Source organism: Mercenaria mercenaria, unplaced genomic scaffold, assembly GCF_021730395.1.
Source record: "Mercenaria mercenaria strain notata unplaced genomic scaffold, MADL_Memer_1 contig_3939, whole genome shotgun sequence".
In the NCBI taxonomy this organism is placed as follows: Eukaryota; Metazoa; Mollusca; class Bivalvia; order Venerida; family Veneridae; genus Mercenaria; species Mercenaria mercenaria.
The window spans coordinates 1,385-70,851 of NW_026462127.1; the positions used below are offsets into that span (position 1 = coordinate 1,385).

At 34.5% G+C, this 69,467-nt stretch overlaps 1 protein-coding gene across 1 annotated transcript; it reads left to right on the forward strand.

The window, feature by feature from the left end:
* Nucleotides 1–5,376: 5,376 nt before the first annotated feature.
* On the forward strand, nt 5,377–60,495 carry LOC128553557 (ankyrin repeat domain-containing protein 26-like; the record flags this gene model as incomplete). Its single annotated transcript, XM_053534738.1, has 3 exons — nt 5,377–5,741; nt 45,161–45,250; nt 60,436–60,495. Coding segments are annotated over exons 1-3 (515 nt in total), but the record flags the coding sequence as incomplete, so codon positions are not given.
* Between the last annotated feature and the right edge of the window lie 8,972 nt (nt 60,496–69,467).

Sequence of the window (69,467 nt, forward strand, 5' to 3'; positions counted from 1 at the left end):
GACATTGTTCCATGAGTTATAAATAATTATATATTAAACAATAAATAAAATGTACGATTTTACAGTAAAAATACTTGTTCATCATGCGTATGTAATGTGTATTTTCTGTAATGTATATGCGGAGTGAAGTTATAAGTTTCGTTTAATGCATGGACCGAAAATATAAAAATAAAAAATGCCACATTTTAGTGGTAAAGGATAAAACATCACACAAAACAATTCCTTTTCTTTCAATTCCCTTTTGAAAGCTTTTCCCCTTTTTGCTGTGAAGCGTAATGTTGTAAAATTATGTTCTTGTCTTATTTTTTTTTTAATTTATCGCCCTGAAAATTTCGATTTTGACAATTACTGCATATTGACTGTAAGTGTTTTACGCGTGATGTTTTATGGACCTTTGCGAATACACCGGATGGAGACAAGATAAACACCACAGGCTATGCTAATTACCCGCAAAGATCTGTAATAAAAATCATCAACTGAGACATAAAGTAGAGATGTTCTGCCATATATATCTTCTTATAGCTTAAACGATAAAACAGATATTTATTTATTAAATTATCTATCGGCAAATTGATCACAGATGTACTGTTTTTACTTATTATACTTTTTTTGCATAATTTTAGATGGATGTAGAAAATTATAAAAGAAATTTAGGTGACGGTTAAACAGTTTGTTTCAGAATAGTTTCGAACAGCTGGACAATACAACCTAAACTGAATTAAGCACATATATAAATGTTGGCAATTTCTAGTGTCATGTGTGTTTTTTAAATGCCTAGATCCACTACTATATAAGTTCAACATTTCATTTGAGTCATCTTTGTGCACATTTATATTATATATACATTTGTTAAAAAATACAACACATTTTATAATTGTCTAAAACACATACTATCTTACATTTTACAATTAACGTAAAATATGTATTTGCTATTATTGTATTACAATAAAACTTCACTGTTTCACAATATTCGCAGTAATAAAATGTCTGTTCTGTTCTGTTCAGTAAGACCATAAAACATTTGTGAAGAGGTGTCCACCACGATAATCTAATCTAGAACCCTCGTCTTATCTGCTGCTTATCAGCGATTATGTAATAGTCGCTAATTGTTGGGCAATTTTGCACAACAGGGGTCCCATTGGACCATGAATATTTGTTGAGTAGGAATTAATTTTCCTTTATGGAATGTAGAATAATACAATGTAATATAGTTATAAAAATGTCTTTGTTTTCATAAAAGATATCTGCCAATATCATGATAATGAAGGTGAAAGCGATTATTGTATTTGATAAATATATACTTGTTATTTTTGTTCAATTTGAATAAGTTTCGTAAAGTGTACTCTTTTTCATCTTCTACTGAAATGCACGCACGGGTAAATAAATCAAATTATCACCACGGTTAATATGACCATCATTCATTTATTTGTTATGTATACCTTTACGTTCACGCAGTGACCAGTGAACGTAAAAAAGCCATGGTTGTATGTAATATTTTAGGCCCATATATAACAAAATTTTCGCGAAATGTTTAAATTATTGAACAGTTTATTGTAATATCGTCAAAAATTATACCGGCACACAGTTTGTAAAGCAATTACATAGAATTAATTCTAATTTCCTTTTAAATTTAATGCGGACGTTTTAAGACCAATTTTCCAATTAAAGATGTGACTTTAGATTTGAAGATTGAATACTGCTTAAGCCGGTGCTAGGGGGCGTGGGCAGTGTTGCATTTTCCATTACTGCTCATGAACAGACTCAATCAAACCGAGTCTGCAATTTTCACTGTTTGCATTGTTTTCGGTGCTTCCGAGGGATCTACTTTCCAGATTTTATTAAAATTTGCTAATTCAAAAAAGTTTTAACCTTTAATCATAATATATAAATTAATGTCATTTTATAGTGTCATTTTATGCTAAATAAAGTATATGTTAAGTATATATGTTATAATATATAAATAAATAAATAAAACGCTCAAACAGATATGCAACACATTGATAAGCATTGCCTTGTGCCGTCGTACCGTCAAGTAAATATTTGTGAAAAGCATGCTAAAGATTGCGATTACTTCATTTTCAAATTAAAATGGAAGCAATTTGTCATTATTCAATTTTAAAATAAAAAATACCCAGGCAATGTTCAGACAATGGAGAATACTTCACGAGGTATAAAATAATGTCATTTTGATAGAAATACTTTTTATAGCCTTTTAAAACCTGACATAACCGATCTTTTCAAAATTTCTATATAGAAATACATAGAAACCATAGTCATCAACTTCAAACAAAAATGGAAGCAATAAGTTTTTATATCACATCGATGAAAAATATATTGAAATAAAGGGCACAAAAATGAAGATTACTTCGCGAGGTTATAAAATTTTGTTAAATAACGATAAAAATACGTTTTTAATGTTTGAAATATATTTTCCTATACAAATCTATAGTAAAACGTTATCGGGTCCGTGATCCGTGTATATTCAAGGGAGACTACTTTTGCCGAAACTACTGGTCAATGTATTGGAATGTTGGCCATGGAATGTTTATTTCCATTTTCTTAAATCCACATGATGCTCTATGCATTTGATCTTGGTCATGCAGTTTAATTAGGAAATAGAATATGGAAATTCAGGTAAATAGTACTCTTTATAATATTATTTTCAGATGATATAGAATATCAAACTCGGGGCTTAATTAGAAAATACAAAATGCTTTCACTTGCCACAATTGTAAACAAACACATCTTTTTGAAATAAATTTCACAATATTGAATTATAAATAACACAGACTTCCTTATGTAATAGATTCAAGCTATAACAATACATGTACATATCAAAATGATCAGATACAAATACACCACAATAAATCACTATTGTGATGACCTATTGTCCCATGACTCTACATGGGCCAGGAATTTTACTGCTATAGTGATAAGTGATAAGGTTAATTGCTTCACAAGTAAGCAGGGGCCCTAGTAGTTTCTACTAGGAAAAGTGGGGGAAAAAACATACTATATTATTGATTTAAACTGGTTTGCTTTCTGCGGCTGAAAAGGAGACTTCGGAAACGACTTTGTCCTTTTTCCAGATGTTCTCTTATATTTTTTCCCTTTCATGCGAGTTGTACATAATAAGTCAATGAAAACCAAGAAAGAGAAATTCAAAGCAAACTATTTACAGCTCACGCTTATTTATTTAAAAAAAAGAAATTTATTTTAGAATAATGAATTGAATCAGTGATAGACAGATATATTTTTCAGTTGTTTCATAAAACACCCAAATCATTGTTTTGGTTGCCAACTGTTGTCAGTTTCTTTCTGTCCCTTGGGAGCAGTTTCACTTCTTCCCACATTATACATGATTTCTGTTTTGTAGGAAGGTGCTAGTTCTGTTCTTAAAACTCCTTTTGCCGGGTATTCTTATCCATTGTAGATTACAATCAGTATTTCCTTATTTTAGCAATTAAGACAAGAATTATTATATAGAAGCATTTTCATCTGTGCAACATATTTTTTAATAAATCATTCAAATTTAAACACAGAATACATAATAAATAACAAGTTAAACAACAGCATTAATCCACTATATATCAATTATTCATTAGGTATTCTTTCTAGTTCAATAATTTTTACCAAAGTGCTCCCTGTAATCTACAGATCAAGGGGTTGTTTATAAATATGTGTGAATGGCAATAAATATCCCAGAACTACCAGGTCATGTAACATGATCATTTTCAGCTGTAATAGCTTGACCTTAGATAAAGGTCGATCTCCAGGATTCAGGAGATGCTCAAACCAGATTTGCACAGACCGTATGTTTTGAGAATAAAAGGGACATAATGATACAAAATTTGTATTGCCTCAGGAGTTATCTCCTGTGAACAAAACATAGGGTCTGAACACAGACTAAAATGTATGTAGAACAAGTGATTTGAAGAACAGTTTGAAATATCTTGGCAGAAACATCTTGGTAGAGGGTCACCTGTCAAACATTTCTGGATATTTTTTTTAAACAATTCATGCCAAGCATCTGCGAAAGAGGACTTTGGCAAACACTGAAGACCAACATCAGAGGCAGCAGAACGTGACGAATGATCGGGGTCTTTACTGTTTGCATAAATGATTCACTTGTTCTAATTGATTATGTAAATCAACACCAACATACAAGTTTACAGATGCAACATTTTATTTTATGACCAGTGTCTTTGCAGTTACCGTGAAACTATTGTATCTGTATCACATTATGTGAAAATGTTAATGTACGCTATTATTTATTTTAGTTCTTTAATCTTCACATAAAACCTAAACAACAATCACAAGTTTTCTCCTTGTTTAGCGTTTAAATTACAGACCATAATGTCACAAATACACACACAAAGTGTGACTGTACCGGGCAATGTTACCGGAAAACTATTGTGTGTGGTAGGAGGCAGATACAATGTTTTCCGGGTCAAAAAGGTTGATGGTTGCAGATACAATATTTTCACATTATTAAAAAAAAAGAACAAGAAATTGTTGGAAAGTTTTTATAATAGTTTTGTAGCAGATGCTTGACAATAAATCAAGACTGAAGAAAATGCAATAAAACCATTTTTGGTCAGAATGTGAGATACAGTAGTTTCCCTGTCAGCCCTCGGTAAATCTTGGCAACTTGTATAGTGTAGACAGTATATTGTGTCCCCCATTAGTGTCTGTTTTGAGTGCTTCCATGTGATTTTCGGCTACAAAATCGTCCTATATTTCTTGCAAGGTTGTGCTGTCAAAGGCACTATGAGGGGTTTTTGAGGAGCACCTGCCCAAAATGGTATTTTGTTTACATATTTTCATTAAACGTGTATTGAGATATAAATCAACCACCATTTTATGCTGGGCTTATTGAAAAGTAAACATCTTAGTGCGGACAGCAATACAAAAATGTTTAAATTTTTTATTGAATTATATGCTCAAAAGCCATTTTGCATAATGCAACTTTTTGTTCTTCAATTGGATATATATCACTATAACTAGATGTTGTTTTTCAATTAATATTTTTACAAATGATTCTTTATTTAAATTTCCAAATATTATAAACACTATGTATCAGTTGGGCCATTTTCTTTATTTACCTGTCATGCTTTCCCTCCATTTAAAATTAATGTGTCTTCCGATTTCAAGAAAAAATGCAAAGCACTAATTGCTTGTACAAGAGTTAAATATTTAGTGATTTATGGGCCCCATAAGATTTTCTTGCAGTATGTAGACGAGGCTTAAGCCACATTTGTTTTATTAGACCGTGTTTTTGTTTGTTTTTTGAAAACAAAGTCATTGACAAACTGTCGATCAAAAACTCGCTTCGTAATTTTTGTTTTTGTTTGTAATCTTGCATCTGCAAAAGAAATGTCATTTGGAAAAGAGTTGGTTGAAAGAGTCATAACTCTTCAGTTTTATCGTATATGTATTTATATCAAACACTCTGACACAGTCTTCGAAAGTTCGCGATTTTCTTTACAGGCCCTATTTACAGTAAATAAATATATTCATCATGGGGAAGACCCTAACCTATTACAAGATGAGGAATCTGGCAACGGATGGCTTCATTATGCAGCTAAATACAACTTTAAACATGTTGCTACAAAATTGTTTGACCATAACATTGACAGTCTTGCTAGGAACAAAGACGAGAAAACTGCTTTAGAAGTTGCAATAGACAAGAAATTTGACAAAATGAGTGCTTTAATTGCTAGAAGAATGACACAATCCGAGTAAGTGAAAATAGTTTAAAGTGTAAGAATTATAAATGCAAAACATTTTCCTACTTTGCTTAAAACTTAAAATCGCTTATTGCAATGTTGATTTATATTTCTTGCTTGTTTTCACTTTTCATATAAAGTTATAAACGAATTCTGCTATTAGCATCATTTTTAAACACTAGATGTTTGTATAAAGATACGACATAGAAGAACTGTACAACTCCATACATAATATTTGCATTTAGTAAATACTTAAACCGAAGCAACACGAATACGATCAAAGAACCGTTATGATAACCCACATTAATTAATCTGTGACTGGTTGAAACACTGTATGATGAAATTCTTTAAGGATCAACGTAGATTGTTCTCTTAATGCCATGCTGCGTACATCGTTCAAGCCAACACTTACTTTTTGACCAAAATAATCAAACTGAATAAGCATGTTGACACACAGACCAATAAGTAGTGAGAATGTTAGCGCGATAGGGCCATTTTTGACCTTGGCTGACCTTTTCCCTTGACTTTTACTGATCTCTGCTGACCAAGTACCCTTGGTACTGTGAAAACCATTGGTTTAGCCAACTAAAAAAACTGCAAGTTTTGTCCAATTAAAACAGACCCTTTGTTTTAGCCAGCCCCTGCTTAAATGAAAAACCAGGTTTTGAACTCGGTGAAAAACAAAATACTTTGAATACATATAACATAAATGGGTTAAAAGCAAATATGTTGTGTAAAAGAAAGCAAATTTACTGATAGTATAAATCCTATAACGATCCTTCCAGTCGAAAGACAGATGAGAAGAGTTGGTTGCGAAAGGTCTACTTTGTTTGTAATAAAGCAGGTCACTTAGCGCGAGATTGTAGACATAGTCCAGTAAAAATATTAAATTTAAGGGAGAAAGTTTACACAGAAATGATTTTTGGCATGTGTGATCTATAATATATCAGGAATGACATATCAAAAATCTACCAAAATCAAATGATGCAAATACTCTATTATTGGGTAAAATGTTGAAAAAATTAAACGAAAGTGTGAAGTTTTGGAATTCCATTATAGCTTCATATATACTTATCTAAACATGTCAAAGTTTTAAAGAATATAAGCAGAGTCTATTACCAGTCACCGAAAATTATATTTGAAACAATATATATCCAATATGGCTGCAAAATCCAATATGGCCGCCATAACTTAAGGGAATTTCTGGAATTGATTCATAGTATATTTTATACTGCATCTGAGTGTGTCAAACATTCATATGATAACAGAAAAATATAACAACGTTCATTAGACATAATTCCTACAGCTTTTTGATCCAATATTACATCATATATCCAATATGACTGCCTTATTTCCAATATGGCCGCCTAAAACAACATGATGACCAACAATTTTAGCATTATCTTTATGAAATGGGTAACAAGTACCCTTATAGAAAAAAAGGTAGCGGCTAGCAAGCCAAGCTGCTACCTAGTCACTTCTATTTTTGATATCAAGAACTAGTAGCAGGAAAGAAGCAGGTGGCAGCGAGTATCTGCTACGTACCTGCTATCTACTCATTACTAGTAGAGGTCCCCCACTTATCAGGAACCTGCTAGCACAGATATAAGGTAGCGACAAAGCGATTTTGGTGGCACATTAAGTCTTAATATGACAGCAGCTACCTGCTACCATAGCAATAAAGTAGCACTTAATATGATGTCATTGTGTAGGCCCCCTAACATATATCATGATATCACAATGTCTGTAGGTGGAAATGAAATGTTTAGTCTTTGGGACATGTGCTGTAGTTGCCCGATTCAAATGTATAAAATGTTATATATTCTGATTTACTCAAGAGGGTGATTTTTTTATATTTTCACGCAAGTAAGAGTCTCTCTGAGTCTCTCTCTCTCTCTCTCTCTCTCTCTCTCTCTCTCTCTCTCTCTTAGTTTTTTATAAGAATGTCAGAAAGTCAAAAAACACTGCCAAAGTTGAATTCAAGATGGCGCTGCTATGTTGTTTCATCCAGATATTCCGGGAGCTGGTGTATTTTCAAATCCCTAAAATATAAATTTAGTTATTTTTTGCTTCAGAATTCAATTTTACAAAACAAGAGATGAGGGCATATGTTGTTCTAGTTAAGTTGAGTGATTTACATGATAAATAGAAAAAACAAAAACTGTCTTTTGATACAAATGTTATCAGGTCTCGGCAGGGCATATCAGCCTCGACCTGGTAACATTAATATCAAATGACAGCTGCCTGTTATTTTCTATCATCGATACTTGCCATTTGATATATCAATACAAACTTTTCTATCAATGACAGCTCTATGAAATAAAATCTTGATCTAGTCATAATTATGTCTCAAAATATACCAATTAATGGTTTATATTTTGTTAATTTTTTTTCTGTTCATTTTGGGTCTCTATTTTGAGCCAGTCTTTTTAACTTCTACATTTATTTAGCTCACCAATCAAGACCTCGGTGTGATCAGGTGAGCTTTTGAGACCACATTCGTCCGTAATCTGTCAGCCTGTCATCTGATCATAGGCATAGACGGTTTCCTTGGAGACACTTTAGAGGCCATTCTTTTGCACTCTTCGTGAGTCTTAGTCATGATATCTAGGTCAACCTTTTCAGTTTTGAACACTTTCGGGGTAGTACATTAATTAATTTTGTGGTCCAATCTTCATGATACTTTACTATGTTTACCCTGGGTGGATTAGATGACATCCACGAAATATTCTACAATAATTTCAAAGGTAGCAGCTTGGTAGTATGAAAAGGTAGCAGCTGGGGAGCGGATGCCAGTATAGCAAGAAAACTAATATGCATACATAACACTACCAATAGAAGCTAGGTAGCAGGAAAAGGTAGCAGCTAGCCGCTACTATAGAAGCAGGTAACAAGTAGCAGCAATTAAGGTAGCGGGAAAAAGTAGCAGCTAGCCACTACATGTAGCAGGAAAACCAATTTGCATACGAAACACCACCAATAGCAGCTAGCGGCTACTGGTAGCAGTGTGGTAGCAGCTACTTAACTGCTAGATCTACCTAGCTGCTATTGGTAGCGAGAGGCCAATTATTTTTGTAAGGGTAGTAACTAAAATTCATAAAAAATATATTTTAAGAAGTTATCACACTGTATAGTTTTACTTAAATGCTATATGGTACTGTAATATCTAGTATCTCTACCAATACAAAATCAATGCAAATAATCAAACAGGTCCTGATTTCTGAGCTTTTATTTTTTGTAGATGTAGAGAACCTTAGATTGTCAAGTCCTCTGCATGTGAATTACATTCCAAACCTAATTTTCTGCAACTACATGCTAATGTTTTACACCTCGTTACCTGGGCCCAGTTGTTTGAAACTTTAACGGGCAATTAAGCTAATGGTTATTTAACATTTAGTGTTATATTTCAACATTTTAGAAGACTTAGTAAATCAAAGTTATAGATTAAGGAATATGAACAATAAAATGTCCTTACCATAAAATCAAAACATCATACTATTTTGGATAAAAAATTAACCGGCGGTTAGTTCAACAGCCCGTTAAATTTTCGAACAACTGGACCCTGATTGGCAAGTACAGCAAACAACTTTCATGATAACTGTTACGCCTGCTGGACGTGCAGAGTTGTCATAAATCGTTTGTACCGGAGTTTAGTGCTGACAAGATCTTTAACAATCTAAAGTTCTGTAGTGGGAATTCAGTTTGATCACTGTAAGAGGTCACAGAGAAACAACCAATCAGAGAGGAGGATCCCAATCACCTGGCCAAGAGGACCAATCATCGACGAGCAGCATCGCTTAACTTCCAGACTCCATTGAATATACACGTATTCTGTATCACCAGCTGAAACTATTCTGTATCACAAACTGAAATCCAAGGCCATCTTGGGTAGAAAGTGACTGCATTGTATTTATATCTGTCTGTTTAACCTCTTCCGCTCCTAAAAGGAGTATCGGACCCGGTATAGCGATGGCCATTTTCGCTATATTGGTGTCAGAAGTGGAATGAATGCAGCATCCATGTTGCCTATAGCACACATGGAACTAGGAGAAAAGTTAGCTATATAGTATCTGCATTATTGTACAGAACACATTGAGTGCTAGAAACGGGGTGACTACAGTATCTATTCTTTCTAGGGCATCCAAAGAAAGGATAAGTAAGGTATCTGATTTATGGCATAAGTCATATGAATGCTAGACTTGAGGGTTACTACGGTATCTAAATTGCACGTGGCTAGGTCAGAATGGTAGATGCAGTATTTGTATTACTGGCCAGATTGCTTTGGATGTTGGAATATACGGTTGCCGTATTTTCTAAAGTGTGAGGGGCGCTTTAAGAAAGGTTAAGTCAATATCTGCACTAACACATATAGTGCTTAGATTATAAGTGGATACAGTCTCTTATTGGTCTCCTGTACTAATTAACTTGTTGGGATTAAATATGGTGTTATTCCTACCAGAACTACTAGCAAGTGTCAGCAATATTACTCCCACCATCACCTAATACAGTCATCAAGCTGGTTACGGGTCAATGTACTGCTCCTCTGCGGATATTCATCACTTATTTCCTCAAGACTAAAGTCTGGACACAGTAGAGAACTAACAGCCCCAGAGCTATTTGCCTGCTGTCCCCAAGGTTTCGGACATTCGACTAGCACGAGAGCACTACTCTCATTCATCCCCCACCCACCCCACATTTCACTAGATCTACAAAAATAATAGCTCAGATATCAGGACTTGTTTGATTATTTCTGAAGAAATAAAGGGCAACATATTTGTAGAATATCTCTGGTGAGTAGGTCGGTAGACTAATTCAAAAATATCTGTTTTGCTGAGAGACAGAGTTAGACATGGAAATCAAATAAAAGTATGCATTCACATTCGCATGCGTACTTGCCTAAGTGTGTATATCAGGGCTGTAGAAACAGTCGGGGTGGGGTCCCCCGCCCCGAATAATTTGACTGATTATGAAAATTATCTTAAGTAGCAAATAGTTTGAGAGCGAGTCAATTTAAGCTGATTTTCATGTGTTCGCCCATCCCCCCAATCTGAAAATGCTTTCTACGGTCCTGCATTTGACTTTGAAAGACATTTCATATTATTATACATTAAGTTAAAGAAATTAATAGGGGACCAACCCTTTTCTTCCAAATCTGATCCACAAATTAAAAAACAAAAATATTTGCAATACAGTTAAAGAACTTTAAAATGTACTGTAAATTTGTATCAAAGGTATTTCTGTGTAGTTTTTATGCATGCAATGTTAAGACGTCATTTAAAACAATGACACGTTTCAACATTTTTAAGCTTCAAAATTCTAATTTACTCATAGATATAGGCGTATTATCAATATTCCAGAAAATCGCGGTTTTAGATAGTTTCCAGCTTTTTTGCCCCAAAAATCATATTTTGCATGCTTAGATTTTGGTAGATTTTTCACTTTAAACTCGGCACATGTTGTAGAATATAAAAACACAAAAAAACATTTCTGTGCAATTTTTTTCCGTTATTTGCATTTTTGACACTAGATTTACTGGACTAACAAGGCAGCGAGGTTCCAGTACCGAAGGGTTACTTATTTGCCATAAAGCCGGACATATAGCCAGAGATTGTAAACAGATGAGATCAGTCCCGGCAAAGAGTGAACATAAGTTAGCAGCAGTGTGCGTTCAAACGGAAGAAGAAAACAGCTCACGGAAAACCAACACAGAGGACGGTAAATTGAAGTTGGCAAGTGGGGAATCAGTAACAATTCTTGCAGAAGTTCGTACCATTGACATGTTAGAAGGGGAGAGGAACTTGGAAGTACAGAGAGGATTTACAAAAAGAAGTGAAAGTGTCGCGGGACACAGGATGCGAATTAGCCGCTGTTAGAAGAAAAATAGCAAATGAAGAACAGTTTCTAGGCATTGAAATAGTCATGATCACCATTGACGGGGATGCCAAAGTTGTGCCTGTGGCGAAGATCTGGGTTGACATACCATATTACACTGGAGAACTTGAAGCAATGTAACCAGAATCATTGATTTGTGATTTAGTCATTGGAAATGTTCCTCGTGTACTCGACAAACCTGATCCTGAATGGATAAAGAAGAACGTAGATAAATCAGTAGTTGCAGTAATGACGAGAGCACAGTGTAGAAAAGCAGAGTTACCATTGAAAGCACTGAATGTTCTAAAACCTTCTTGTGATACCGAAGTTAATGTGGAGACATTAAAGACATCACAGAAAGAAGATACAACATTGCAGAAATTAATAGATTTAGCAACGAAAGAAGATATGTTAAAAACAAAGGGAGGTGCTAAATACAAATATGCCATTAGAAGCGGAGTGTTGCATAGGATATACAGTCGAAACTCGATATCTCGAATTTCAAGGGACCTTGCATTTTATTTCGAGATAAGCGAAATTCGTTAATTCATTAGTTTAAATTAAAAACGATTTTCATAATGTCTCCAAAACAAATGACAGCTGATTAAAGAAATCTACTGTTTACATCAAACAATTATCATTATGGCACGTGCAAACAAGTATGACATCATCTCACTTTGATAATCGCCGCACGTTTGATATGTCGGCATCATGGCTTTCTGGTTAGGCAATAAACATGGACATATTTTTCTCACTTTGACTTACCAAGTTCACAATGCACTTGAATTTTATTGACGGGACTGAAAATCTCTTTCGACATATCCGGAGTCTCGGTAAGTCAAATTTTGACGTAACCGAAGTTGAATTACATATATAAAGAAGGAAATTTGACAGGACTTGAAAGTTCCTTCGACTTAAGCGGAATTTCGAGATAAGCGAGTTTGAGATACCGAGTTTCGACTGTACATTCAGACGAATTCTATGATTATGAAGCAAAACAGATTATCGTTCCATCAAACATGCGGAGCATGGAACTTGCACACGAAATTATTGTTGGAGGACATTTATCAACAAAGAAAACAGAAGACAGGATAAAGTCCAGTTTCTATTGGCCGGGGATTACAAGTGAAGTTGCACGATTTTGCCGATCTTGTGACGCATGCCAGAAGATTATTCCGAAAGGCCGAGTGTAAAAGGTTCCGTTAGGGGACATGCCACTAATTGATCAGCCTTTCCACAGAGTTGCCATAGACGTAATAGGACAGACTGCACCAGTATTTGACAGCGGAAACAGATACATATTAACAGTTGTGGATTATGCTACACGATATCCAGAAGTAATGGCGTTACCAAGAATTGATACAGAGATACAGAAAGGGTAGCAGAGGCACTTCTTGACATATCTTCCAAAGTAGATTTCCCAGGTGAAGTTTTAAGCGACAGAGGCAGCCAGTTTACATCTCACCCGATGAAAGAAGTAGAACATATCAGTGAAGCAACTCTTCACTTCGCCATACAACCCAGTGCAACGGATTATGTAAGCGCATGAATTGGGCCCTGAAAAGCATGTTAAAAAGGATAAGTACCTTTCAGCAGTATTGTTCGCATATAGAGAAGTACCACAGTCCAGTACAGGATTCTCTCCGTTTGAACTTTTGTATGAAAGAACAGTACGTGGACCAATGCAAGTATTAAAAGAAATATGGACAGTGAAAGAAAATCCTGAGACGCAGAATACATATCAATATGTACTCAGCTTAAAGCAACGGTTGGAAGAAACGTGCAAGATAACAAGGGAAAGTCTGAACAGAGCTCAGAAGACATACAAATATTATTACGACAAGAAAGATTGTAAGCGAGTGTTACTAGTTGGTGACAAGGTTTTGCTTCTACTTCCGACAGATAAGAACAAGATGATGTTACAATGGAAAGGACCTTATGAACTATCGAGTTAATCAACAGAATTGATTGCAGAATAAAAGTCCGCGACAGAACGTTCCATATAAATTTGCTTAAGAAGTATAAAGAACGCCCAGAAACGATTGCAGCAAGTGTGGCAATAATAGAAGATGATGATGAAAATCAAGATGGAGCAATTGATGATGAGAGTCTCCTTGAGTTTCGTGGATACAAAAGCTGTGCAACTTTTCGTGATGTCAAGATTTGTGAAAAACCTACCCGGGAATAGGGAAAGCAACGAGAATCGAACTCACGACCCCGCGATCCCAATACCTACTGAGCAAATTTGATATCGAACCTATGGCAAGTGTGGACGGCATCTTGGCTAAACTTAAAGATGATCAGTACTTTACAAAGATCGACTTGTGTAAAGGATACTGGCCAATACCAGTTGCTGAGAAATGTTGGCGTATCACAGTATTTTCTACTGACAGAGAAAGTTACCAGTTTAAGAAAATGCCATTTCGAATGGTCAACTCTAGATCTGGCGCTACCTTCAACCGTATAATGAGAAAACTATAGGATATACCATTACTTGGGAAGATCATCTTGTAATGTTGCGCGACCTCTTTCAAAGACTTAAGGAAGCATGTCTCACAGTAAAACCGTCAAAATGTTTGATTGGTTTTAGCAATATCGGATTTGTAAGACATATGGTTGGGAATGGAATAGTTCAAATGGAAGAGGAAAAACTGAGTCGCATTAAAAAGACAAGTCAGAGCCTTTTTAGGATTAACGGTAAATTACAGAAGGTTCATACCATCATTTGCCGAAAATGCAGCACCACTTACAGATCTGATGAAGAAGGGATAGCCGAATTATGTTAAATTGGAAGCCAGTCAAGATAGGGCCTATAACACCCTGAAGGATCAACTCACAAGAGCGCCGATTGTTCGACTACCATATTATTATAAACAGTTTATTTTACAGTGTGATGCTTCAAGTACTGGCATCGGAGCAGCATTACTACAGAAGTATGAAGAAGGGATGTTTCCAGTTGCATTTGCCAGCAAAAAGTTGTTTGACCGTGAGAGAAATTACTCTGGTGACGAAAGAGAATGCCTCACCATAATATTCGGAATAAAGAAAATCCAGAAGTGTCTTTATGGGAAGGAATTCATCATACAGACGGACCACAACTCACTATCCTATATCCGAAGATCAACACCAGATAATGGAAGATTATTCGTCAGATGAGCTTTGTTTTAAAGTCATATAAATTCCGGATTGAGGCAATTAAAAGATCAGATAACATTTTTGCAGATTATTTGAGCAGACAGGATCAAGACTGTGAGGACAGCCGAAGCAAAACTTCCAAATCAACAAAAGTCATGTCGGCTGAATAAATTAGACGATTTTTGACGATATTTAGAAATATGAAATATTTCTTTCGAAAGGGGCTGTTGTCAAAAATAACAAAATTATTTGTAGAAACAAACACAATTTGCCGCCATTTTCCGTTTGCTATTTTTTTTTTCATTCGCATGACGTCACAAAGGCGTCTTCGTTTTGCGCGTTTTGTATTTATATTTGAAATGGATTAGAAATAAAAAAGAAAAGAAAAAACTAAGGCCCAGAAAGAATCCTTCAGTATTGTCACCTACGAAACTTTAAGAGTTTCGGCAAGTCCATCAGGCGCAACAAGTCCAAGTTGCGCAGTACTTTAGGAGAAGCAGCAAATCTTGCCATTCCAACAGTCCAGGTTGCGCAGCAAGTCCACTTAGAAGAGCATGTCCAGTAAGAAGAGTAGGTCCAGTAGGCGCAGCAAGTCCAGGTAGCGCAGCGAGTGCAATAAGCGCAGTAAGTCCAGGTTGCGCGGCAAGTCCAATGAAAAGAGCAAGTGCAGTAAGAGAAGCAAGTCTAGGTTGCGGATCAATTCTAGGAAGAGAAGCAAGTCCAGTAAGCGCAGCAAGTCCAGTAAGAGAAGCAAGTCCAGGTTGTGTAGCAATTTCAAGCTGAGGAGCAAGTCCAGTAAGTGCAGCGAGTTCAAGTTGTCCAAGTTGAGTAGCAAGTTCAAGTTGCACAGCAAGTCCAGTAAGTCAAAGTAGCTCCAATAAAAGGAGCAAGTCCAGTAACCGCAGCAGGTCCAAGTAGCGCAGCAACTCAAGGTTGCCCAGCAAATCCAAGTTGTGCAGCAAGTCCAGTAAGAGCAGCAAGTCCAGTAAGCGCAGCAGGTCCAAGTTGTGCAGCAAGTCCAAGTAGCGCAGCAAGTCCAAGTTGCATAGCATATCTAGGGAGTGTAGCATATCCAGGTTGGGCAGTGATTTTAGTTAGCGCAGCAAGTATTATAATTGCATCAAGTCGCCGTACCACATTAAATCCAGGAACCACAATTATAATACATGTAGTAGTACATTGCTTTGAAGATACCTGTTATATTGTCACCTTTGTTAGTAAACCCAATTTCAAGCTGAGGAGCAAGTCCAGTAAGCGCAGCGAGTTCAAGTTGTCCAAGTTGCATAGCAAGGTCAAGTTGCGCAGCAAGTCCAGTAAGTCAAAGTAGCGCAATAGCTCCAAGTTGTGCAGTAAGTCCAATAAGAGGAGCAAATCCAGTAACCGCAGCAGGTCCAAGAAGCGCAGCAACTCAAGGTTGCCCAGCAAATCCAAGTTGTGCAGCAAGTCCAGTAAGAGTAGCAAGTCCAGTAAGCGCAGCAAGTCCAAGTTGTGCAGCAAGTCCAGGTAGCGCAGCAAGTCCAAATTGCATAGCATATCTAGGGAGTGTAGCATATCCAGGTTGGGCAGTGATTTTAGTGAGCGCAGCAAGTATTATAATTGCATCAAGTCGCCGTACCACAGTAAATCCAGGAACCACAATTATTATAGTAGTACATTGCATCTTAGGAACATATGGAGATATTTGAAAGTGAGAATACATATCAGATAAAGTAGGAGTTATTGAAACATTTTTCCCTTTAATTAATAACTAGAAATCATGAGAACATCTTGTTGGTGGTCTGTTACATTGAAAACACTATAGTAATATACTGTTGTAGTAAAGAGAACACATTAGAAAGATATATCCTGAAAATTTTATATATTTTCATTAATAGAGGTATAAGACCTGTATAATATGGTTTAGAATTAAAAGTATATCTAAAAATGTATTTTTAGGCTTTATTGGTATTTTTTGGTTTTGAGTCCATTTGAAGATAAGAGCCACTTTAGACATTTATAATGAGTAATATAGATAAATAGTATAAAAGAAAGTTATATTTATTAGGTATATATACTGTGGTGGATCCGTTTCTGGGCGTTAAATCATTTAAAACATACTATTAGGTATATTAAATATAGTGTAAACTTGGAGAAAATTCTATTAACAGCTTCGCGCGCACCTGACTTATTTCCATCCGGTTCGCGCGCATGTTTTGTTTCGCAAGTAGGTCAATCCGATTTTGAGATCAAGCTCCTTTATATACCTGCCAAGTGGGTCAATCCGAAAACTTGCAAAAGTTGCGCGCGTACCTGATGGAGGTGATGGCAGGTGCTCTCTACCTTTTTTTGTATATACATGTAACTTATGTTACATAGGATATAATATCTTTAGTTAATAATTATACAATAGAATCGTAATGAAAATTAGTTTTGATAATAAAACATATGTTAAATATAAATATAAGTTAGAAATATATAATTACTATCTCTGATAAAATTATTAAGTCAACTACGATACGAAATGATGCCGATACCGATTCTTTTGGACGCAAATGTGAAAGAAAAGTTATGTTTTAAATATAGCCAATATCATGTGGTCAAATTGTAAATACTGTATAAAGATATATTTTAAAGTGTCGTATTTTAACAGTGGCCATATTAAGTAGCCGTGAAACGGAAGTGTTTGTTTTAAGTATAAATCTTAATTATAGACCACATGTGAGGTTGTGTTTTATAATATAGATCCTGAGAACAAAAATATTTAAGGGAAAGGGGGAAAAGTCACTGGCTTCCTACTATGTTAATAAGTCTCCATATTTGTACATATTACTACTGTTATATATATACAATATAAATATAAAAGGTTTTAGCAGTTTATTGCCGATTTAGGGACTTGACATTAATATGGAGCATACGTTAAGTCTCGTCCCTACAAGTGTAAGACATACTTATATTTATTTTTAAAGCTTGTCTTACTACATAGTAGGAAACCCAGATATTTCTGATGACTAAGGGGCTAAAAAACTTAAAAATTTCTCCAAATATGTGTGAGAAAATAGAAAGTGGATTGTAGATATCTGAATACAGCCACTATCTTATATGTTCACTTGATCTGTAGGATTAACTATTTATTCAGATATAAGGTTAAGAAGTTTATTATTATTATAATATTTTAGCTTTAACACATAGTTTTTGTGCCCCCCCCCACCCCATGAGTGGTGGGGGCATATAGATTTGGTCTTGTCCGTGCATCCGTGCGTCCGTCCGTCCGAAGTTTGTGACGCGCCTAGCTCGAAAAGTATTTGATATAAATTGATGAAACCTTGCATGAGTCTTTATCATGATATGAACGTGCGCACCTCCTATTTTTCGTCTGGCTCCGCCCCCAATTTTCAGAGTTATGGACCCTGAAATAGTCAAAAATGCACATTTTCACCTTGTGACATGCCTAGCTCAAAAAGTATTTAATATAGATTCATGAAACCTTGCATGAGTCTTAATCATGATATGAACTTGCGCACCTCCTATCTTTTGTCTGGCTCCGCCCCCTATTTTCAGAGTTATGGCCCCTGAAATAGTCAAAAATGCACATTTTCACCTTGTGACACGCCTAGCTCGAAAAGTATTTGATATAGATTCATGAAACCTAGCATGAGTCTTAATCATGATATGAACTTGCGCACTTCCTATATTTCATTTGGGTCCCACCCCTATTTTCAGAGTTATGACCCCTAAAATAGTCAAAAATGCACATTTTCACTTTGTGACATGCCTAGCTCAAAAAGTATTTGATATAGATTCATGAAACCTTGCATGAGTCTTAATCATGATATGAACTTGCGCATCTCCTATGTTGTATTTGGGTCCGCCCCCTTTTTTCAGAGTTATGGTCCCTGAAATAGTCAAAAATGTACATTTTCACCTTGTGACGCACCTAGCTCAAAAAGTATGTAATATAAATGGTTGAAAACTTGCATAAGTCTTTATCATGATATAAACTTGCACACCTCTAACTTTTTGGCTGGCTACACCCCCTATTTTTAAAGTTATGGCCCCTAAAATAGTAAAAATATGCACTTTTTCACCTAATTATGTGCCTAGCTAAAAAAATATTAGATGTAAATTCAGGAAACCTTTCTGGAGTCTTTAACATGATGTGACCTTGCACACTTGGCATTCTTCTTGAGAATCTTAGCTCTTATTACAGAGTTATGGCCCTTGAAATAGCCAAAGTAGTGGATTTTTTGTTTGTGATGCTCATAGCTCAAAAAGTATAGGGCCTAGAATAATGAATCCTTTATAAAATGCTTGTTGAGGCTATACCCCATTAAACATTTGAATTATTGCCCCTTATTTGTGACAAATGTACCAGTGGAGGGCACACCCTGTGTCCTATAGACACATTCTAGTTTTAATAAGTGTGAAGTGAAATGGGGAATACATAGACTTTGCCGTATAAAGCTTTAGTATATAACAATATAGCTTTTTAAAACATGAGCACACAATTTTTTTAGTTTTAATCTTCGTGTGGGATACCTTCCCACCTTATTCTCAATCTACTTCCAGCCTATGGATTGATATTTAGATTGAGAATTATGGCACACTCCTTAAGCAAATAACAGCATGATGAAAAAATAAAGAGAAAAATAAAATATATTAGAATATAATTATGTTAGTTATGCTCGCCCATATGGGAATACCCGGTGGCGAGGGTAAATAAACGCAAACACACACACACACACACACACACACCTCTTCAACTTCATACGTTAACTTCGCAAGAGACGTTGAAGGGGAAGGCGAAGGTTGAAATCTAAAACTCTCTAATAAATTGAATTGGTAACTGGATTTCAGAAGGTAGCAGATGGAGGATAAAGTTGGAAATTACATACATAGATATAGATATAGTCCTTTAGCAGCTTCATGTTATTTAGAATTACCAAAGCCATTACGGCATCATAGAAAAGGATTGGTAAATCTAAAGAGCAATGAAAATAAATGTTTTAGATGGTGTCATTTAGCTTACAAATTTCCTGTTAAAGAAAAGCCCAGAGAGCTTCAACATATAGAAAACATATTGAAAAACTTGACTGTACTGGGATTAAATTTCCTGCATCATTTAATTAGATACCTAAAATAGAAATTCAGAATAGTATTTCATTTAATATATTTGGTTATGAAAGTAATTTTTGTATATTTCAAAATTTCGTTATGAAGAAATTGCGATATGTTATTGATTTATGAAGATAAGTCATTATGTTTGGATTAAAGACTTTAATAGATTAATATGGAACCTCCGTGGCCGAGTTGTTAAGGTCGCTGACATCAAATCACTTGCCCCTCATCGATGTGGGTTCGAGCCTCACTCGGGGCGTTGAATTCTTCATGTGAGGAAGCCATCCAGCTGGCTTACGGAAGGTCGGTGGTTCTACCCAGGTGCCCGCTCGTGGTGAAATAATGCACGGAGGGGCACCTGGGGTCTTCCTCCGCCATCAAAGCTGGAAAGTCGCCATATGACCAAAAATGTGTCGGTACGACGTTAAACCCAACAAAAAAAATAGATTAATGTTTAAAAAAAAAATAAAAATAAAAAGTTGAACAAAAAATAAACATTTCTGCACATCATTTTTACAATGTTCCTCTCAATAAAGAGTATTAAATGAACATATTCCAAATAGTTTAGTTTAAAAATTAATGGTGCTCAAGCTGTAAGAAGCCAAAAGCGGGAAGTAAAGTATATTTTAATAATTATCATAAACAATTAATGGCACCTTTATAAATTTATGCTGACTTTGAAAGTATTACTAAGAAAAAATCAACTGTTTTACCATCAACCAAAAGTTCATTTACTGAGCTATATCAATAACATATAGATTGTGGTTACAGGTACAAAGTTGTTTGTTCTTATGATGATAATATACTAAACCAACTAAAGTCTATAGAGGTCCTTTTGCAGTTAATCAATTTATCAAGGCAGTACTTCAGGAAGAAAAGTATTGTAAGAAAATAATTAAAGAGCAATTTAAGGAAGAATTGCCTTCCCGCTTTGCACAGTAGGGAGAACGTTGAACTACGGATCGCGGGGTCGTGAGTTCGATCCCCGGGCTGGGCGTATGTTCTCCGTGACGATTTGATAAAAGACATTGTGAATGAAACCATTCGTCCTCCACCTCTGATTCATGTAGGGTAGTTGGCTTTTACTTGCGGAGAACAGGTTTGTACTGGTACAGAATCCAAGAACACTAGTTAGGTTAACTGCCCACCGTTACCTGACTGAAATACTGTTGAAAAACGCTGTTAAACCCAGAACAAACACAATAAATACGTACTCATATCTACTAAAGATGAGACTTTATTTAAAAACAAAACAACTTCATGTCATATTTGTGGAGACAAATACAAAACAGGCGAATAAGAGTAAGAGATCACTGTCATGTAACAGGTTAGTTTAGAGGTAGTGCTCTTTCAAAATGTAATATTAATTTTAGACTAACAAAGAAAAATTTCTGTTGTTTTCCACAATTTAAGAGGTTATGACAGTCATTTTATAATGCAACAAATAGGGAAATTTGAAAAGGAAATTAATGTTTTCCCCAACAATATGGAGAAATATATGGCTTTTTATGATAAATGATTTGGTTTTTATTGACAGTTTTCAATTTATGTCTCAATCATCGATAACTTAGTAAAATCATACTTGAATGTAAGAACACTTCACAGAAATTTATGAAACTAAAATTGATGTCTTGTAAACAAAAGGCGTTTACCAATTTGATTTCATGGATTCATTGAAAAGGTTCTAAGAAACATAACTACCAACTAAAAAGAAATTTTATTATCCCCCGACGAAAGTCGGAGGGATATAGTTTTGGCGTTGTCCGTCCGTCCGTCCCTCCGTCCGTCTTTCCGTCCGTCCTTCCGTCCGTCCCTAGTAGTAGCACCAGAGTTATGGCCCTTAGAAGTTTCTAGTGTTTACTATATAGGGAACTATAAATATGGCAATTTCTGCATCATAGCTTTTGATATATTTGACCTAGAACTATGAAACTTAAACAAACTTTACATCACTATAATGTGGTTGTGTACACACAAATTAATAATATTGTGAAATGTTTGTTACCAGTGACAGACTGTTCATTATATGTTGACGATTTTTTTATATGTTATCGTTCAAAAAATATGCGTATGATTGAACGCCAATTACAACAGTGTTTGAATAAAGTCCAAACTTGGACCATGGCAAATGGGTTTAAATTTTCCCAATCGAAAACTCAATGTGTCCACTTTTGCGGAAACATCATTGTGACCCTGAGCTTTTTCTAAATGGTACAAAAATACCCGTTGTTAATGAAGCAAAATTTCTTGGTGTTATCTTCGATAAAAAGCTTTCGTTTGTACCGCATATAAAATACTTGAAAGCCAAATGTCTGAAATCATTAAATCTTTTAAAGGTAATTTCAAATACTGATTGGGGAGCCGATTGCACGGTTTTATTAAGACTTTAGAGGGCTTTAATTAGATCTAAGCTAGATTACGGCTGTATTGTTTATGGCTCCGCAAGAAAATCTTATTTACAAATGTTAGATACCATACATAATCAAGGTCTTCGTATTGCTCTTGGTGCATTCCGAACATCGCCAGTTGAAAGATTTTATGCTGAAGCAAACGAACCATCTCTTTACACACGCCGAGAAAAACTTTCACTGCAATATGCTTTAAGACTTGCTGCCACCAAATCCAATCCTGCTCATGAAATTATTTTTAAACCAAAGTACTCCGATTCATGTGAGGAAAAACCAAAACAAATCAAACCGTTTGGATTTCGCAAACAATCTTCTATGAATGAAACTGACTTCAAAATCGATGGTATTAAAGAAAATTCAATTCCAGATACACCACCATGGACCCTTCATACCCCTACAGTTCTTTTCGATTTGAAAACTGCCTTTAGAAAGTCTGAAACAAACCCTGAAATATTCAAGTCCAAATATCATGAAATCAAATCAACTTACAATGACTATTTTGCAATTTACACAGATGGTTCAAAAGATGAATCAAGGGTTGGCTGTGCTGCTGTCAGCCTCCTTCATCAATCAAAATTACGTTTGCCAAATAATGCAACAATATTTTCATCCGAGGCCAAAGCTATTGATTTAGCTCTAAATTTTATATCATAAAATAGTGCAGAAAAATTTATTATCTTTTCCGACTTGCTTTATGTATTACAGTCAATTTATAACCGAAATATGGAAAATCCATTCATTCAAAATATTCTTCTCAGGCTTCATGAACTATCTTTAAAAATGTTTATCATATTTTGTTGGATTCCTAGTCATGTTGGTATTCATGGAAACGAGGATGCTGATATTGCAGCAAAGAAATCCCTTTTATTATCACAATCTAATTTGAAATTACCACATACCGGTTTTAGGCCCAATATAAACAAATACATTTTATCTAAATGGCAGTCGTCATGGAACCGTGCTTCATTCAATAAACTTCATGATATTAAACCTACTCTAGGGGAATGGCACCAAGGGAACAGATCTGTTCGCAGGGAGGAAGTTGTTCTTTCTCGCTGTCGAATAGGTCATACCCGTTTGACTCACTCTTACCTTTTGAATAAAGAAGATCAACCCGAATGTGTACCATGTCAAACACCGCTATCTATGAAACACATTTTAATCGACTGTGTGGACTTTGCTACACAACGCAGTACATATTATGACGTTCAATCTTTGAGAGAATTATTTGACAACGTTTTAGTCGGAAATATTTTATCGTTTTTAAAGCAGATAGGAATATATCAAAAGATCTAACACTTCTTATTTTTATTTACATCTTGCAATATTATTATGTTTGTAGCTGATATTTTAACACACACGTACATATATTTTTACATTACTGTTTTTATATATGCTTTACATTTTTACATGGATGCTTTTAGATATGTTTTACATTATTCATAGTGTTCTTTACATTTCTAGATGATGTTTTTAGGCATGCTTTACATTTTTACATCAATGTTTAGGCTTTACAGTTGACGTTTGCAATATGACTTCTTCTCGGCGATATATGACAATTTTGTGTCGATTCGCCGTAAAACCCAACAAGCTTACTCACTCACTCAGATATATTTTGTAACTTCAGAGTTATTGCCCTTTAATTGTCTAAAAATCCACGTATTTGTACATAACAAACTTACCATTTGGTAGAATTTCATTAAATTTCTTTTATTCTTTTCCATGAACATTTATTGTAAACATGTAAAGTTGTGTACCAACACCTGGTCACCCCCTTACCTTCCCCCTCCCCCTCCCGCCCCCCCCCCCCAAAAAAAAGTAATTATTCCTTATTTTAGATTTTCTTTCAAACAAACGTCATATGCATATTCACCACATGAGGTTATGAGGGCCCATCAAGTTTCAGTCAGATTGCCCTAGTAACACCAGAGTTATTATTCTTAGAAGTTTCTAGTGTTAACAATATAGGGTACTATAAATATGGCAATTTATGCATTATACCTTTTGATATATTTGACCTAGAACTATGAAACTTAAACAGATTTTAGAGAACTAAAATGTGGTTGTGCACACACAGTTCCGTACAGATTTCTTTTGTAACTTTAGAGTTATTGCCCTTTAATTGTCTAAAAACCCACATATTTCTACATAACAAACTTACCGTTTGGCAGAATTTCATTACATTTCTTTCATTTCTTTTCCCTGAACATTTATTATTAACATGAGAAGTTGTTCACCCACACCTGGTCATTCCCCCACCTCGCATTTCAATTAACTGCATTTAAATTTTAAAAGCTAAGCTGATTACAGTAAGCATCTCCCATTCAAAATAAAATCTTTAGTCAGGATCAAAGTATCATACATTTATTATGCACTCTTTAATTGAACATTTGTTTTCTGTTAAATTGATTTTGACTAATGAAATTATTTGCTTCTTATTAACATCCTTAACTTTTTGCCGGATATATTTTTTTGCCATTCCTCACCACAGACCCTTTCGGCGGGGGATACCAATTCATCGAATTTGCTTGTTCTATCTTAAATGAAACCCACATATCTGATAATGTGTATGAATATGCTAAAAACATTTAGAATAAATTCAAAATAAAAACAATGGGAGAATATCATGATATATACCTAAAAACTGATGTGTAACTGTTAGCTGATGTTTTTTTTTTTTAATTTTAGGAAAACTTTGCTTGGAATATTATAAACTCGATCCTTGTCATTACTTTAGTTGTCCTGGGTTGGCTTGGGATGCAATGTTAGAAATGACTGGATTAAGTCTAGGCTTAATATCTGATATTGACATGTATCTTTTTATTGAAAAGATACATGAAAGAATATGATCCTAAATCAAAAACTTAATACATTATGTACCGCTACGCCAACAATCTCTATGGATGGGTAATAAGTCGACCTTTGCCCTTTGGAAACGTTAAATGGGTCACCGAAAAAAAATCATAACTTACTAAATAAAGGCAAGACAAACTGTATAATTGAATGTGTTCTGGAATATCCAAAAGAACTGCACAATCTTCATAATGATTATCCCTTAGCTCCCGAGAAGATAATTGTTCAGGATCAATGGCTTTCAAACAGCATAATTATATTTAAAATAAGTCTGAAATAGGAAAAAGTAATGTTTATAAGCTTATTCCAACTTTAATGAAGAAAAAAAAACTATGTTGTGTACTTCAACTTTATCAAGAATTAGGCTTAAAAGTAGCAGAAATACATAGAATATTAACTTTTGATGGAATTCCTTGGTTAAAAATTGTATATTGATTTCAATACTCACAAAAGGTCTCAAGCAAGAAATTCTTTTGAAAAGGACCCTTTTAAACTCATGAACATGTTAGTATCTGGTAAAACTATGGAAAATTTGAGAAAAAGGACTGATATAAAACTAGCATATGATGAAGAAGTTTTGCTAAGATATGCAGCCAAACCTTCTTTTGTTTCAAGAACAACGTTTCATAAGAATTTGTTTGGTATTCATAAAATTAATGAAAGTTTGTTATCAAACAGACCTAGCTATGTTTAAATGTGTATTCTGGATTTATCAAAATACTTAAAGTATGATTTTCATAACAATTATATTAAAGAAAAGTATTTAGTGATACTGACAGTCTCTGTTATGAAATGTGCTCCGAAGATGCGTACAATGATTTTTTAATCAAGGACAAGAATTTATTTGACAACAGAGACTACAGCTCATACTCAATATTGTATATGGGAATTGGAAAGGTATTGGAATGGAATGGAATGGGAATACAATCTAACAATTCTTACAGACTTTCTACAGATGGTAGATATGGTAATTTATTGATTTATTTCAATAAACTTTATGTACAAAAGCCATAAATGAAACTACTTGAGAAGAAGTAATGAATGTTCATGTAGATGATGACTTGATTGATCTGCTTGATAAAAGATATAACAATAATAAAGAACATTGTATACTTTCGAGAGAAATATTTAAAGAATTAATAGAAATATCAGGACTGTCTGTTCATAAAAGATCTTTAAAATTAAAAAAAAAGGTAATAAGAGGTAAAGGACATGATCTTTGCTGTTGTGATCCTGATAAATTAACTAAGGAACTGGAACTTACTTGTGGTTCTATTTATGCTGGAAATAGTAATCAAGAAATAAAGAAACAAGGTATTAACATAATAAATATTAATGAATTGCTAAAAGTAGAAGAGTTATCACGAGAACATGAATTTTTATATAAAAAGTATTTTTTTGTAAATGTATAAATGCTATGAAAAATTGTTTAAGTTTTGAAGCAGCTAAACTTAAAAATGATGACATACATCAAGCAATTTAACAGTTACATTCAGCCGTCCTTTGGTTTAGGATAAGAATATTAAGAAGGCTTGGATAATATAAATACTATGACTTACTCTTGGCATGATATTAGTGAGGAATAAAATAATTCGTTACAATAATGGAAAAGAATGGAAAGACATTTTTTTTTTCAAATGGGTCTTACAGTTATTCAGATATCAATAATTATATCAGAAATCATTAATTATAGCTAATAATAATTTTGATGGAGATTGAACTATTGCACCTATAAGCTTGGAATTTGATTTAACCAGTTTTATCAATTTATTTTGATATCTACAGTTCATGGTTTTCTTTTGACTTTCAATCGTAAAATTTTCTTGCATTGCTTGGTTTTGAGAATAAAAACAAACAAAACTGAATGGGGTCAGTGACGCCAACTATTACTAATTCTGTAGACACAATTTACATTAATCGTAATCTAATTTATAATTCACTTGTTAACGGATATTTTGAAGATGTTGTATATGCTTTAAGTACTGCAGATCTGACAAGAGCATATCCATTTAAAAGAGAACTAAACAGAGTATGATATTCTGAGATTAATAGAAATATCATAAATCCAATAAAGATATGCATTACAGGTGTGTTTGGTAGAATAATAGTATTGGGGAAAAGCATTTGAAACTGCAGGAAAACAAATCGATGAAAGTGGTACAAAGAAAATTGGAACAGAAGTCAGAAATTTGGCTGCAGATAAAATGATTAATTTAATTAAAAAGAAGCCAGTAAAACCTACTGGTCATTTAATAGTTAAGGAATTAAGAAAAATATAATTCAAATTCAACTGCTAACGATAATAATAATGATGATGATGATGATGTAAATATAAGAATAAATAGAATATTATTAGGTAGCACGTCCCAGCGTAACACTCAAAACAGTTACAAAAATATCAATGGTAAAAATATATGAATGAATACATTATTGTTAAATAGTGGGTAGTATAAGAAAACAAGGCTTTCAAACGAACCGCAGGTTCTGAATCAGACATAATGATAATATTTTCTGGTATAAATATATATTCATATTCGGATTAAAAATGTATCATGAAAGATACAGGCAAACACCTATTCAATTAGTTACTCCATTGATATCTGTTCTGGGGAATAATGTCAAGCAACAAAAAAGTGGTTATCACATACCATTAAAGATAGAAGTTCATATTTCGGTTGGTTTAATGGTTACTTTGAAGTAAGTTTTAAAGCCAACAAGCTTGCTGGTGGTGATAATTATGCTTATACAGATCAAGTTGCGATAATTAACAATGAAGCTTCATAAATTGATAAATTTGTTATAAAACAAAATGGAAAAATTGTATATGATTGCAATAATTTGTATAAAGTTGTAAATATAAGAAAAAAACAGTTGAATTAGCAGAAGAATACATATTTTCAACTGTGACAAATGAAATTATTTATTATGATGCTACCTCTACGTTTGAAAGTAGAAACGACCAAGCTGGGTATAATCCAGGTTTCGCTAATCGAAAGTCATTAATTCGAAGTGGCAAAGCGGTAAATGCTAAAATCCCATTAAATAACTATTCTTTTTGTTTCAGGGTTTGGAAAGTAAATATCTACTCCCAAATCAAATTCAAACTACACTCCAATTAATAAATGATGATGAATTGATTTTCGGGGTTGCTGGGTTGGATGAAGGTCGGGATATTGTAACAAAATCTGGAAAGTAAGTCCTTCGGAAGCACCGAGAACAATGCAATCAGTCAAAATTGCAGACTCGGTTTGATTGAGTATATTATGGGTTCCAAGGATAAATTTTACTGCTGATGGTTATAATTTAATTTCTAAATCTTATGTAAAGCTAAACAGTGGAAATACCTCCCGAGAAATGGTAACACAATCACAAGATACACAACAAAACGATATTTATTTTAGAATTACTGCAGGCGTAACACATCCGAAACATGTATTTGTATATTTACAACGATCTGATTAGAGTAACTCACAGACACGTAATCATCATTTATCGGATATATTAAAAGTTAATAAGCTAACAATTGTACATTAGCCTCTTGTCGTCCCGATGTTGGTAATGGTGTTTTTTCCTGAGACAGAGTAAACAAGCATATCAAGAATTTATGATGACGTTACTGGTTAATACCATGAACTCAATGTTTTATAAAAAGGGAATCAGTATTAAAATTTCACTTGAAACACCCCATTTTTACGCTCTTCTTTCATCAATTCTGTTCAAGTAGTGTGTAAAAAATTAATAAAGAAAAGAAAAGACATATATTAAGTGCGTCAATTTACGCATTTATTAGCATTTATTTCATACAATGTTCGAAAATCTACAAACAAGGTGACAAACTGAAAGATTAACAAATGATCAGAAATTTTAATCTGACACCATTCGTAAATTTACGAAAAAACTAAAAAAATGAAAAATTATCAAATGATGTAAAACATAAATCAGACAAAGTTAGTAAACACTTTGTTAACTTTACGAAGTAGCTAAAATTGATTAAACTTGTCTACTATTGCAGAGATCTGAGAAACCTGAAAAGATTGACTTAGTGCACGTCTGCGTGCTGTAGGTTTCGTTTTGGGGAGGCTGCGATTTTGGTACGTGGCATTCCCTGTTTGATATTTGTCTTAGTTTTTTAGTACATGTAAGTTTACAAACAAGCTGAAAAAGTGAAAATTATCAAATGATAAGAAACATAAATCAGACACAGTTCGTAAATTTACGAATGAGTATAAACTTCATAAATTTACGAAATAGCTAAAAAAGATTAAAATTGACTACTGTTGCAGAGAACTGAGAAACCTGAATGGATTCATTTTGTAAATTTACGAACAAGCTGAAAAAGGGAAAAATAACCAACTGTAAGAAATATAAATCTGAAACAGTTCGTAAATTTACAAACAAGATGAATAATGTTAACAATTATCAAATGAGAAGAAATGGTAATTTGACACTGTTCGTAAATTCACGAACAAGTAACAACTTCGTAAATTTACAAAGCAGCTCAAACTGATTAAAATTTCATTTATTGCGAAAAAAAAGCTGAGAAACCTGAAAAAACTGACTTCGTAAATTTACGAACAAGCTGAAAAAGGGAAAAAGCAACCGATTGTAAGAAATGTAAATTTAACGCAGTTTGTAAATTTATGAAGAAATACCAATTTGGTAAATTTACGAAGTGCCACAAATCGATAAAAAATGTATACCATTTTAAACGGTTCAAAAACATCACAGGCACCATTTTGTGAACTGACGAACATACAAATTAAACATTAAATAACTATATTTACGAAACATTTCAAGACTTTGTAAATTTACGATATAGCTCAAAATGATAAATAATTGTCCATTATTGAAAAATTTTGAATCAACGCAAAAGCTTGAGTTCGTAAGTTTACGAATAAAATTTTATACATACAAAAAAAATCATATTGAAAGTTCGTAAATTTACAAACATGTCAGATAATTTATAAAGTAGAGAAAATGTTTGACTTAATAAATTTACGAACAAAATCTGTTAAATCAAATATTTAACAGTTTTGAAGTTATCAAATTTTACAACCTTGTCATAGAATATAAAAAAATAGAAAAAATGATTGACTTTGTAAATTTACGAAAAAAATCTCATATATTTAAAACAGATTTGAAGTTTGTTAATTGACAAACAAGCTAAAAACCTAACAAATGATCAGGTATTCATATCTGAAAAAGTTCGTAAATTTACGAAGAAACTAAAAAATTCTGAAAAACTAACGAATGAGGTAACAACTTTGCAAATTTACGAGACAGCTCAAATTGATAAAATTTGTGCATTTTTGCAAAATTCTGAGAAACTGCAAAAGACTGACTTCGTAAATTTACGAACAAGCTGAAAAAAAAAAGTGAAAAAGGGAAAAAAAAGAACAAACAACTTGTAAGAAATGTTAATCTGACACAACTCGTAAATTTACGAAGTAGCTGAAACTGATAGAAACTTTATATTATTTCAAAGAGTTGAAAATCACCACAGACTTTACTTCGTAAATTTACGAACAAGTAACAACTTCGTTTACTACATTTTACGAAGTAGCTCAGATTGATAGAGAATGTATATCATTTCAAACAGTTGAAATCCACCACAGACTCTACTTCGTGAATCTACGAACAAGATGAAAAATGTGAAAAACAAACAAATTAGAAAAAATCTAAATTTGACAAAGTTCGTAAATTTACGAAGTTGCTAAAACTAGTTAAAATTGTCTATTATTACAAGAAAAGAGAAACCTGAAAAGTTTGACTTTGTAAATGTACGAACAAGCTGAAGAAAAAAAATAACAAATTGTTAGAAATGTAAATATGACACACTTCGCCAATCTACGACTCTACTGTGTAAAATTACGAACAAGACTTTGTAAATTTATCATCTAGCTGAAATTGATAAAAGATTGTCTATAATTGTACAAATTTTGAAAATTTCATAACCCTGACTAAGTATATCTATATATAAGTATATCGTCGAAAAAAAATACATTAAAAGAAAACTAGAGTACCAAGATGGCCCTAGGTCGCTCACCTGAGTAATATACCATAACAGTGTAAACATGTTTGACCACATGACCCAGTCTCAAACTCGTTCGAGTTTTCAAGGAGATAAACATTCCGACCAAGTTTTATGAATATTGGAGCCTCTTGAGTGTAGAGATTTTTCTTCGATTTTGTCTTGTGGCCTAGTTATTGATTCCAAATAACCCAGATCCGAATTTGACCTAAAGATCAACAAGATAAACATTCTGTCCAAGTTTCATGGAGATAGGTTTATAAATGTGGCTTCTACCTTGGTATAAAAGCTTTTCATTTAATTCGACCGGGCGACCTAGAAACAGTAGCTTCTGGCCCCAACGCCACAGTGAATTTTTTAAAATGTTAAGATTAATTAAGTTATGCTGAATTTTAACTTGACCCCAGTGACCCCATATAAAATCCACACCTTGGGTTTTTTATAAGCTACGTATAGGCCAAGTTTAATTTTAAAAAATACATCAGTGAAAACTAAAGTTATTGAGTGGAAACTGTGTTTTCTTTGTTTAGCAAAAGTGACCTTCCTTGAACCTAGTGACCTCATAACCAATCCCAAACTCTGTCTCCATGTAGCTACATATAAACCAAGTTTCATTTTAAACGGTCACTCCTGACTCAATTTATTTAGCTAAAACAATATGAAATAGAGAAAAGGCTAGACATCTAAATTTTACAATCAGTACCATTTTAACATTAAAAAGCCATTTTCAGACTTTGTAAATTTAGGAACTTGATCAAATTGATTAAACTTACAATGCAATAAAATGTGAAAACCTCAAAGGCTTGACCTTGTAAATTAACAACTTATATGAATCCACCTCATCCTGATGAGATTTTTTCTGTTTGATTAGCAATGAAAGAAAAGACGAACCCTTAGTTGAATTGAAATATTGTCATTTTAATGATAAAATGACGGATAACTGTAAACATTCCTAAACAAATTACCTTAACAAAATAATAGATTGTATCTTAAAATACTTTTATTGAGAATCAGAGTTGGGGGAGGAAAAGACAATGCTTTCTTGGGTGTTATTAGAAGCAGGAGCAGTACACATTAGGGAAACTGCAGTTTTGTCGGCAGCACACTGCGTCATTGTACAAGATGCAGAACTGAGGGCGTCTGCCACGAAAAAGATTGTTCATTCGACCCTTATTCCCAGATTTAATTCTTTGCTGAAAGCTTAAGCCGTCTGCAATGGCTTTGTTGTACAGTTCCATATTGGGCATGTCCTATGGGGCTGCTTGAGGACTGTCCTAATATGTCGTAATATACGAAATTGGGTGTCGGACTTGATTGCTGCATAGCGCCAGCAAGTTTTGCTAAGTTTTGTACTGCCGCAGAGTGCTTCATCAGTGCCGGTCCAGCTTCTGTGTTCCTTTCAAGGTACACATAGACAAAAACTGTGTATGCATTATGACATGCCTCCATCGTTTTTATGTCATCTGTGTCTTTCTTCTCGAACGTGATGATCCAATCTGGATGGTGCTTCACGGTCAAGGTACCCGATTATTTGGAAGCAATCAAACTTGACATAGAAGGTACTTGTCCCCCTCCCCCTCCCCCCACCCCTCCCCCGAAACCGTTGTCATGAGCTTCGGGTCAACGCCAATACCTTGTACATTTGACAATCTACTGGGTACTTGCATCACTGCAGGTTATCAGTCTGTTGTTCCCTCGCATGTTTTCCCCGGTGTCTGACATTGTGATGTTCCGCGATCTGGACTGGTACTGGTGCTGCTACTAGTTGGTTACCTAGACTCTTCGGTACCCTTAAGTACCCCGTGTCCTTCAGCGTTGCTAAGACTGAATGTGTTACAGCTGGAATAATTGTATTCAACTGCATTTCCTGTGGTTCCTGGTTATTCGTTTTCTTGGGAGGTGTACTGGTTGGCTTACTTGAGGCCTTTCTTTTAATCATCTTAACATGAAAAGACAATTGTTTGTTTATGAATTGTGTATGTTAAAAAATAATAATTATATCCACCAAATATCATAGACTATGTGTGTATATATATATATATATATATATATATATATATATATATATATATATATATATATATATATATATATATATATATATATATATATCAAATAAAAACTAACGTATTGTTTAGTTGGGTTTCCGATGAAAATCCGGCTTGTAGATTAGGGCTGTCCGGGCGGATGAATGGGGCGATGGATTGGATAATGAGTCTCATTTTAACCTTTTTGTTCATTTATTTTTCTCAACAACTACTTATCCAAACGTAAAGAAACTAGGTCAGAATGATCTTCTATTACCCTAGTTGTTCCGAAGTGAGAATGGGGTCATTGGTTTAAAGACCATGGTCACAGGGTCCTGAACATTGAAAATGGTTTCCACTCAATATCTGGACAAGTATTTCACTTAGGTCATTGAAACTTCATCTGTTCATAGGTATGTTGGTATTGATGTGTACATGACCCCTATTTATTTTGGGGTCACTGGTCAAAGATCAAGGTCACAGTTATCTAAACATTGAAAATTGTTTCCGTTTAATGTCTGGACCTTGAAACTTCATACATGTGTTGGTCCTGATGTGTACATGACCCCTATTGATTTCAAGGTCAAAGGTCAAGGTCACAGGGATATAACCATTGAAAATGGTGTTTTTCTTACTTTCATATTTTACACCTATTTATCTTCTACCTGTCCATTTCTTTTTATTATCTTTTTTCCCTTCAAATGTGCTTATTAATTATTGGGTTATCTATTGTATGCCTTTTTTAGAACTTTAACTCTTTATCACCTTATTCGAAAAACCCGGCCAAAACGCCGTCAAGCGTTAGCTGCTTGTCTTGTACAAAATTTAATAGCCAAGGTCTTAAATTCAGAAATATATTAATAACACAACTAATAACAAAAGTGATGAAAATTTAGATGCTACATGTAACCCGTTACATCCAGAAATTGCTATTGTTTTACTGCAGTTTGCTTGCAGTACCAACTAGCTTTTGAATATTTATGAAATATGATTATCACACAGATATTTACATTGTATTGAGCTGAATTGAGCACTTTTCTGTGCACCTGGCCTTTTTACATCTTTGTATTTTTGATTTTCATGAAGAAATGTAGGCATGTGCCTACAGTGCCTAGCAAGTTACGCCACTGGATAGCACACAATTGAGACATTTTAAAGGAAAAATAGGATCAGTTGGTTTCTCTCACAGGCACTAGTATTTGACCTGGGAGGGAACAAATATGACCAGATTGATAAAAATCTGTTTTCATTAATAAAAACAAGTCAAAGTGAAAAAATACATATCATGAAATATACTGTAAGCCCTTTCTAAATGATATGTCGGTCAGATAAGAAATATATATATATATATATATATATATATATATATATATATATATATATCGGTTGACTGCACTTCAGCTTTCCCCTACATTTTACAGTGCACATGCTTAACAAGTTAGGATGTGGAGGCAAACAACTGTGTGAGGGAGGTTAGCTCTCAGAAGTACTACTACTAGAAGTACAGGGACCACAGTGCAATTCTTTAGAAAACACTTGTTTTCTGACATCTGTCTGCCAGTACTTCTGCATGTGGTGTTAACATATGACATATCAGATGTATTCATTTTTATACGCCCGAAAAACGGGACGTATTTTGGAAACCTCACTGGCGGGCGGATGGCGGGCGGCGTCCACAAACTTTGTCCGGAGTATATCTTCTTCATTCATGGAGGGATTTTTATGTAACTTACAAACGTACAAATGTTCACCAACATGAGACTGAGTGTTATGCGCAAGAACCAGGTCAAGATTGTGGTCTTTTCATATAATGTTTGGTTGTTTAGATGAAATGTTTATCTTTGAAATATATATGTAAATTATAGAAATATTCATTTACATATTGGAATGCTGTGAAATCAATTAATTTGGTAGGTATAAATTTTTTTGGTTTTAACCAGAAAGATTGTTTCATCTCGATATAATGGATTTGTGGATTTATTGTTTTGACACCACGAAAGAGAATTTTATTTGTTCATAGGAATTAAATTTTGTGGTTTGAATCTACGAAAATTAGTTCTCCACAAAAATGAGTTCACAGAAGCTGACGAAATACTGAAATCATAATTATACCAACCCACAATTTTTGTCGAGCCCGCTTGCGGAAGCGAAGACATAGTCGTCCAAATGACTGTTCGGTGTATGTGCGTGCGTACTTGTGTCCCTCCGTGCGTGCGTCCATCCGGATTTGTTTGTCCGGACCATAACTTTGACATGCATGGAGCAGTCTTGTTTTTTATATATGGCATGAATGTTTATCTTCAGTGAGACAGAGTGTCATGCGCAAACCCGAGGTTCCTATCTCAAAGGTCAATATCACACTTAGAGGTCAAAGGTCAAGTTAAAAATGGATTATTGTGTGAACTTATTTTTATGCCCCCGAAGGGAGGCATATAGTTTTTGAACCGTCTGTCTGTCTGTCGGTCTGTCGGTCTGTCAGTCTGTCGGTCTGTCGGTCTGTCCGCAATTTTCGTGTCCGGTCCATATCTTTGTCATCGATGGATGGATTTTCAAATAACTTGGCATGAATGTGTACCACAGTAAGACGACGTGCAGTGCGCAAGACCCAGGTCCGTAGCTCAAAGGTCAAGGTCACACTTAGACGTTAAAGGATAGTGCATTGATGGGCGTGTCCGGTCCATATCTTTGTCATCGATGGATGGATTTTCAAATAACTTGGCATGAATGTGTACCACAGTAAGACGACGTGCAGTGCGCAAGACCCAGGTCCGTAGCTCAAAGGTCAAGGTCACACTTAGACGTTAAATGATAGTGCATTGATGGGCGTGTCCGGTCCATATCTTTGACATCGATGGATGGATTTTCAAATAACTTGGCATGAATGTGTACCACAGTAAGACGACGTGCAGTGCGCAAGACCCAGGTCCGTAGCTCAAAGGTCAAGGTCACACTTAGACGTTAAAGATCATTTTTCATGATAGTGCATTGATGGGAATGTCCGGTCCATATCTTTGTCATTCATGCATGGAATTTAAAATAACTATGCATGAATGTGTGACACAGTAAGACGATGTGTCGCGCGCAAGACCCAGCTCCGTAGGTCAAAGGTCCTAAACTCGAACATCGGCCATAACTATTCATTCAAAGTGCCATCGGGGGCATGTGTCATCCTACGGAGACAGCTCTTGTTTTTTGAGATTTACTTCCCTCTGTTATCACCATAAAAAACTTATATTGTAGTTTTTTACAATCTTTCTTTTTTTATTTAGCATAAATTTTTGCCTCTTGAGACAGAGCGTCGTGTATAACTCCCAGTTCTTTTGACAGCTGGCGAGCATCTAGCTTACATTTAGAGTCTTGATGTTGTGTATTTATCATTCTGTCACCATCCTCGTCATTTTTATGCCTCCTGAAGGTGGGCATATTAAAATCGCACTGTCCATCCGTGTGTACGTCTGTGTAAATTGTCCGGGCTGTAACTCTGCCATCCATAAAGGGTTTTTGAAATAATTTGGTATGAATGTTTACCGTAACAAGGCAAGACCCAGGCCCCTACCTCCAAGGTCAAGGTCTCACTTAGAGGTAAACTTTAACAGGGTTTGTCTCGTGTCTGGTCCATAACTCTTCCATCCATGAAGGGAATTTAGAATAATCTGGCATAAATTTCAACCATAATGAGACGATGTGTCATGCGCAAGACCACGACCGCTAGCTCCAAGGTCGAGCCCACAGGCACACTAAGAAAACAAAGATTAACATGGCTTGTTTCGTTTTCGGTTCATAACTCTGCCATTCGTCAAGGGATTTTGAAATTACTTTGCATAAATGTTCCCTATAATGAGACAACCTGTAATAAGCAAGATTCAGACTCCTAGCTACATGCTCATGGTCACACTTTGAAGTTAACGATTAGCATGGTCTGTTTCTTGTCCGTTCCGTAACTCTGCCATCGATAAAGGGATTTTAAAATTACTTGGCATAAATGTTCCCTATAATAGGACCACGTGTTCTGCGCAAGACCCAGAACCCAAGCTCCAAAGTCAAGGTCACACTAAGACAAATTGTATATCTCTGTTAAATCTAGGTCAGTTTCGATAGCCAGATAGTTTGGACGAGTATCGCCAGAGGTACGGCCCTTGAACCAGTTAAAATTGATGGTGTCAACTTGATAACTAGATAAATTATTTACCATGATGCGAATAAAATATGGGCGTTAATGAAGTCACGCATGTCCATTGTTCCATCTGGGTATAATTTATATTCGCTCCATATCTTCTTAATGACTGGGAAGATTTTCATAGAATTTGCATCAAAAGATGTTTGTTGCAAAAAAAATGTTCTATTATTAACTCATCCGAGCACAATGAGATGAACGTGAGCTACTGTGAAAATTAAAGCATGTTCGTAAATTTAAAAAAGGACTTTTTTTTTAATATTGTCATGTTCGTAAATTTACAAAATCCAACATTATTCTACTCTGTTCAATTTCTCAGACAAGTTCGTGAATTTATGAACTCTAAATCTGTGCGTTGTTTTTTTTTTTCGATGTGAAAAAAATTGTTCGTAAATTTACGAAGTCATTTTCTGATGTTTTCAGACTTTTGTAAGAATAGAAATTTTTATCAGTAGAGCTAATTCGTAAATTAGGTATTAAAATGGTCTTTTCTTGTAAAAAGGACCGGCTTTTTAAGTATTATTATCTTAGTTAATTTACGAAGTTTAGAAAAATGGATTTTTCATGTAAATAAAAATATTGATATTTTTATGTGTGTTTTCGTAATTTTTCGAAGTTAGCTTTTCCCTACCTTTTAAATTCTTAGATCACTTAAAATTTTTTCGAACTTCTGACAAGGATGTATATCATTTAAGTATAAAAAATATTGTTTGTAAATTAACGAAGTCAAGTCTGTATGGTTTTCAGAAGTTAGCAATAATATACAATTTGTATCAGTCTTAGCTTGTTCGTAACTTTACGAAGTCTAGAAAATTGGTTTTTCATGTTAAAAAAGGATTTACTATTATTTATTTTGTGTTCATAAAATAAAGAAGTTAGCTTTCCTATACATTTTCGATTCTTAGATAACTTCGTAGATTTACGAACTTTTGAAAAGTGTGTGTATTATTTCAGTATATGAAATTTTGTTTGTAAATATACAAAGTCCAGTCTGTATTGTTTTCAGATGTTTGCAATAATATACCATTTTTATCAGTCTGAGCTAGTTCGTACATTTATGAAGTCTAGAAATTGGGTTTTTCATTTCAAAAGAAGGATTTATTTGTGTGTTCGTAAATTTACGAAGTAAGCTTTCGTCTACTTTTTACATTCTCAGAAGACTTTGTAGGTTTACGTACTTCTGAAAAGTGTGTATATTATTTAAGTATATGAAATTTTGTTTGTAAATTAACAAAGTCAAGTCAGTAAGGTTTCCAGATGTTTGCAATAATATACAATTTTAATCAGTCTGAGCTAGTTCGTAAAGTTACGAAGTCTGGAAAAACGTTTTCATGTTAAAAATTGGATTTTTTAAAAAACAATTGTGTGTTTCTGAAGTTAGCTTTTCTCTACATGCTATATTCTCAGATCACTTCGTAAATTTACGAACTACTGAAAAGTGTATATATTGTTTAATTATATTAAATTTTGTTCGTAAATTTACGAAGTGAAGTCTGTATGGTTTTCAGATGTTTCCAATAATAGACAATTTTTATCAATTTGAGCGAAGTCTTGAAATGACTTTTAAACAAAGGACTGTTTCAATTTAATAATGTTCGTAAATTTACAAAATCCATTTTTTTTCTACCTTAATTATTCTCAGACAAGGTCGTAAATTTACGAACTTCTAATTTTTGTATTTTTCATTGTATGAAATTTTGTTTAAAAATTTACGAAGTCAAGTCTGTATGGTTTTCAAATGTTTGCAACATCCATTTTTTTTACAGTCTTAGCTAGTTCGTAAATTTACGAAGTCTGGAAAATGGGGTTTTCATGTTTAAAAGAAAGGATTTACTTTTTTGTGTGTGTGTTCATAAATTTACGAAGTAAGCTTTTCTCTACTTTTTAAATTCTTAGACCACTTCGTAGATTTACGAAATTTTCATTAATTAGACGTAATTCATCAATTTATGAAGTCTGGAAATGGTCTTTTCGTGTAAAATTAGAACTGGTTTTTAAATATAATTATGTTCGTACATTTACGAATTCAAGCCTATGGTGGTTTTCAGATGCTAACTATAATATACAATTTTTATCAGTTTGAGCTAGTTCGTAAATTAACGAACTAGTAACAACTTGTTATATTTACGAACTATGTCTGAATTCATATCACTTGATTATTTTTCACTTTGTTCGTAAATTTACGAACAGTGTCAGATTTAAATTTCTTATTCCTTGTTAATCTTTCAATGTTTTAGTTTGTTCGTAAATTTACGAACTTTGTATGAAATAAATGCTAATAAATGCGTGTATTTACGCACTTTATTTTCTATATTGAATTTTTACACAGTTTTTGAACAGAATTGATTACAAAAGAGCGTAAAAATTGGGGGTTTCAAGTAAAATTATGGAATCTGAATACAGATAACCATTTTATAAACATTGAGTTCATAAACAAATTGATAAAAAAACTGGAAGACTTTTAAATAGATCAAATTTTCATAGTTTGTTGGGCTTGTCATTTTAATATAGAATTTAAAAAGGAAGAAATTGCAGTGGATCCGAAACATTTGACATTTTCAATGAAATGAAATGTTCCACCAGCAGCTAATATTCGAGTTTATGCTATTGTTATGTATGAAGAAACAGTTCAAATAAATACAACTGGAAACGAACTTGTAATTGTTTAAATTAAATTCAAGTTGAAAAAATAAAAATATAAAAAAAATAAAACTATATATGCGTTATATTGAATATAAAGTAAATTTAACAGATGGATAAAAGAAACAATTAGCAAAAGCTTATAATGATAAAACCCCCACATACTTTTAGATTACAATAACAATTGCGTGGAAACTTTCCTTTACTTTTGACAAAAGCACAGATTAATCAGATTGAAAAGGCTATATTAAGAATAAGAAGGGGTTAGAAATTAAAATTTCGAAAAAACGGCAAATGACTAGTCAAGATTAAAACGGAAAATATTTAGAAGATGTTAATGGTTTGTTGGGTAAAACAGTCTTAACAGTTATTACAAGAGTTGCTCCAAATATATTAGCTCATTTGGGCGTTGGGGCTTTGAGTGGCGTAGCAAGTAATGGGGTTAACAAACTACTAGAAAACGGGATCGTATTCATAGCAAATGACCAAAGAAAAACAACTTGCAGCACTATATCTAACATCTAGACAGCAAAAACATTTAATAAAGTCTGGTAATAAAACAGCAAATGTAAAACTGACGAAAACAAATACAAAATGTTTTTTTTTTGGCGGGGGCGCGGGGGTGAGGGGTGTGGGAATGCTGGCCGCTAGTCTCGGAATACCTTGGATTATATCATTGCTAAGCGGTAAGGTTCAGGGTAAACAGATTGATTCTCAGCAAGGACCGTATAGACGAATTCCTTTTGTACCAGAATAAAACAAAGTAAAACTTCAGAGTGCCAATGGTACAAATCCAAAACAAATAGTTTCTAAAAAAATGTTATTTCTAACTTTGAAATGAAACAATTGGTAAAACAATTGTAAATGAAAAACTTCAGGGTAGTATTTAGAAAACATAAGTTGCCAAAAGCTCTTAAGTTAAAAAATGAGTATGGAATAATCAATTTGGATGATTCTATCGGACCAGGAACACACTGTTTGTCGAACCATTCGGGATTTCCCCGCCAAGAGAAATAATTAAATATATTCCTGGAGTAAAGTATAACAACATACAATATCAAGACAAAACAAGTGTGGTTATTATTGTTTATTTTCCATACAAATGTTACAAGATGGTATAAAAATTTATGTTTTTTTTGTACAAAATACTGAAAATTATCAATGTAAAACAACATGAAAAAACAATCATCTCCTTTTTCATATTGAAACAATATACGTATAACGGCGTTAGAAATCAACTGAAAATGTACAGTGTAAAACATAATAGGTAAGGGTAGATTTCTCGGAAGCACAGAACAGACAACAACAAAAAGCTGTAATGGAAAAGTATTTCAGACGGGTTGCTTCAAACATCCAACAAATACATATTAAATTATGTTAAATTTAGATAGTGGGAAAGGGAATGGTAAGGGGCAAAATTGGGTCGAGTGGTGGGTTGGGCATTAAGGCAATCTGACTGAAGTACTTGATCTTCTAAACGAAGATCTGAGAACGACCCATTCACATTCGTCTTCTGTATATTTTGGATTTCCAAGATTGCTATTTTTATTTTCGCAAATTTATTTTTGCTTGAACCAATCAGACAACTTGTTCGAATGTCAAAGAGTAAGAAAAAGTTGCAGTTAATCCAGGGCTCGAACGCGGGACCTCTCGCTTACAGAGCAAATGCGCTACCGACTGAGCTAAACGGCTATCTGACATCATTCGACATAAAAATTGTTGATATCAAATACCAAGGCTTTTTAAAGCTTGCAGAATGTTGTAAGTTAACTTTTGATTGGCTAGCGGAAGGGTTGTCAGAACGAGGCCATCAATAGCTCGTTGTCAGATCCTAAGCGTAGCGTAATAGGAGATGTACTTTAGTCAGATTGGGCATTAAGGAACCCGAAGGGGAAAGTTGAACAAGGACGAATATACAAGGGAATGCCATATTCTTTAATGTCACACTACATCGTAAACCTCAATAGCGCAGAAACTCATGTACCTAAGATAAATACACAACTACTATCAACAGAATAACATAGAAAAACGAACAAGGAACAGATAAGAAAACAGTAGGACACGGTTATAGACTCACAAGCATACAAACGCACCCACACAAGTAGAAAAAAAGCAATCAAGTACTGTCTTAGGATTCCGGTTGCCAAAACAAGAGGAAGCGAAGAAAACTTACTCAAAGTAATGAGGGAGGTGATGCAAAAAGTAGCGTAAATTCAAGGGAAAGGAGGGGGCAATATAGTGAGTAAGGAGGAGGAAAAACGCTAACAACAAACAAGAAAACATACAACCAGACAATACAAGACAGACAAAACAACCTGTTGAAAATAGAAGCACCGCCTTGGAACGGTCAGTAACCTATATAAAGGAAACTGGGGGTTTAAACGCGTTCAGGGAATGCCAACCTCGCACTTACCCTATATTTTCAACAAGTTAAACCACACAATGTAAATAAACGTTACTAAATATAAACATGTACATTGTAGACGGAAGTGACGTACTACTTAGAAATTCCATCAATGCTAGAAATAAACGTGTACATTATACACGGAAGTGACGTACTTAAATCAGTTACCAACTCTTCGATCAGTGTCCAAAGCATCAACATTTATACTACTGCTACATTAACAAGTCCTTTTTAGCAAAATTTCAAAATTTCAAATAACATTACGTTTATCAGTGTAAATCAAACTATCAAGCCTTATTACAGTAAATCATTGTTTACACTTCCTGTATTTTCTTCTCTTTTTCAGTATATCCTGAAATGAAAATAAACAAACAAAGTTTTAAAAATCATCAACCATTTTTTTTCAACCATTTTTATAAAAATATATTCCACAACGAGTATTAAAACCTCTAAAATAATACATAAGTATATTTAACAATGAAAGATAAGTACACAAAAGATAAATTAACAAAACTAACATATTTACTTTAGATCCTTCCCGTCGTATAAGTCAACCGTAACTGACAGATAAGTGTTCTGTAGTTTACGTTGTCTTTGTAACTCAAATATTGTAAATGCCTAATCAGACAATTTACATGTTTACTATACAACTGTTTACTACGAGATTACGTTACGGGTTAACTGATATTTGAATGGGTAAAATTTATTTATTTGGGTTTTACGGCGCACCAACACAGTATAGGTTATATGGGGCCAGACAGGACTACAAATTTTGGTTTCCCATCTCATTTACATCGAAATAAATACATGAGGTATGGAATCAAAATGTGCATACCTGCTTGAATCACAGAGTTACAGCAAAACCAAGTGTTAAAGGTGCAAAATAAAGACAAATGAATAGACATAAATCTTAAAAAATGACTACACATTTTGAAATATAGTACTAAACATTACGATAGCCGTGCAATATTCCCTTGAAATCAACACATGTACAGAGAAATAAATAATTGTTTCTGTATTTTCTTAGACTGACATGGGGGGTCATTTTGTCCTACTTTCGTGTTTATCGCTTTTCCGTAATCGGTCGGAAATTCTTCGGGATCACGTGATTTTAAAATTGTTTCAAACGAATATCCATTTAAGACGCGCAACAAAATAACTGTATTTCCATGATGGTAATTATGCACGACTTGCACGAAAAATATGAGATGTACAAAATTTAAATTTAAAATTGACAGTCACATATATGTGACAATGTGTTTAATGTCTAAAATTTTATTAAATTAATGTAGCCATGTGTACATAAATAAGTGTATTTAGGTAAATTTCAATCATACTTTGTCTCTGCAGTGTAAGACAGTTACTCATTTTTATTCTTAAAATTATACTGAAAAGAGATTAACTGAAAAAGTTTACAGACGAAGTTGTAAAAAACACTTTTATTCGGGAAGGGCCTGAATTGTCCTTAGGAAAACTTGTGGTATAGCTGTATATTACCTGTATTATAAGAATGATTTTCATAAAGTTTTTGTGAGTTACAAAATTGTTGAATTCCTTGTGCTAAGTTTGTAAAAATCACGTTATCGTTTGGGCATATGATATATTTTGCATCTATTTATAAATTATAGCCTCGTTTCGGAGGATTCTTCCGAAAAAGTCCGAAGATGCTCGACGGGTTCGTAAGCAGTCGGAAAGCATACTTTCGGTTTGACATAGGCAACATTTTTTGTTTATTTGTTAGTTATTCTTGAACATATTCATGACTATTTGGTCAGAACCGATGCAGTGGGCCATATTTTCAGTAAATAGGAAGTTTCAGCTACAAACTCTGGTTTTCATATAATACTCGTTCGGGTTTTAGTAATGGACCTTTAAGACCCTATTAGTCGCCTCTTACGATCATGCAAGGGTAAGGCAGTGGTTCCAATTCTTTTCATACACAGACCGTTCCAGAACCACATGGGGCGAATGGGTAAAAGGAATGTGGAAATAAATAGAACAGGTGATGTTTGTTTATCATTTTTCTAATAATATAGTTTTACAATGTATCATGTGTAATACCGTATATTGTGTATATTCTGTGTTATTTTGAATTGAGTTTAAATAGCAGGGGCTGGTTTAAACCTATGTTTTATTCCACTTCAGCAGGGGCTTGTTAAAACCAAAGATGTTTTCAGTTGGTCAAAACTTGCGTTTTTTAGTTGGCTAAACCAAGGGTTTTCACAGTACCAATGGTACTTGGTCAGCAGAGATCAGTAAAGGACAAGGGAAAATGTCAGCAGAGGTCAAAAGTGACCCTATCGCCCAAACATTCACACTTCTCCAATATGTTCTTCATGTCAATCATAATAATTCAAGAACATTTTACAATAATTTCTCAGTCCAATATTTGTAAGTTACAAAAATGACTTAAACGTTTTGTTTTCATAAATGAAACGAGTATAATAAATAGTAAAATAGCGATGTAGATGTTGACTTGCCACTTGATATGGTTAGGTCATAGAAAAAAATAATTAATACCATTACTTGATAAAGGATCAGCTTTCAGATAGCGTTTGCTTTACTTAAAACGTGTTCGCTCGTAATTTATGTATATCGATGTGACTTAAATGATTACAAATCTCAAATTATAAGTTAACGCGAATTGTTTCTGATGAAATATTGATATGTCCTTACCAAGATATTTTCCTTAAAGTATCTAAGTTAGAAGAAAATGTATTTCAGCTCTTTACAGTATACTAACAAAGCTAGAATATTTTGTAAAGTGTAATGTAATACTTTTTTTTTAATTTAGTCTACAAAGTTTATTTGCTGGAGTTTGCAGTAACATTGGCAGTGCAGTGGAGAGTGATAGGATTTCGGTTGGGTCGTCTATGGACTCCAAGTAAGTTTACAATTTAGAAAATAGATATGTATATAAATACAATTATCGCTATAGATTCAGTGTATACTAGAGTTCGATATAACTTTCAGAGAGAGAAAATATATTTTCTCTGGTCCCAGTCAGTAAAACGACTAAAATGTCACTGCTGATTTGTGAAACATGATGACAAAGATCTGAGTACATATGCAAATGTTGAACCAGTACAAATGTGTAGTACAATTCGCGTGTCTATATAAAACTGCATTCATTTGAAAGAAATCTTACTGGGTTAGTGGACTTGCTGTAAAATATACACGCTCGTTTGTTATACCCCCACCAAACATGTTTGAGGGGGGTATATAGGAGTCAGTTTTGTCGCGTCCCGTCGCGTCCCGTCCCGTCCCGTCCCGTCGCGTCCCGAAATCTATTATCTCAGTTATTACCAAATGGATTTGATTCAAACTTAAAATACATGTTCCACCTTATCACCCACATCATGTGACACAAGGTGCATAACTCTGACACCAAGTTTTCATGAATTATGTCCCCTTTTACTTAGAATTTAAGGTTAATTTTGTTGTATTTTCACTATATCTCAGTTATTACTAAATGGATTTGATTCAAACTTAAAATAGATGTTCCACCTCATCACCCACATCATGTGACACAAGGTGCATAACTCTGACACCCATTTTTTATGAATTATGCCCCTTTTTACTTAGAATTTAAGGTTGATTTTGATGTATTTTCACTATATCTCAGTTACTACTGAATGAATTTGATTCAAACTTAAAATAGATGTTCCACCTCATCACCCACATCATGTGCCCACATCATGTGACACAAGGTGCATAACTCTGACACCAAGTTTTCATGAATTATGTCCCCTTTTACTTAGAATTTAAGGTTAATTTTGTTGTATTTTCACTATATCTCAGTTATTACTAAATGGATTTGATTCAAACTTAAAATAGTTGTTCCACCTCATCACCCAGATCATGTGACATAAGGTGCTTAACTCTGACATAAATTTTTTATGAATTATGTCCCCTTTTACTTTAAATTTAAGGTTGATTTTGATGTATTTTCACTATATCTCAGTTATTACAAAATGGATTTGATTCAAACTTAGAATAGATGTTCCACCTCATCACCCACATCATGTGACACAAGGTGCGTAACTCTGACACCAATTTTTCATGAATTATGCCCCTTTTTACTTAGAATTTAAGGTTAATTTTGATGTATTTTCACTATATCTCAGTTACTACTGAATGGATTTGATTCAGACTTAAAATAGATGTTCCACCTCATCATGTGACACAAGATGCATAACTCTGACACCAATTTTTCTTGAATTGTGTCCCCTTTTACCTAGAATTTAAGGTTAATTTTGATGTATTTCACTACCGGTATATCTCATTATGATTGGCTTAGAGCCAAAGGGAAGTAGCCTTTTTTGAACTTTTGTACTGAGTTTCTTCTCTTTAAATTCCAGGAATTAGTCTATTTTTAGAAATCCTATATTTAGATTTTCAATATTTTAGGTATTTTTCTAACTTTTTTATTATAAGTCCTATGTAAAAAGTAAATACATTTTTCTGCGGTAACATGGGTCGGTAAGACATTTTTTTGTATTCACTTTTAGTGTATCTCTAATATTAGAGATTTTTTATATTTACTAGTATTACTTATATGTGGAAGCCCAGGATGAAGTACTCCAAAGACTAAGTATTTTTAAGATTTCTTATGGTTGCCATTCTTCTGTGACAAGACCTTATGGTGGGGATATGAGTCACTCCTGTGACAGTTCTAGTTCTGCTAGGCGCTTTGCCGTATAAAAGTATGGTATTTTGTGATAGTGATTAGTTCGTATCAGTTGTCTCCCCATATTTATTAATATAAATACTGCGAACTCCTCGAAGATCTCACGTATGGGAAGGTCTGTTCTGAATCTAATTATATCATTTAATGCAATCTATCTCTTTAGAATCAGTGTATCCTTGAGAGAGATCTAGTTAACTTTCAGAGAGAGAGAAAATAGAAGATAATGTAAGATTTGTTCGTTTTGTCCTTGTGTGTTGGCTTTGTGTGCGCGCGTGTGTGTATGCTTATTGTTCGTCTTGTCCTTATGTGTTGGCTTTGAGTGTGTGTGTGTGTGTGTGTGTGTTGTTCGTTTTGTCCTGATGTGTAAGCTTTGAGTGTGTGTGTGGTGCACGCGTTTGCGTGCTGGGGGGTTCGTTTTGAGGAGGTTGCGCTTTTGGTGCGTGGCACTCCCTGTTTGATATTTTTCTTTTTTTTTTTTTTCTTTTTTTTTTGAGTATATATGCAAATGTTAAACCAGTACGAATGTGTAGTACGATTCGCGCGTATATACAAAACAGTATCGAAACTAATTTTACTTAGTGGACTTGCTGTGAAATTACACACTCGTTCTTTGCCGTAATTGGTTTTGGAATATTTTGGTGGTGATTTGTTCGTATAGATTCTTTATACATTGTATATTTATATTATATCATTCTCCTGAAGATCCATATAAATGGTCAAATCGGTTGATATTTTCGAGTTGTAATTTTACTCAATTAAACTATGTAATACCAAATAGGCATGTTTCCCGCTCTCTCTATATATACATATTATATTGTATTAATAATTCATTTATATGTTGAAACGACAGGATTGACGTTAATAGATCTACAAAAGCTTGAAGACAATCAAGCATAATTGCAAAATAATGTCAACTGACACATTTTAGTTAAACAAAATATATCCATTTACACTTATTCTATCGAAAAAGGACGGCTCTAAGACTTCAGCTTTGCAGGTTTGTTACTGAACAAATAGTATAAAAAGCATATACCAATGTATTTGTCCTCAAACGAAGTATACGTCACTAATCAGACACTAGGACAACGACTCATTAATAAGTCGTACTATGACCAGTTGGATAATAAATTGGTTAAGGCCTTCTGTGAAATACGGATTTGTTTGTTTCAACGTAAGATCGAAATATATTTCAAAGGTGAAAACCATAGATACATGCATTTTTTCACGATTGGCCAGCCACAAGTGAAAATGTAAATTATGGCGTTCACGAGTGAAATATATTTTGATCTTTCATGTAAAACCAACAAATCTTCATTTTTCATTTATGATTTTCAGTTATTTTAACCAAATTATACACATATTACCCACGCAGTGTCACGTGTTTTGAAACAGAAATAACCAGTTTTACATGGGTTGAAGCAGTGTTCAGGAAATTCGAGTTTTTCTTTATAGATTAGTGTGTGTGTGTGTGTTCGGGTTTAACGTCTTTTTCAACAGTTTTTCAGTCATATAAACGACGGTGTCTACTTGTAGCAGTGAGCACAATGCCCAACTTTATAGTGCTGCCTCACTGGAATATCACGCCGTAGACACATGATATGATACCCCACCCAGTCACATTATACTGACACCGGGCTGACCAGTCCTAGCACTACCCTCTTAATGCTGAGCGCCAAGCGAGGAAGCTACTAGTACCATTTTTTACGTCTTTGGTATGACGCTGCCGGGGATCGAACCCACGACCTCCCGCACTCGAAGCGGACGCTCTACCACTAGGCTACCGAGGCGGTTTATAGATTAGAATGTACATAATGTCTCCGCTACTATTTTCAATGTAAAATGACAATGCATAACAATTTCTAGTCAGCATTTCCAGCATTTCACTTCTTGCGAGATAGTCCTTGTCTTGAAGATGTGTCTATAGACAATCAATAAATAACAAAAAACATTGCGCTTTCCATAATGCAGTCAATTCATGGTCACGTGATTGAGATACCTGATAAAAACAATAATAATACGTTAGAAGACATCAGCTGGTACCCACATTCATTTTCGTTCTAACCAGCAGGTTTTACACAAACTTGGAACAATATAACGTTACTTAGCTTTAAATCATCCACTGACATTCTTCTTTGCAATAAAGTATCAATATAGCTATTATATCTGGCATGAAAAAGACCTTTACTAGGCGAGAAAATAGCACTATATACTGATATGGACTAATTTCGGCGTGACAACATAGGCATAATTAGCGAATTACTTCCTTCGTTCCTAATTTGAATGTAGGGATAATACACGTTTTTTGTGTATTAACGTCTGCAGAGGTCCGCGGGATTGTTTGTGACCGAGACTGAAGGTCGAGGTCACAAACATATCCCATGGGCTTCTGCAGACGTTAATGCACAAAACAAACGTGTATTATCGCTATTCTTGCATAAAAGCAAAATACGACGACTTTATGTATTGTTTTCATATGTGAGGACTTTACGATTCCGGTACATTTTTTATTTACCATTCTTGTTGTTCTTGGAAATGGTAAACATGTTTTAAATATCCGTATTCAGGGCCCAGAAATAAACAACACTATCAAAAGCGCATCCTGAAGGTTTTTGAACGATGTTTTTATCTCTCGTTATTACAAACATAAATTTACCAATAATTGTTAATATCACTTCACAATTTGGTGCACTCGAGCACAATTCCAAGAACAATAACTTTACATTTGAGTTATATTGAGTACGGACACAGTTTGGAGTACGGATGAGTACGAACGTAGTGTCAAGCTTCCAAGCTGTTTATATAAATTTTTCGAGAAATTAGATAAAAACTTACCGACTGATACTTAACAAAATCATAAATATGATTCCTAAAAAAAGAATCGCACAGGTTACACGCGATTCTTTAACATTAACGGTTGTCTACAAAGTCTGAATCGACGCTGAGTTCTAAATGGAGAGTAAACAAGGGAAGAAACGAGTACGAATATTGTTTGGGGCAGCGCATTTGGTGTTAGTTACTGATACAGCAAAACATTCTATGGTTTAGACTGCATCTTTTATGCTTCAAGAAGATGTTTTTATGAAAGAAACAAGACGCAGATACCAGATGTCAATCTGCGCAGAAATACATATACGTCCTTGGGAAAGCATTTCAAAAATAAAATTCGGGTATTAACAGTACGTGAATTGCCTTGTTTGCACACGATTTTTCTCCCGTTAATACATGGGCGGATCCAGTGAAAAAGGTAGTTTCTATACAAGAATATTTTCTAAATAATCTCCACTTTCTTTTGAGTAGCGAATAGTTTCGTTGTAACAAAGTCGTCAAGCTCGATTTGACACCTTGCGTTATTTCATATGAACGTCTTACTGGCTATCATCTGCATGTTTTTAAAAAGTATTTTTCAATATTTACAAATGAATACGAACTTCTAATTTGTATATTTTTCAAAGTATGAAATTTTGTTTGAAAATTTACGAGGTCAAGTCTGTATGGTTTTTAGATGTTTGCAATAATATCCATTTTTTATAGTCTGAGCTAGTTCATAAATTTACGAAGTCTGGAAAATGGGGTTTTCATGTTTAAAAAAAAGATTTACTTTTTTTGTGTGTGTGTTCGTAAATTTTACGAAGTTAGCTTTTCTCTACTTTTTAAATTCTTAGATTACTTCGTAGATTTACGAACTTTTCATTAATTAGACGTAATTCATAAATTTATGAAGTCTGGAAATGGTCTTTTCGTGTAAAAATAGAATTGGGTTTTAAATATTATTATGTTCGTACATTTACGAATTCAAGCCTGTGGTGGTTTTCAGATGTTTACTATAATATACAATTGTTATCAATTTGAGCTAGTTCATAAACTTACGAACGAGTAACAACTTGTTATATTTACGAACTATGTCTGATTTATATTTCATATCACCTGATAAATTTTCAGAGTGTTCGTAAATTTACGAACAGTGTCAAATTTAAATTTCTTATTGCTTGTTAATCTTTCAATTTTTCAATTTGTTCGTAAATTTACGAACTTTGTATGAAATAAATGCTAATAAATGCGTAAATTTACGCACTTTGTTTTCTATATTAAATTTTTACGCAGTTTTTGAAAAGAACTGATTACAAAAGAGCGTAAGAATTGGGGGTTTCAAGTGAAATTAGGGAATCTGAATACAGATTATCATTTTATAAACAATGAGTTCATAAACAAATTGATAAAAATACTGGAAGTTTTTTAAATAGATCAAACTTTCATAGTTTGTTGGGCTTGTTATTTTAATTTAGTATTTAAAAAGGAAGAATTTGCAGTGGATCCGAAACATTTGACATTTTCAATGAAATGAAATGTTCCACCAGCAGCTAATATTCGAGTTTAAGCAATTGTTATGTATGAAGAAACAGTTCAAATAAATACAATTGGAAACGAACTTGTAATTGTTTAAATTGAATTCAAGTTAAACAATAAATAAAACCATAATAAAACTATATAATCGTTATATTGAATATAAAGTAAATTTAACAGATGGACAAAAGAAACAATTAGCCAAAAGCTTATAATGATTAAACCCCACATACTTTTAGATTGAAATAACAATTGCGTGGAAACTTTCCTTTACTTTTGACAAAAACACAGATTAATCAATTTGAAAAGTCTATATTAAGAATATGAAACGGTTTGAAATTACAATTTCGAAACAAAGCAAATGACTAGTCAAGGTCAAAACGGAAAATATTTAGGAGCTGTTAATTGTTTGTTGGGTAAAACAGTCTTAACAGTTGTTACAAGAGTTGCTTCAAAATATTAGCTTCCTTGGGCGTTGGGGCTTTGAGTGGCTTAGCAAGTAATGGGGTTAACAAACTACTAGGAAACGGGATAACATATATAGCAAATGACAAAAAAAAAATAACTTGCAGCTCGGAATACCTTGGGTTATATCATTGCTAAGTGGTAAGGGTCAGGGTAAACAGATCGAGTCTCAGCAAAGACCGTATAGACGAATTCCTTTTGTACCACAATAAAAGAAAGTAAAACTTCAGTGCCAATGGTACACAGTCAAAAACAATAGTTTCTAAAAAAAATGTTATTTTTAACTTTGAAATGAAACAATGGGTAAAACAATTAAAAATGAAAAACTTTAGGGTTGCATTTAGAAAACATAAGTTGCCAAAAGCTCTTAAGTTAAAAAATGAGTGTCGAATAATCAATTAGGACGATTCTATCGGACCAGGAACAAACTGTTTGTAATCTAAACAATATATCTTTCAAACCATTCAGGCTTTCCCCGCCAAGACAAATAATCAAATATATTCCTGGAGTAAAGTATAACAACATACAATATCAAGACAAAACAAGTGTATTGTGTGATTATTATTGTTTATTTTTCATACAAATGTTACAAGATGGTATAAAAAATTATGATTTTTCGTACAAAAATACTGAAAATTAACAATGTAAAACAACATGAAAAAACAATCATTTCCTTTTTCATATTGAAATAATCTTTACGTATAACGGCGCTAGAAATCAACTGAAAAAGTGCTTTAAATAACGTTTGCAGTGTAAAACATAATAGGTAAGGGTAGATTTCTCGGAAGCACAGAACAGAGCACTAAAAACACAGCCCCAGAGCCACGCATTTTCATAGTAGGCCCACGACAAAAAGAAGCTGTAATGGAAATATATTTCAGACGGGTTGCTTCAAACATCCAACAAGTATATATTGATTTATGCTAAATATAGATGGAGGGGAAGGAAATGGTCATGGGCAAAATGGGGCCGAGGGGTTTGGGAAATAACCTGAAGGGGAAAGTTGAACAAGGCCGAATTTACAAGGGAACGCCATATTCTTTAATGACAGTCACACTACATCGTAAACCACAATAGCGCAGAAACTCATGTACCAAAGATAAATACATAACTACTATCACCTGAATAACATAGAAAAACAAACAAGGAACACATAAGAAAACAGTATGGCCCGGTTATAGACTCACAAGCATACAAACGCATCCACACAAGTAGGAAAAATATGCAGTCAAGTACTGTCTTAGGATTCTGGCTGCCAAAACGAGAGGGAGCCACGAAAACTTACTCAAAGTAATGGGGGAGTGGATGCAAAAAGTGGCGTAAATGCAGGGGAAAGGAGGGGGCAATAGGGGGTAGTAAGGAGGAGGAAAACGCTTACAACAAACAAGAAAACATACGCAACAGACAATACAAGACAGACAAAACAACCACTTGAAAATAGGGGCACCGCATTGGAACGGTCAGTAACTATATAAAGGAAACTGGGGGTTTAAACGCATTTAGGGCATTCCAACCTCGCACTTTCCATATTTTCAACAAGTTAAACAACACAATGTAAATGAACTTTACTCAACATAAATATGTACATTGTACACGGAAGTGACGTTCTACTAAGTAATTCCATCAATGCTAAAAATAAACGTGTACATTATACACGGAAGTGACGTACTTAAATCAGTTACCAACTCTTCGATCAGTGTCCAAAGCATCAGCATTTATACTACTGCTACATTAACAAGTCTTTCTTAGCAAAATTTCAAAATTTCAAATAACATTACGTTTATCATTGTAAATCAAACTATCAAGCCTTATTACAGTAAATCATTGTTTACACTTCCTGTATTTTCTTCTCTTTTTCAGTATATCCTGAAATGAAAATAAACAAACAAAGTTTTAAAAATCATCAACCATTTTTTCAACCACTTTTGTAAAAACGTATTCCACAACGAGTACTAAAACCTCTAAAATAATATATACATATATTTAACAATGAAAGATAAGTACACAAAAGATAAATTAACAAAACTAACATATTTACTTTAGATCCTTCCCGTCGTATAAGTTATCCGTAACTGACTGATAAATGTTCTGTGGTTTACGTTGTATTTGTAACTCAAATATTGTAAATACGTAATTAGACTGTTTTACATGTGTTTACTGTACTATAATATTTTTAAATTTCAAAAATGATATAAACGTTTTGTTTTCATAAATGAAACGAGTATAATAAATAGTAAAATAGCGATGTAGATGTTGATTTTTCACTTGATATGGTTAGGTCATAGAAAAAAAAATTAATACCCTTACTCGATAAAGAATAACGTTACAGATAGCCTTTGCTTTACTTAAAACGTTTTCGCTCGTAATTTATGTATATCGATGTGACTTAAGGTCGATCCACACCTTAGGACCGGAATTTAGAATTTTGACGGAAAAGTATGAAATTTGGACGAAATATAGATCAAACTCTGTATTTTCAGAATGTATGTATCTTTTTCGATTTTACACTTCTGCGTTCATGTTAAAAGCGCCTACTGGTGGCACCCGATTTTTCACGTCAATTGCTGGTTTTTCTGTCATTATTTCACTAATATTTTAGCGATTTCATTCTCTTTTTTGACTGCACATTTAGTTGTCTGCTCCAATGTATTTGACGAAATCTAAATGTATTTGGTGCATTGTAAGACTGCCATTTTTCTGAAATCAAATTGGCTGACGCCGAAATCGTTATAGAATATGTACGTGCAAATTTATGCATTTTGTCCTATAACATGTTTTCCGTGCGGTCAAAGTGTTTTATTTTTTGAAACAGTCTGCTGCTGTATCTGCCCTTTAAAATTAACAAATAAAAAAGGCATGTCTTCTCGTTGGATTTTTTGCTAAAAAACTTTGAAAATCATAGTTAAATGCCGAAAAGTGCGACGCGTTAGATTGTATCTAAACCCTGACGTTACCGTGCTAAATACGTTCCGTTAATACAGTGTAACAGAATACTGTAAATTTCCTACAGTACTGTAATACTCTAATAATAATTCTGAACGGTGTGACAGAAAAATGATTTCTCAGATGTCTGAAGTATATTTTTTTAAGTGACCACACAGTTTATTAAAACGAGAAGCTTCACATATATATGCAACATGTATATGTAATAATGCACACGATACGCGCAGTAGCACACGGAAGGACCGGAAGAAAAGGAGTTGTTATTTGCAGGAACATTTTTTTCCGAATAACGACAGTTGATTGAAACGCTACTATCAAATTACAAAGCACTATTTTTATTTGATGAAATTGTTTTTTTTTAAACTGTTAAATCTGTCTGAAATGTTTATTTCTTGATTTGTTTAGTGCAGAATTTTCAACAGTATTTTAGTTATGTACCTGCGGGCAGTTAACCTAAACATTATTCCTGGATTCTGTACCAGTAATAACTTGTTCTCCGCAAGTAACTGTCAACTTCTTCACGTGAATCTCAGAGATCAGCGATGGGGGACGGATAATCTTATACACTCAGTCTTTAATCAAATCGACACGGAGAGGGAATGTTTATCTCTGAAAGTAGTTACTGACCTTAAACTTTTGTTAAGAGTATTCAAATTTATTTAAGAAAAATTGTAAATTAATTGCTATCTTTTTACTTGATGCTAACATAAAATACTAGGCCCGCCAGTAATGCTTAGCAAGGTTCTGAGAACTCTGTCCGTATGTGCGAGAATGATTGTATAAAATAGCGAATGCGTTCGTGCGTGCTGTAGTTAGTAGTGTGTCTGTGTATCCGTGCGCACGCACATGCGTTCCTGTGTGTGACTCCAGCTTTGGAATGAGTTGTTGTACAATTAAGTAGTAATAGCGTTTTTTTTAGGATATCCGCCATTTTGAAAAATGTTTCATCGAATATTGCTTTCTAACAAAAGTTTTGCTAAAAATTAATGCTAAATAATTAAAATATGGCTAATAATGTACCATGTAACCAAATATATTATGCTTTTTGCGAAAAAAAAAATTTCACCCTTATTTTTGGCCGGCATTTACCTAAAATTGACGTAAGATTTACAATGGGGTAGGGATAGGTAATTTCAAATATCTATTAAAGTAGATCAGATTTGGTTTTGATATTTTTCTGACTGATACATATAATGTTAAGCTATATATAAAATAAAAGTTTTTTCAAGATAGCACTTTATATTATCTAGAAAATATAAATTAAAACAAAAAGAACAAAAAATATCAAAATTCACCACATTTAAACAGTTTTTTCTTAATAAATCTCTTAGATGCACGGTGACCCCAACTTTTTTTCTTTCCATTTTGAAGCATTTTTTTGTGCGTCATTAATGCTGCAAAATATTTTGAAAATCTTAACGTCAGAATTTATTTTGTAGATCTAAATACGTTTTTTTCAATTGAAAATAAAGTGGGTGGGGTAATTATGTCAACATGTAAAAATTAAAGATATTTGTTAGTGACATTTATGCTTATTATAATACTGACATCACCATATATTCATATTAACCTGTAAGACCTGAAATCCCTATACGATTAAGTAGGATATTATATGTTTTATAAAGTACCAACTTTTTTTTCAATTTTACAAAATTTCAGAAATGCGTAAACAGTGGGTGAATAAAATACCCTAAAAAATTAAAACGAGTTCGGTGACCTATGTTTTTTCTGCTCTTGTTTGTCTTAGAAACTAATGTTCTTCAAGCTCACAGGGTATGAAAAAATTCTTAACGTTAGAAAAAATCGCTCGTACATCCTTAAGATAGTATCCAAGGTATATCCATTACTGTATTCAAAACAGCTATTAGCTATTTTAAACGTTACACATAAGCGCAATATATTAAAAATAATGCAGAAATATAAGAAAATAATAATAAAATGCATGTTGACAGTACACCATCTCATGCCCTAACCATGTATTATCGACAACCTACGGAATCCTGTTGGGCCATTTATAATGTCGCGTTTGTGGGGTCGACACACGACAACGCGAAGTGACATAGCGATATTACGAAGTGACGGCGACAATCATATTTTGAGAATATTACCGGAATTTGACCTTGAACCCTAGCCGACCGGCCTCGAACCTGACGTGGCCTCTTTTCTCTAGGTACTGGCTTGCCCTTTGCAACAAGGTATCATTTATTAAAATCGAACATCAGGTTATGAAGATATGGCTCCTCAGACAAGGACCACCCCTCTATTTAATATATGAAGAAGTATGCATATTTTCACGAAAAATGATACATTTTGAGACGGTCCTCCGACGAAACCGTCGGCGGTAAAATTATACAAGTTACAAATCCGTTTAGACAATGTTTGAATTTAATTTATAAAAGTTATTTCATTAAAATATCTTGTGTTTGGAACATTCTACAATTATTTGAAGTTAATGAAAAACATGGACATATTATGTACGGAAAAGTACGGAAATACAGCTTTTTATCTTACCCTTTCACCGGTAGACGGGCGACATGCGATACGACATTATGAAAATGTCGCTTCGTATTGTCGAGGGTCATTTCGCGTGTCGTGTATCGTTTGGAATTGTCGCGCGTCGACCCTCACCCAAACCCGCGACACGCGACATATGATACGACATTAGGAAAATGTAGCTTCGTGTTGTCGAGCGTCGTTTGAGATTATCGCATGTCGTTTGATAATGTCGCTGTGGCGTTTGCAGGGTCGAAACACGACAACGCGAAGTGACATCGCGACAATACGAAGTGACATCGCGACAATGCGATACGACGCTCGACAACGCGAAGTGACATCGCGATATATCGTGCTTTTGAAAGGCGACATTTCAAAACGGATATCGCGACACTGTCGTTTGGGATTGTCGCCGTCGTTTGCGATTGTCGGGTGTCATTTCGTAATGTTGCTATGTCACTTCGCGTTGTCGTGTGTCGACCCCACAAACGCGGCGGCGACATTATAAATGGCCCCAACAGGATTCCATAACAAACAGAGCTTGGAAAAGAAGATAAAATGGGCTCGCTAGAAATAGTTTTTCAGGTATGCGGTAATCAACTTTGATCATTACATGTTTTGTTTTATACCTAAAAGAGCCTTTAAATTTTGAAAAAAAGTGCTGAAGCTCTTCACAGAGATAATGCCATTATCTAAATGACCTTTGTTTAGTATTTGAACGCACCGCCCCCCCCCCCCCCCACCCCCCACTTCCCCTACCCAACGAAGTTGTGGGACGGTTATTTGACCGTCGGTGTCTATGCTCAAATCTTGCGAATCTTTGCTGATTTACGGCCCCTCATAGCAAAGGAGTGTGTGATGAACTACATAAACAATGGACTTGTAGATTTCTTGGAGTAACGATCTGAAACTTGATGAGCAAAGGTAGAAGTGCTTAACGCATTCTACATGTTACACATTTTTGATGTACATCCACGCGCGGTTCCACATTTTGTACAGAAATTGGTTGAAATATGGTAAATGATCTCCAGTATGGGTAGAGCAGGTTAACAGAATTTCATGTGACATATTTTTGATGCGCGCATTAGGCACAAAAAACATTTCTTCAGGTAACAGGTTTGGAATGAACATTCTCGCCCCCAAGGGTAAAAATGTGTGACAGATTTTTCATAAGACACAATTTTTATGCGGATTACATTCCTATCAATACGCTGGGCGGGCGGGGCGGTTTTTTTGTTACCATTAGTGATTTTATAGTATCAATTTACCATCGCCCAGAAGATGAATACTTCGTTTCAGTTCCATAAAGTCAAACGTTTAACCCATCGGGATCAAGGTCAAACCTCAGGTTCGGTCATATGAATGTTGCTACCTGGTATTGTCTTTCATTTATATCTGAACAATTGTGCTACTGTTCTAACACTGTCAAATTGTACAGCCATGTATGCAAACAGTTCGTCGTCACAAAAACAGATCTTGAGAAAAGTACTGCGGCTAAGACATATTGTTTTAAACAAAATAATACACGTCTATATATCTATTAATTTTCGTGTTAGAAAAGTTTTGAAAGGCGGATTAAATTCATGTGCTGATTAAATTAACAGACAGTTCCCTTGCTGGTAAGCTATACGACATAATAGAAAACATATATATCTCTTTGACATACTTCTACTCAATCTGGTCCATTAAATGTATAAAATGCACTTACTATTTTACCTGATCTCTTACATACAGTGCCGCGTGCTGAAATAATCTGAATTACAATATTCAGTTACATGTATTTTCTTGTGTATTTAATATGTGAAAGTTAAAATACATGAAATTAAGCACTGTGTACTGCGAATTGTAGTTATGCCCTTGATTAGAAACATGGAAATATCTTGTTATAAAAAAATAATCTTCCCTGAAAAAATAAATTTTGAAAATAAAATGTAATGAATTGTCGAAAACTTCCAATGTTGTATCACGGTGATTACGTTTCATGTCTAAATTGGATCTTGCATAATAATAAATTGAACATAAAACTTTATTGCTTCAGTCGTAATATTTTTTTTGATAATGATATTTAGGAAAACAGGGGTTTAACTTTTCAACAGGAAAGAAATGTCCCTAAAGCAAACGCCGTGAATAATAAAAAAAAAAAAGAAATTTTCTCACGTTAATAAATGACGCAATACATCAAAGCCCTAGGTCGGAGTATCAAAAATAATATCAGTTTGAAAAGTCTGTATTTGTGATATAAAAGACTGGTGTACAGTTGAAAAACATATAAAAACGGTTTTATTTAAAGACGTAGTTACCCCGTTTATTCTTACAGTCTTGACTTACTAAATATTTTGTAATGTCGTGTCTTGTAACGGCCTGTCCTGTAACGACGTGATTTAATATCCTTAAAACGTCGCGCTTTTCGACATTTAACTACGACTTTAAACGTTTTTAGCAACAAATCTAACGAGAACACATGCCTTTTTTATTTGATAATTTTAAAGGGAGAGCCACAGACGCTTTCAAAAAATAAAACACTTCGACCGCACGGAAAAAAGTTATAGGACAAAATGCATAAATTTGCACGAACAAATTTTATAACGATTTTTGCCTCAGTCAATTTGATTTCAGAAAAATGAGGGTCTTATAATGCACTAAATACATATAGAATTCGTCAAATACATTCGAACAGAACACTAAATGTGCAGTCGAAAAAAAAAATGAAATCGCCAAAATATTAGTGAAATTATGACAGAAAAATGAGCAATTGACGTGAAAAATCGGGTGCCACAAGGTGGCGCTTTTAACGTAAACGCACAAGTGTAAAATCGAAAAAGATACATACATTCTGAAAATACAGATATATATTTGAGCCAAATTTCATACTTTTCCGTCAAAGTTCTACATTCCGGTCCTAAGGTGTGGATCGACCTTAAATGATTACATGTCTCAAATTATAAGTTATCGGGAATTGTTTCTGATGAAATATTGATATGTCCTTACCACGATATTTTCCTTAAAGTATCTAAGATAGAAGAAAATGTATTTCAGCACTTTACAGTATACTAACAAAGCTAGAATATTTTGTAAAGTGTAATGTAATACTTTTATATTTTAGTCTACATAGTTTATTTACTTGATTTGTTTTGCAGTAACATTGGCAGTGAAGTGGAGAGTGATAGGAATTCGGTTGTGTTGCTTATGGACTCTATGTAAGTTTACAATTTAGAAAATAGATATGTATATAAATGCAATTATCTCTATAGATTCAGGGTATACTAGAGTTCGATATAACTTTCAGAGAGAGAAAATATATTTTCTCTGGTCCCAATCAGTAAAACGACTAAAATGTCACTGCTGATTTGTGAAACATGATGACAAAGATCTGAGTACATATGCAAATATTAAACCAGTACGAATGTGTTGTACAATTCGCGTGTCTGTATAAAGCAGCAATGAAAGAAATCTTATTGGGTTAGTGGACTTTCTGTAAAATATACACGCTCGTTTGTTCTGCTATGCGCTTTGCCGTAAAATGTCTGGTATATTGTGGTAGTGATTAGTTAGTATAAATTGTCTCTCCGTAATATAAATACTGCGAACTCCTCGCGGATCTTACGTATGGGAAGGTCTGTTCTAAATCTAATTATATCCTTTAATGCAACTATCTCTTTAGATTCAGTGTATCCTTGAATGAGATCTAGTTAACTTTCAGAGAGATAAAAATATATTTTCTCTGGTATCAATCAGTAAAAACGGCTAAAATGTCACAGCTGATTTGTGAGAGAAGATAATGTAAGATTTGAGTATATATGCAAATGTTAAACCAGTACGAATGTGTAGTACGATTCGCGCGTATATACAAAACAGTATCAAAACTAATTTTACTTAGTGGACTTGCTGTGAAATTACACACTCGTTCTTTGCCGTAATTGGTTTTGAAATACTGGTGGTGATTTGTTCGTATAGATTCTTTATATATTTATATTATATCATTCTCCTGAAGATCCATATAAATGTTTAAATCGGTTGATATTTTCAAGTAGAAATTTTACTCAGTTAAACTATGTAATACCAAATAGGCATTTTTCCCGCTCTCTCTATATATACACATATCATATTATATTTAAGAAATAATAAATCTGTTCCTATATTTTATCAGTTAAAAAAATATGGGCAGGAGTTTGGATGCGTAATAATTAAATCACGAGTGCGTAGCACGAGTGATTTAATTATTCGCATCCAAACGACTTACAATTTGCTGTTACAATTTACCCCCTATGGTTAGAAAGTGTTGCATAGCCAATGGAACGTATAGATATTTGTTTCTTTTTTTATCAGAATTTTGAGAAGTATTCATAAATTAGTAATCTAACAGCTCGCAAACTAATTATGAACAGAACCATCAAATTAGGCGAGTTGACCCTGTGTTACGAGTGACGAGCTTAACTTTTATATGACGTCACATCATTATGACGTCATACTTTATGTCATTCATTTATGACGTCACCGCTGAATCATAATTAAGCTAGTTGAATTCGCTCGTAGAGATCAGAACGTGTTTTACGGACCTACACATAACTCGGTATGACTTTTTATTGTATTTATGTTTTTGAAATGCTGTCTTCAACCGTTTGACCCTGAAATAATTCGTATGTAATGGAACTAAAGTAGAATCTCTTATGTTACAATCATAGGGGGATGAAATGTAACAGCCAACCATATTTTATCGTAGATTCATGTATAGGCGATTTTGCTATATGTTTATATAGCAATTGCTGCGGATCGTGTTAGAATAATAATTCATTTATATGTTGAAACGACAGGATTAACGTATTAGAAAACGTGAACTTATTTGCCTTTTATAGATCTACAGAAGCTGGAAGACAATCAAACATAATTGCAAAATAATGTCAACTGACACATTTTAGTTAAACAAAATATATACATTTACACTTATTCTATTGAAAAGGGACGGCTCTAAGACTAAGCTTTGCAGGTTTGTTACTGAACAGATAGTAATATGAAATAAGGCACTGCCTCAGTCGGGAATAGATCAGACTTCAACTCATCCCTATAACATTTTAAAAAAACCCTGTCTACTAGGGTGCTAACAGGCAAATTGTTGAGAAGCACAATGCCAGACTTAGGGTCATCACATCAGCTCACATTTTGCTCAGGTGAGCTAAAAATGATTCAAACTGAAAAGTTACTAGATTGCAACTCCCTGTTAACAAGATTGTAACAAACAGACACACATATATAAATCTATTTGCATCACGACAGGTTAAGAGCTCAGACTAGGGAGACATATTAGCCTTCTTGTGCAGGCTTGATTGTTTTTTACTATTTGTGTTAATTGTAAAACTGAAATTACTCGCTCTTAGTACCATGCTTGGTAAAACAAATCCTAATTTCGCTTTTATATACACATTACAAAGACTTGCACCACACTTTATTTATTAAATAAACTGTCCACATGTTTAAGTTTTATCTATATACAAGTTTATAATGATCACAGATCACATAATTTGTTTTATCCATACATGAAATAAAGCTGAACTGTGAAATAATAACTTTTACTAACAGTACTGGATGCTTTTGTCAGGCTTGAAATAAGTATTATCAAAATAAAGAAAATATGACTTGCTGTAATCTGTATTCTACAATGTACCATTTCTCTTGCAACAAAAACAAATAAAAAACTAGAGTTGTCACAGGAGTGACGAATTATACCCCCACAATATGGCCTTATCACAGAACAAATCCTATGTCAAAGCAGCACTTTCTTGAGCTTTGACTTAATGACCTCAAATTCAATACAGATCATCAGCTGGTCCAGATCAATCCTCCGCCTAAGTGTTCTCAAGTTGTTGTATGGAAAAGGTTTAAATGTTCCGGGTCATCCTGACCTTTGGAACTCAAAATCAGTACGGGTGATCCTCGTCCCAAGCATTCTGAAGTTATTGTCCGAAAACTGTTTTAAAGAACCGGGTCAGTGTGACCTTGACCTGTGACCTACTGACCTGAACATCATTAGGGGTCACCTGCAGGTCATAATCAACCTCCCTAACAATTTTCATGATCCTAGGCTCAAGCATTCTCAAGTTATAATCCGAAAAATGTTTTACTGTTTTGCCTTGTTGTGATCTTGACATTTGACCTACTGACCTCAAAGTAAAACTTGACCTGTATTTCATGATGTTACACCTTTGTAACAAACTTGATTATCCTAGGCTCAAGGTTCAAAGTTATCATCCGGAAACGGTTCAACTGTTCGGGGTCACTGTGACCTTGACCTTTGATCTACTGACCTCAAAGTCAAACGACCTGTATTTTATCATGTTACACCTGTGTCGCAAAAGCAATAAGATGACCCCAATTATATCATTGGCATGGCGGGAGAAATTTATTAAATAAAACTTTTTTCAATGAAAATTAAATAGTAGCAAATTTTGTCAAAATGTATAATGAAACAATGTAAATGCAGTAAAAAAATTCAGTTTTGAAAAAAAACATCACTGTATGGGTGGGTCTCTTTACACGACTGACCAGCCAGAACCGCCAAATATTACTTTATCCCAGTGAATTCCATGTACCTTTTTGACTTGGTGGTCTATGACCTTCAGTTTGATCAATATCATTAAAAGATAAAAGAGAATGGTAAAACAGCTAGAAGAATTTGTTCTGACTTCCTCAGTTTAGTATGAACATAGGAGCCGACAAAAGGCTACAATTGTTTATTGGTATATGACGGACATGATTCATAAACGTATAACTTTAAAGGTATTTGAGTATGCGTGCAGTGAACAAAACTCAGATTTCAACTAACCCGTTCTGGCACCCAGATAGAAAATTTTCCAAGCCTGACACCAATTTCACATGCCTAAACTTAAGCACCATAAAATATCTTAATTTTGCACCATAAAACAACTGGTTTCATACCCTCAAAATACTTCAAGAAATTCATCATATTGTTTAGGACATGCTCGATTGGGGATTCCTAGGAGAACAGGAATTAAATGCATCGGAACAGTCTTCCAACAAGTAATGTGAGCGGCTTCGGTTTGCATTTGCAGAGCTCAAATTTAACTTTTTTGACCAATTGCAAATTTTAGCACGTAGCTTTCTTTTCTTGTTGCTAAATCTGAAAATCTACTTGCAAGTTTAGAATTTCAATTAAAAATGTTAGAATATCCTAAAGAAGAGCTGTCAGTGGACAGCGCGCTCGACTATTCTCAGTGCTTGATAGTATAATATAAGCTATGAGTAAAACTTTAACATTACAACAAGAGCTCGTCGAACACGAAATGCCAACCCCCCCCCCCCCCCCCCCACACACACACACACACTCTTTGATGCATTCAGTAATTAGACAAGGAACAGAAATTATATGCTCACTGTAAACAAAAGTTCTACTATTCTGGTCCAATCTGACATTGACTTTTAACCTAGTAACCTAACAAGAGATCACAGAGTGATCTTGGCACCGACCACTGAGCCATTTTTGAATGTTCCAAATTTCAAGACTAGCTCAAGATCAAAGTCAAGATCAAATTTCATTTCGGTACAAAACACTGTGCATGTGGTCCAAATTTGAAAGGTGTGGCTTGAGGTCTAGGTCACTAGATCAATTTCAAGGTAAAGTTCATTTCGGTATACAGAACTATGCATGTGCTTCAAATCTGGAGGCCGCAGCTTGAGAAATGTGAAAGTAAGTACTAGATAAAAATCAATGTCAAATTTAATTCAGAACACAAAAATATGCAGGCAGCCCAAATTTGAAGCCTGTAGCTTCAGAAATTTGAAAGTAGGCCACTAGGTCAATCTCAAGATCAAAGTTCATTTCGGTGCACAAAGCTATGCATGTGGTCCAAATTTGAAGGCTGTAGCTTGAGGAATGTGAAAGTAGGTCACTAGGTCAAAATCAATGTCAAATTTTATTTCGGAACACAAAACTATGTATGTGGTCCTAATTTGAAGCCTGTACCTTCAAAAATGTGAAAGTAGGTCACTACATCAATAACAAGGTCAAAGTTTGTTTCGGTACGCAAACCTATGTATGTGGTCCAACTTGGAAGGCTGTAGCTACAGAAATGTGAAAGTAGGTCACTAGGTCAAGATCAAGGTCAACTCATGTCAAGGTTCATCTCGTCACTCAAAACAATACATGTGGTTCAAATTTGAATGATGTAGATTATAGACATGAAGATTCTTAGTTTTTCCCTATATAAGTGTATATGAACCATGTGACCCTCGAGATGGGGCCATATTTGACCCTAGAGGGATAATTTGAACAAACTTTGTAGAGAACCACTAGATGATGCTTCATTACAAATATCAAAGCCCTAGGACCTGTGGTTTTTGACAAGAGGTTTTTCAAAGTTTTTTCCTATATAAGTCTATATAAACCATGTGACCCCCGGGGTGGAGCCATATTTGACCCCAGGGAAATAATCTGAACAAACTTGGTGGAGGACCACTAGATTTTGCTACATACCACATATCAAAAACCTAGGCCCTGTGGTTTTGGACAAGAAGATCAGAAACCATTTAACTGTTCTTGGAAAATGTCACCTTGACCTGTGACTTAATGATCTCAAAATCAATAGGAGTCATCTACTGGTCATGATCAACCTCACTATCAATTTTCTTGACACTAGGCCTAAGCGTTCTTGAGTTACTCCCCGGAAACCATTTTACTGTTCCTTGTCAGTGTGACCTTGACCTTTGACATAATGACCTCAAAATTAATGGAGGTCTTCTGCTGGTCATAACCAATCTCCCAATTAACTTTCGTGATCCTAAGCACAAACATTCTTGAGTTATCATCCGGAAACCGTTTTAATGTTCAGGGTCACTGTGACCTTGACCTTTGACATACTGACTTCAAAATCAATAGGGGTCATCTACTGGTGATGACCTACCTCCCTATTAACTTTCATCATCCTAAGCACAAGCATTCTTGAGTTATCATCCGGAAACCGTTTTACTGTTCAGGGTCACTGTGACCTTGACCTTTGATATACTGACCTCAAATCAATAGGGGTCATCTACTGGTGATGACCTACCTCCCTATCAACTTTCATGATCCTAAGCACAAGCATTCTTGAGTTATCATCCGGAAACAGTTTTACTGTTCAGGGTCACTGTGACCTTGACCTTTGACATAATGACCTTAAAATCAATAAAGGGTTATCTGCTGGTGATGATATACTGACTCTATCAACACTCATGATCCTAAGCCCAAGAGTTCTAAAGTTATAATACGGAAACCATTTTACTGTTCAGGGTCACTGTGACCTTGACCTTTGATATACTGACCTCAAAATCAATAGGAGTCATTTGCTGGTGTTGATCAACCTCTTTTTTAACTTTCATGATCCTAGGCCCAAGCGTTCTTGAGTTATCGTCCGGAAACCGTTTTACTAATCAGGGTCACTGTGACCTTGAACTTTGACATAAAGACCTCAAAATCAATAAGGGTCATCTGCTCGTGATGACCAACCTTCCTCTTAATTTTCATGATTCTAGGCCCAAGAGTTCTAAAGTTATCATACGGAAACCATTTTACTGTTCAGGGTCACTGTGACCTTGACCTTTGATATACTGACCTCAAAATCAATAGAGGTCATTTGCTGGTGTTGATCAACCTCTCTATTAACTTTCATGATCCTAGACCCAAGCGTTCTTGAGTTATCGTCCGGAAACCGTTTTACTAATCAGAGTCACTGTGACCTTGAACTTTGACATAAAGATCTCAAAATCAATAAGGGTCATCTGCTCGTGATAACCAACCTCCCTCTTAATTTTCATGATTCTTGGCCCAAGCGTTCTTGAGTCATCATCCGGAAGCGGATTGGTCTACATACAGACCGACCGACCGACAGACTGACAGACTGACCGACATCTGCAAAACAATATACCCCTCCTTCTTCGAAGGGGGGCATAATAAGCATATTCTAAGTCGAAAAGGGACCATATTTCAGTCAAAATGCTTGATAGAGTTGCCTTCTTCTTTTTTACAGACTGGGGTTATGATGGTAAACAAGTATGCAAAATATGAAAGCAATATCTCAATGGACTTTGAAAATATTTGGGGTGGTACGCAAACTTTAACATTTGTGAGACGCTCACGCTAACGCTAACGCTCACGCTAACGCCGGGGCGAGTAGGATATCTCCCCTATCCTTCGAATAGTCAAGCTAAAAATCATGATAGAACATCAATATTGTTTGCACGGTTTTCCTTGACGTACAATTTTGTGCATTATAGCTAAAAATGTTCCTCATTAATTCGGAACGCATCATTGATGGCGTAACTAAACTACTGGCTGAAACTACGGCAACGCAAATTTTCGTACCCAATGTTATAAGTCAGTACCGATTCAACAGTATGTACGAAGTAGTAAGGTAGCCTGCGTTCTAGATATAATTATCAGACAAACCTCTACATCACTTTATTCAGTAAACCATTCAACAAAAAATGGCTAACCAACAAAAGATGTCGTGTTTTCTGTTATATGCACGTGGGTAAAACACTGTCACTGCCTTGTCCTCAAATGAAAGCGAATCTGCAAACATTAACAAAAGCCGCAAAATTTTGACTATTATTTGTATTTGCAAAAATAAATCGTGTGAAATTTTTATCTACTCGCATTCCATGAAATCGACTTGCATTTAGCGAGTGCAAAATTTGAGCCCTTTGATTTGTGAAAGTAATTACATCTTCTGCATGATTGTGGTTCTGACTAACTCTTAAACTATTGTTAAAAGCATTTATGGAACAGTTTGAATTCAATTCCCTCATAATTCTGACCAACTAATCGAACATGCTCATACAGTTTCAATAAATCAATAAGTGTTCCTCAACCTGTACATTGTGCGATGCATTCTTGAAAAAACAAATAAATAAATAAGTAAGTTTTATAAATGGAGATCATATTAAATCACCATGATTTACGCATTTAACTAGCATACTTTTTTAAATCACATAAGGAAAAGTATGGTAGCCTTGTCGAGGTTGTATCTGCGGCAAATCAGTAGCACGAGCTTCTGTAGTCATTGGCTATTGAACTACCTCTAATTTCGAACACTGTGCATTCACGGTTAAATCATATATATGCCTGGGACTCACTGACATATTTTATATCAGATGTGCGAAATTACTGGTTTAAATTATTTCTTATAGAAAAGCTAATTAACAAGGTCAAATTTTTGTCCAGTCATGAAAAATAATGCAGTATATGCAGAATTCTGAGAACATGAAAAACACCTTTTAAAATCTGTATTTTTTTCTATGTTATGGTCATGTTTTGCTTACAAATATACATAAATGGGAAAACTGCAAAACCCTCGAGTGTCACACCTGCTGCCCCACCCGCTATTAGAAACAGGATCAGTTTCTTTAGCATATTTCCTCATTTTACCGAAACCAGGTTAGGTATCATCACCAAACAAGAGCTGTCACTAATGGTAACAAATGCCCCCGCAGCGCCTTGACCTTTGATCTGGCGACTTTGACCTTTGACCTGGTGACCCCAAAGTCAGTGGGGGTCGTGTACTCAATAAATAAGTACTATGAGCACGTGAAGTTTGAAGGTCCTGGGTGCAGTGATTCGCGAGTAAAATGCCTTCATGAAAAAAGTTAACATTGGCCCCTGTGACCTTGATCTTTGACCTGGTGACTCCAAAGTCAGAAGGGATCGTGTACTTAATAAGTACTATCAGCAGGTGAAGTTTGAAGGTCCTGGGTGCAGTGGTTCGTGAGTACAGTGCCTTCATGCAAATAGTTAACATTGGCCCCTGTGACCTTGACCTGGTGACCCCAATGTCAATAGGGTTTGTGTACTCAATAAGTACTATCAGCATGTGAAGTTTGAAGGTCCTGGATGCAGTGATTCGCGAGTAAAGTGCCTTCATGCAAAAAATTAACATTGGCCACTGTGAGCTTGACCTTTGACCTGGTGACCTGGTGTCCCCAAAGTCAGTAGAGGTCGTGTTCTCAATAAGTACTACAAGCATGTGAAGATTGAAGGTCCTGGGTGCAGTGGTTCGCGAGTAAAGTGTATTCATGCAAAAAGTTAACGTTGTGACGAACTAACGAACGGATGGACAGTTAAAAACTTATATGCCTCCCTTCGGGGGCATAAAAAAATGCTGAAATGTTTCAGCTGTCATGGATC